Genomic DNA, 72,089 nt, shown 5'->3' with positions numbered 1-72,089 from the left:
GATAGCTCCCAAGTAGTGTGACATAGTGTGACATGTACGTACAAATCTGGATTTTTTTCATGCAACCCTAACCCATTTATTACATGTCTTTTTCTATTAAATATATGAATGATGATAAAAGGTGCTGCTGATATTCTGGGGGAGGGAGGGGAACAACCCAAATGCCCATTAACTGTTGAATGGATTCCCAGCAGCATCCAAACAATGGAATGTGACACAAGGAATGGAAAAGGACACACAACCATAGAGGGGAACCTCAGGATCATTCTGAGCGAGATAAGGAGCCGCTGAATGGTTCAGAAAGGGCAAACTAATCTATGGTGGCCCAGGGCAGAGCAGTGGCTATCTGGGGGACAGGGAAGGGTCTGCAGTGAGGGATTCCTAGGAGCACCAAGAAATCTGGGGTGATGGACAGGTTCACTGTCCTGATTGTAGTGATGGTTTTGAGGGGAGTCAAGACACGATACCGAAAATATGGGGCACTGGCTTATTCAATATTTGAAGCTGAAGGACTTTGGAGAAACTGCTGAAGCAGGAAGTTCATGCCTGCCCGTCCCTCCTGTCCTTCTCCCCTGCAGCAGGTCTTAAGACCCTCATGAGAGTGTCCTCCCTGCACCCAGCGGAGAGGAACATGCCACCTCTGAAGACCCAGGTCTTGCTCAAATCCCCAGGTACTGCCATGAGGTCGGACCTTCGTCCAACTGTATTTCTTCATTGACTGTGCACTCTTCATCAAATTAGCATGAAAATACACAAGTTTAACTGGTTCTTTGGCTCTTCTTTTCCTATAAAGGCCCCTGTGTCCTGTGAAATTTACATTAAATCAGTCTGTATGTTTTTGTCTTGTGGGCCTCAATCATGATCTATCTGCCAGAGGAGCATTTTACAAACACCTTCTTATTCAATATTCACACCACCTTTCCATAGGTACTATTGGACCCATTTTACAGAGGAAGAAACTAAGACAAAGAGATTAGGCAACTTCCTAAGGAGTGGTAGACAGACCAGGATTTGAAACAAGTCTGTAAAATATCAATTCGATTAGTGGAATTACGAGTAAATTTTATATTTTTTAATTGTTTATGCATTTCTAAAACATTCTACAATGAACATGCTCTGTTACTAGCCAGGAATACCTATAAAAATGCTATAATCATTTTGTAACAATATTTTTTAAATCCTTCTCTCCTAAAGATAATTTATGCTGCCTATCAGGCCTGTTTAATGCTACATACTTAATGGTCTCATTTCAATCTGCAAATTAAGGATGGGAAGCTGGGGCTCAAGGCAGGTGAGTTACAGGCTCAAAATAGCAAAGCTAAGGAAAGAGAGGCAGGATTCGAACCCGGAGCTCCCTGGCTCTGGAACCACACATATATTTCTCACATTCAAATCCAACCAAACACCTCACAGCCATTTAACTGCCCTGAAGGGACCCGTGGGCAGAGTTAGCAAGACCAAGGTCACTGGTGCATCTCCCATTGTCCTCTGTCTCTCCTCTTCAGACCCTCTGAGGAATATTTTCCACTCGAAGATTTTCCACGCCTCATTAGTTCTTTAAAGAGCCATGTGGTATTTCCTGCAGCCGATGTATTTGATATATTATAATCACTCCCTCGGTCGCTTTTCTACAGTTGATCTGCGAGGAGCTTTTTATAGAAAACAATGCTATTTGTAAAGCAGCCAAAAAAGCACCAGTTAACTTGCGATCCTTTCCAAAAATAACAGAGAGAAGCAGTGGGGACAAAGATGCCCTTATGATTAGAGGCAGTTAGTCATTTGCACTCTACAACACGCTGGGGACAGCTCGGCAGCATTAACTCTTCATCCTCAAGAAGAGGCCGAAGGGCTCAGAGGAGCCCCAGGGGGATGCCTCCTGTCCGTGCTGTGCCTTTGGCAGAGTCCACTTCTGCTCTCCCCCACTCAGCCCTTTCTTCTTTACTCACTAGGAACCCATGGTTACCCTCTAACCCCCTCCCTGGGGCAGCACTCGCCCATCGGCCCACCACACCAAGTTTTGGGCCATCTGTGCATTAGGGAGGACTGCATACTGATTCAGGACAGGCCAGGGTCACACAGGACAGGGGTCAGCAAACTACAGCCCAAGAGTCAAATACGTTCCCGTACAATCCACAATCTAATGGACATTTTATATTTAAAAAAAAATTATTATAAAATACACATGACATTTGCCATTTTTAAGTGTACAGTTCAGTAGGGTTAAGTATGCATTGTTATTCGTGTTGTCATGCAACCAATTTCCAAAACTTTATCCTCTTCCAAAACAATCTCCATACCTGTTCCACAGCTTCCTGTTTCTCCCTCCTCCCAGGCTCTGGAATCGTCATTCTAACTCTCTGCCTATACAAATTTGACTACTTTCAGTACTTGATATAAGTGGAAGCAAATGATATTTGTCTTTGTGACTGGCTAATTTTGCTTAGCTTCCTTTTTAGGGCTGAATAATATTTCATTGTAGGTCTGCATCACATATAATTGTTTATCAGTTCATCTGTCATTGGCTAACCTGAATTAGGTTGCCATGAACATGACCCACTTGCTTGGGCCCATGGTGGCGCAGTACCTCGTGGCAGGAGCACATGGCAGAAGAAGCTTATTTATCCCATGATATCCAGAAAGCACAGAGAGAGAAGGGGCCAGGGTTCCAACATCCCCCTCAAAGGTACAACACCAATTACCTACCTTCCTTCCCCTAGGCCCCACCTCCTAGAGATTCCACCACCTCCTCATATGCCACAGGCAGTTGACAAAGTGTTTAACACAGGGGTCTCTGGGAACAGTCTAGATCCAAATATAGCAGGCCTTTACTGAGGGAATAATCTAGGGAAAACATGTACTCCACAAAGGGAGGTAGCAAGAAAACTTGCCAACCATGTCCTTGACTCTGGGTAGAAGGAACCTTATGACTTTTGAGAAGCCATGACTCTCTGGCTCATTTCATGAAGTTAATATGACCTTGATACCCAGACCAGAGGCAACATACATGCAAAATCTTTTTTTTTTTTTTTTGTACCAGGGATTGAAACTGGGGCATTGAATCACTGGGCAACTGGAGACATCCCCATCCCTTTTTAAAATATTTTATACCTATTTTTTGAGACTGGGTCAGCTAAGTTGCTGAGGCTGCCTTTGAACTTGCAATCCTCCTGCCTCAGCCTCCTGAGCTACTGGGATTATAGGCATGAGCCACTGCGCCAAGCCTTAAAAATCTTATATAAAATGTCAACAAACCAAATCTAGCATTGAATACAAAGTACAATACGATATCACCCAGGTTGCTTTGACATTAGAAAATTTATTAATGTAATTGATCACATGGACAGATTTTTTTTTAATTAGAACCATCTTTGGGGCTGGGGATGTGGCTCAAGCAGTAGCGCACTTGCCTGGCATGCGTGCAGCCTGGGTTCAATCCTAACACCACATACAAACAAAGATGTTGTGTCTGCTGAAAACTAAAAAATAAATATTAAAAATTCTCTCTCTCTCTCCCCCTCTTGCTCTCTCTCTCTCTCTCTCTCTCTCTCTTTAAAAAAAAAAAAAAAAAAAAAAGAACCATCTTTATCTTTCCCATACATGACTTGGGAAAGATAAAGGCCATTGGGGCAAAGAGGTGAGGTTAGAGGGAGCATCTATAAGTAGCAGGGGACAGCCTAGCCAGGTCCATGGTTAGAGAAAATGGCCAGAGCTTGGATCAGCCAGGCCAGCCATCAAGCCAGGGGGTCAAGCTGAAGATCCATGAAGCTCTCTTTGGTCCCTCACAGTGGGGTTTCTAAAATCCAGCTGGGCTCTGGACTTGGGCCTAGAGCCAAGGATGGGCAGGCCAAGCCCAAATTCCCTCCATTCATAGGAGCTGCAGGTCCCAAGAACACCAGAGGGCTGGGAGTGGTGTTGCTGAACAGTGAGATTCTGTACCCAGAGCCGGTCATCTTGGTGGCAAGCCCAGAGCCAGAAGTTGTGGTTGTGCCAATGTACACAGCACCTGGGTTTTTACCAAGGGTGAGCTGGGTGCTGAGTGGCATGCCAAATGTGAACCTGGGCAATGCCATGCCCCCAGACCTGGCTTAGATGTGCTGCCGCTCAGTGGTTGAGCCGTGGGAGAGATTGAACCCCTACCCAGTGCTAGTGATCCTCAAGGAGAGAGAGTATTCATGTGGCTGTCCATTTGGAATCCTAAATGTGGGCCAAGGAGGTGGCTCCTGGGTTCACAGGATGCTGAGAGTTGCAGTTGGGCCCTGAACTGACTGTACATTCAACTGGTGGTGATTTGGACAGCGGCAATGCTGCCATGGGATGCTAGGTTCCCAGAACCAAGAAACACCCTGTAAAATGGGCTGAAGTTGTCCTTGGAGATGGGGGAGACTGGAGGATGACAGCCTTGGGTGGAGGGCTGGTATCCATGGCACTGTGACCATGGCAGGCTTGGAGGATGATGTTGCAGAGGCCCTGCTGCTGGAATGGAGGGTCTCTGTTATTGCCCAAGACAGGTCCCGGATTTGGGCTGAGTGGTTTCTGGAACAAAGGGATGGTTAAAATTTGGGGTGGAGCAGGAGATCCAAGATGTAGGTGGGCAAGTAGAGACAGGTCCTTTTGCTGGGGGCCTCTGCTGCGTACTGTAACGGACATCCGGGAATGTGTAGGAGCTCACACAAGCCTGAGGGAGATCTACAATTAACAGCCTTAGAAAGGGGAACTGTGTTCATGTCAGTGACCCCAGGATCTACAGCTGGCTGCCAGGTGGGATGTGCAGATGCATTGGCTGTCACAACCAGAAAGACATGCTGCAGATGTGGGTCTGTCAGTGCTAACTGGGGCAGGACCTAAAGGAGGAAGAGGCGAGCAGGAGGAGGCAGAAAAGAGAGCCTGTGTATGTTATTCCCTCGTCACTATTTGGTGTGGGGAAAGACAGAGGGACAGACAGGACCAGGGGCCCGGCAGCTCCTCTGCTAAGTCCATGGTGGCAGGAATAGCTGGGATCTAATAAGTAAGCAGACTACAGAGTCCGGTCCCTGCTGCAGGTGGGGAAAAAGAAGAGGCAAGCTGATGAAACAGCTGCCACAGCCTGTTTCATCCTCCAAGACCTCCTTCGTATCCTCTAAGATCTTCTTTTGACCCTGGATGTTCTCCAAGGTGCTTAAATCTTTCTCCACACAAATACAAGGAAGCCTGGGAGGTGGGGGTCGCCCCCCTGGATGTCACAGCAGTGCCTGTGGCAGTGGTAGCACCATTGGCATAGACCTCTGTCTGTTGTCGAGCCTCCGGCTACCAGTTATGGGAGAAGAACAGCTTCCTGATGGAAGGAAGCTTCTATCCTGCACCACCTGTCTGAGCCCTGGGAGCCTACAGAGCCGCCAGCTGGTCTCCATCCACCATTCCCCAAGCAGCCTGGGGCAGGGAGCATGGAGCATTGCTGCACCTGCATCCCACCACCCCAGAGTCCAGGCATCGCCAGAAGGGCCATGTGAGCTGTGGACAGCATGGCCATCGGAGAAGTTCATGGGAGTCACCTTCCAACTCCTTGGGATGGAGATTTCCCTCCTAAAAGTGAGGTCTGGCGAGGCTAGCATGGTGCCACTTCCTGGCTGCTGGCAGAGCCCTTACAGATGGTGCTTCCCGTCTGTCTCTTCATGACCTCCCCACGCTCTCTTTTCCCATCTCTTCCTCAAGCTCTTCTTGGGCCCTCGCCTCTGTTTCCTTGGGTCAGGGAAAGGCAAGGTCTAGCTGCTCAGGCGCGAGGGCAAAGGGGTCTAAGCCAGGAGGAGAGACCCTCTTGGCTCTGATGAGTGACAGCCCGGGCTTTCCCCAGGAGTTTCCCCAGGGTACCCCAGAGCGGAGTGAGTGGCCTGCTGAAGAGGGGCTCTGGAGCAGCCAGCTGCTAAGGGCCCCCGGTGGGCATTCTGGTGGCAGGGCGGAGGACACATGCTGGAGCAGCGTGGGATCTACCCAGGAGCCAGCGGAGTAGCCCGACCCAGGCAGGCGGCGGGGACCGAGAATATGACCCATTCAGAGCACCTGGGACAGGTCCGATCGGGAGAAGGGACAGGAAACCAAGAGATCTCGCCCTCCATGCCAAGTCCTCTCGAGGCCAAGCGCGCATCGCTGGGTTCAGCCCCTGTGGCGACTCACTGGAACGCACGACCCGGACAGGGCGTGCAGAGAGCTCGCCATGCCGAGTTAGTCCAGAAAAGGTCCACAGGGCAAAGGGCAAGGCCTGTTGTCCTCCAGGTTGGACCTTCTAGCTCTAGTACCTGTGTGTCGCCATCTGTCTCCTGGGACAGGAAATGGTGGCTGGAGTGGTGCTGGTTCATCCCTCCATCTCTCTTCAGTTGAGCCTGGTAGCCCAGATTCTTTTTTGGTTTGGTTTGAAGGATTCAAATATATAAGGGTTATATTCTAGATCAATTTGAGTTTATGCGGAAAGAAATTTAGCAGTGAATTATTCCACATAGATAAGAAGCCAATTTCTGTGACCTTCCTGGAATATGTCAAAGTGGATTCCTCCTGGTCCCATCTGGGTTGCCAAGAGACACCACAGGAGACAGAGTGTTTCTAAGGAAGGGTTCTAAGAGATCTCAAAGAGGCAGGGGAACTCGGCTCAAGATCAGTGGGGTCAGGGCTGGGATTATAGCTTAGTGGTGGAGCGCTGGCCTACCATGTGTGAGGCACTGGGTTTGAACCTCAGCACCACATAAAAATAAATGAATAAAAATAAAGGTATTGTGTCCATCTACAACTAAAAATAAAAAAATTTTAAAAAAAAGAAGAAAAAAAGATCAGTGGGGTCCTTGTCTCACATGACGGAAAAGAATTTCAGCATGCATCAGAGGCATAGACAGAGGTTTATTTAGGAAAGAAGATACACTTTCAAGGGAGAATGAGGGGTATCTCAAAAAAAGACTTTTGGGGTCAAGCAAGGAATATACACTCCAGGGAGAAGGGAGGCCATCTGCAGAGGGAGAAACAGTTGACCACATGAACAGATTAAAAAAGAAAAAGCATAGCTCAATAGAGACAGGAAAAGCATTGAATAACTGTTAAAATAAACCTTTAGGGCTGTGGCTCAGTGGTAGAGCCCTTGCCTAGCATGTATTGTAAGAGTAAAAGAAATTGAAGTTAAAGTGTAAAAGACGGGATATTGCAAAGTTTCTAAGCTGCAAAGCCTGAGTTAAAATGTAAAGGACCAGGTATTGTTAAGTTCCTATGCTACACCCAAAGCCTGAAATTCCTGTAGCTGTTAGGACAATTCCCGGGACTGCCCATTAGATAATCTCCCCTGACCACCTAGTTGTTTAACAACCTGGGACCCTGTGCAGCTTAGCACGTAGGCATCTCAGGGCCTAAACCAATCAGTTTGAATGTGCACCCCGCTTTATGACTGACCTATCACCCCTGCCCGACCTATTCCCGCCAATGAATGTACTAATCATGTTTGAGAGTTGTTGTTTGATTTTCCCGCGCCTCATGATGATTTGCTCTGATGTATGCAAAGCCCCCGCCCTCCCCAAAAAGTGTATTTAAGCACTGCTTAACCCCTGCTCGGGGCTCTGGGCCGCTCTCCCTTGTTGAGTGAGCATGGAGCCCCAGCATGCTGGAACTTCAATAAACCCCCTTTTGCGGTTGCATGAGTCGGTCTCTTGGTGGTCTCTTCCTCCATCGTTCGCCGGACCCTTACATTTGGGGCGTTGGCCGGGAATCCTGCAGCGCCAGACAAGGAGACCCCAATGGACTCCTCTAGGGGTAAGTAAGGCACCTTTTTCCTTTTTCTTGCAATCGCTCAGGTCAGGTTTGGTTTAAGGGTTGGCAGAGTGGCTGCTGGCGGAGAGTGTAAGCTCCCCCCAGTGGTGGTGGACAGATGTGTCCTGAAGCCACAGGCCACGTCCCCAAGGGACGCCTTGGAGGACTCGGGAAACTGGGGGACGGAAGCGCCCTCAACTTAGGTGTACTCTGCTGCCAATCCATCAGGTTCTACTTAGTTTTGTTCATTGTCTCGTTTGTCTCGTGTTGAGTTTACTGTCTGTCTTTATTGTCCAGCTTGCCTTGAACTCGTATTAAACGTTTACTGTTTGTCCTTCTCTGTGTCACGTTTGTATTGTCCTTGCCCCTGTTTGAGTAACTCCCATTATGGGACAAAGCCATTCCACCCCTCTGTCCATGACTCTCGATCATTGGATGGATGTCCGCTCAAGGGCCCAAAATCTTTCTTTTTCAGTGAAACGCCAGACCTGGCAGACTCTCTGTGCTTCAGAATGGCCCACCCTTGGAGTTGAATGGCCCCCAGAAGGATCCTTCCACCTCCCTCTAATCCGCAAAGTCAGAGATATTGTCTTTCAGCCGGGGCCACATGACCATCCAGATCAACAGCCATATATCTTAACCTTGCAAGATCTCTGCGAATTTCCTCCCACGTGGGTGAAGCCCTTCCTTGTTCCAGCTCCCACTCCAACCCCTTCCCCCACCCGACTCACAGGTTTAGTTGAGTCGCTGATGTGCTCACACCAGCCCACTTGGGATGACTGCCAACAACTCTTGGGGACTCTCTTCACAACAGAGGAATGGGAGAAAATCCTCCTGGAAGCCAGAAAGAATATTCTTGGACCAGATGGGAGGCCAACTCAACTTCCCAACATCATTGAAGCTGGCTTCCCCTTGAGCTGACCCAACTGGGACTCTAATACCTTTGAAGGTAGGGAGTATCTGTCCACTTATCACCGGGCTCTTATACTGGGTCTCCGAGCGGCTGCCAGGCGGCCAACTAATTTGGCCACGGTAAGAGAGATTATCCAGGGGCCCAATGAATCTCCCTGAATGTTTCTGGAGAGAATCATGGAAGCATATAGGAGATATACCCCCTTTGATCCTCAGGCAGAGGACCAAAAGGCATCTGTTGCAATGGCTTTTATTGGGCAGGCTGCCCTAGATATTAAGAGAAAGGTACAACGTTTAGATGGATTGCAAGATATGACCTTAAGAGATTTAGTTAGAGAAGCTGAGAAAGTATATTATAAGAGAGAAACTGAGGAAGAGAGGGAACAAAAGGAAGACAAAAGGAGCAAAAGGCAGACTAAAGCATTGACAAAGGTCCTGGTCACAGCCGCAGATAGACCAGAAGTTAAAAAGCAGGGAGACAGGAAGTGATACCTGGGCCCATGCCAAAGGCTGCCCCTGGCCTCAGATCAATGTGCCTACTATAAAGAAAAAGGACACTGGGCCAAAGAGTGCCCCAAAAAGAAGCAGTCACACCAGCCTGTCATGCTAAACTCTAGAAGATGACTAGGAAAGTCGGGGCTCGGATCCCCTCCCTGAGCTCAGGGTAACATTTGAAGTGGAGGGGACCCCAGGGAACTTTGAAGTGGATACAGGAGCAGTATATTCAGCCCTTAAGACCCCACTGGGCCTTCTATCTAATAAAAGATCCTTAGTTCAAGGGGCTAATGGCAATAAATATCGGGCTTGGACAACAAAGAGGACTATGGACCTAAGAAAGGGAAAAGTTCATCACTCTTTCCTAGTAATCCCAGAATGCCCGGCCCCATTAATGGGCAGGGATCTACTCACCAAGCTCCGGGCTAAAATAATCTTTAACCCTGATGGTCCCCAAGTGGTATTTCTAAATCCTTCAGTAAGAACCCCCATAGTCACGGCTTTGACTATGTCAGTAGAAGATGAATATCAACTCTTCACGGCCCCTGGGACTGACCAAACAGGCAAACTACCCCAGAAATGGATAAAAGATATCCTGATGCCTGGGCAGAAACTGCCGGGTTAGGTCTAGCCATAAAACAACCTCCAATAGTAGTAGAATTAAAAGCCTCTGCCTCTCCAATCAGTGTTAAACAATATCCTCTAAGCAAAGAAGCTAGGGAGGGGATAAGGCCCCATATTCAGAAATGCCTGGCTCTTGGGGTCCTAAGGCCCTACCAGTCGGCCTGGAATACCGCCCCCCCTGCTACCAGTAAGAAAGCCAGGAACTGGGGATTATCGTTCTGTTCAAGACCTAAGAGAGATCAACAACAGGGTGCAGGACATTCACCCCACGGTACCTAAATGGTACACTGTGCTGGACTCAAAAGACGCTTTCTTCTACTTGCCCCTGCATAAGGACAGTCAATTGTTGTTTGCTTTCGAGTGGATAGACCCAGAAACAGGAACATCTGGTCAACTAACCTGGACTAGAGGGTTCAAAAATTCTCCCACTCTCTTTGATGAAGCTCTCCACAGGGACCTCAACAACTTCAGAACTGCACACCCCAAAGTCACCCTACTCCAATACGTGGATGATCTGCTGCTGGCAGCCAACACCAAGGAGAACTAATAATGCTGGGACCCCCTGCTCCACTCAACCCGGCTACACTGCTGCCAGAAGAATCATCAGGACCCGTTGCTCATGATTGTCAACACACACTGGCAGAGGAGACCAGTGTACGACGAGACTTAAAGGATCAGCCACTGCCCAGCCCTGAGGTCGTATGGTTTACAGACGGGAGCAGCTTCCTCCAAGACGGTAAGTGGTGGGCTGGAGCAGCAGTAGTTAGCAAAACTAATGTCATCTGGTCCTCTGGTCTCCCAGAAGGGACATCAGCTCAAAAAGCAGAACTAATTGCCCTTACGAAAGCACTGGAACTAGCAACAGGCAAAAGGGCCACCATATACACTGATAGCCGCTATGCATTCGCCACTGCTCATGTGCACGGGGCTATTTACCAGCAAAGGGGGCTATTAACCTCCGCTGGGAAGGGAATGAAGAACAAAGATGAGATCCTCCACCTTCTCTCGGCAGTAAAAGGCCCTAAAGAACTAGCTATAGTGCACTGTCAGGGGCACCAGAAGGGGAACGACCCCATGGCAGTTGGAAACAGACGGGCAGATGAGGAAGCTAAGTTGGCAGCCCTAAACGGAGTGACCCTGTTAACTGTTTCCACGCCGGGGGAACAACAACCAGGAGACTTGGCTACACAGGAACATTCAGGCAACTTATCATCTGGGGACACAGATACAGAACTCTGGGACCCTACAGAGCCAAGTTTACAATTTCAAAAAGCCCAACTTTACGTCAAAGATGTACGCCAGCTCACCCATTTTAGCTCAAAGAAGTTACAGGCACTCTTAACGGACAAAAGAAAGGACTTATTGTTGGCTGACTCGCAGAGGAAAGAGATAGCTGAGCAGGTGACCAGAGCTTGTCAAGTCTGTCAATTAGTTAATGCCTACCCTTCCAAGCTTCCTGCAGGGAGGCACTCACAAGGAACCAGACCCGGACAATTCTGGGAAGTGGACTTTACTGAAATTAAGCCAGCAAGGTATGGACTTAAGTATCTCCTAATCTTTGTAGATACTTTTTCAGGATGGGTCGAAGCCTTCCCCACGAAGAAAGAAACGGCTCAGATGGTGGTCAAAAAGATCCTAAAAGACATCTTTCCAAGATTCAGATTGCCTAAGGTAATGGGGTCCGATAACGGACCAGCGTTTGTGGCCCAGGTAAGTCAGGGATTGGCCAGGACCTCGGGGATTAATTGGAAGTTACATTGTGCTTATAGACCCCAGAGCTCAGAACAGGTAAAAAAGATAAATAGAACCATCAAAGAGACCTTAACAAAATTAAGCTTGGAGACCGGCATAAAAGATTGGACTATGCTCCTACCTTATGCACTGTTTCGTGCAGGAAATACCCCCTCCACCTCTTTATGTAACCTCACCCTTTATGAGATAATCTATGGTTCCCCTCCTCCAGTAAGGGACCTAACCCCAACTCTGAGACTTAATGATTCCTTTCACACCCCCTTGCTTAGTGGTTCAATTTAAATTGGGTAAACAGATAAAGGTAAAGATGTCTTTAAAATTAAGCTTATAAGTATTTCTAGGTGTTCAAAAAGGCTCTAATAAAATGTTGATGTCTATAAAATAATCTGCTTAAATTCAAAAATTTACAAGTATTGTTTCAAAATGTGAACAGAAGGAGGTTAACAGATGGAAAAGAGAAACTAGAAGGTTCCAGGTATGGATTTAATAGAGGGAAAATGTGTTTCTGGATAAGAGAGTCTATGTGATTAAGTAATTAAGAGAGTTTAAGTAAGTGATAAAGAAGGTTTGTGTAAGTTGGTTATATGTGTAATTTTTTGAGCAAGTAATCTTAAAAAAATTAAAAATTATACAACTATGATTAAACAACAATTGTTATTTTTCAATATTGTAATGTTATTTGTTTAAAAGCTAAATTTGGTTAACGTAAAATCATCAATGTAATTGTGGTGTTATTAATGTGTTCATATCTTCCAGGTATACAAGTCTGTAAGGTAGAAGCTTCAAAAGAGCATTATATCAAGCTGGTGTTCTAAAGTTGTATGGTAATTTTAGGCTTAAAAGAAAAACATGTTGAGATTTATTTATATCATTTGTGTTCTATAACTGAACTTGTTATCATTAAATTATGTAGAGTTCTATGTTACTTTTTACACTGAGATACAATTTAAATGTATTTTTAAGTTAATGAGAGCCTAATCTGTGTGAAGGTTTTATTGTAAAACACAAAAGTACTTTGCTACTTTTCTACAAGAGGTTAAAAGCTGTCAGCCTTTCTTTAATTCATGTTTTAGATGTGATATTATATTGTGTTAGCTAATATTCATGTAAACTTGAGCAACAATTTATGTAGACTTTGTAAAATGATGTCTAAAAAGCAAAGATCAGCTTCAGAACTATAGTACTTAAGATTTATGAAGAGGGCTGGGGATGTGGCTCAAGTGGTAGCGTACTCGCCTGGCATGCATGCGGCCCAGGTTCAATCCTCAGCACCACATACAAACAAAGATGTTGTGTCCGACGAAAACTAAAAAATAAATATTAAAAAATTCTCTCTCTCTCTCTCTCTCTCTCTCTCTCTCTCTCTCTCTCTTAAAAACAAACAAACAAACAAACAGAGGCCTCTTCACAGAAAAGTTGAGAGCTACTTTGTTTGTTTAAAAAAAAAAAAAAAGATTTATGAAGAGCCCCACCTTACTTGAGATAAGGCTCTATGTCCCACCTCATGTGAAAGAGACTATGAAAAAAGTAGGCCAGATTTCAGTACGTTTAAAGTTGTGTCCAAAAGTTGGTTTTTGTCACGATTGCCAGGATCTCAAACTGGGGATACACTCTGCCAAAATTCAAGGTAGCTATTATATAAACTAAATATGTTTTTACCCTAGTTAATTTTAGTTTGTAGTGTGCTTATAGATGGTCTAAGGATTGCCTGTTAATGTTTTAAAGAGGTACTGCTTTAAGAACTCACAACCTGGGTTAATTTAAGATAAGGAGTTATCACCTACAGGATAGAGAGATAGACATTAAAGCCCAGTGCTCTTAATATAAGGCTGTTAGCTTATTTGCTGGATGTTTAAGATTAAGTTCTAAAATTAAAGTTAAATTAAAAGGGCCAAGAAAACCAATATTTGGCTCTTGCCCTCTGAGTCAGTCTGAATCAGGGAATAGGGGACTTCTCCAAAGAGCTTTGCAACTCTGGGCCACATAACCTCCTGATCAGGGAGATTAATGAGACCACTGGAGGACGAAAAGCCAATCAGTGCATTTGCTATGGAGAGGAGGGTCATCAGAAAAGGGAGACATCCCTGCTGCTTCCAAGGGAAGCCACAGCCACATGGTCAAGTAAGGCCTGGACCCATCCTAGTGCAAATGGCACCAGCAGAACTGAGAAGCTGCTGTAAGTTCCCCGAGGACTCCCAGGGAAACTCAGCTGACTGTTAATAATAGATAGAAACAAAAGTCAGTTTGACTTGCTTCATCTTAAACACTTAGCAAAGACAGTCACAGCCAAAACACAGCTGTTCCTGGGCATTTTAAATGACAATAATAATTAAATGTAACCTCCAAAAATAAATAAACTAGAGGCTACAAAAGAGATTCTCAGACAGGAATGCCTGATAACTATCAAAGGAAACTGCCAAAGTAGTTTTTAGTTTAAGGCCTTTATGTCTAACCAACACAGGTAGGCTTAATGTTTGCTAGTATGGTTGTCCAGCCCTAAGTAACAGAATTAAAGATTTCTCTATTAGACACAGGTCATACTAGTAAAAGGATTTTGCAAGATCAGATGACATTAAATTGTTAGACTATACCTAAATGTTAATTGTTATGTTTACATCCCTGACATTTCTGACAATGTGACAAATATCCTTAAAGATTTACATGCTCAGAAAGAAGCCATGTCCTCAGCAACTTTGTCATGGAAACAATATCTTAGCTCCTGGTTCTTGGTACTTCCTGGTGGAAAACATTGTTAGTCTCTGTCTTTGTCATCATACTCATTGGCATATTTCTGTACTGTGGCATTTATTGCTGCATCAATATGGTTCCAGTACTAATGAATTCTTGTTTCTCTTATAGACCACACATCACTCAAATGGCCCTCCAGTCTATTACTTCTCAATCAGACTTTTATCATGGACCACTCGATAGACCCGATTTTTAAAGGGGGACTCCAAACTGCTTGCCCCACACCGTCCTTTTCAGCCTGAAGAAGCCAGAAAGATCCTCTTCGCCCCCCTTCCTTACAGCAGTAAGAAGTTCCCAAATTAGAAGGGGGAATGAAGCCAGATTTAAAGTTAGGTAGTCAGTGTAGTTAGATAAATCGGGGTCTAATACCAAGTAAAATCTAAAATGGAGGCCATGCTGAAAATGATTCCAGGAAACGCAGGACAACTCATGGTATCAGACAGCAGTATGCTCCATTGACAGAGATGGAAAATGAGACTCCCCAGTAATTATGATTCATTACTTTTAAGATTAAAAGTAGTCAGAAAAAGGAGTGGGGAATGTAAGAGTAAAAGAAGTTGAAGTTAAAGTGTAAAAGACGGGATATTGTAAAGTTTCTAAGCTGCAAAGCCTGAGTTAAAATGTAAAGGACCAGGTATTGTTAAGTTCCTATGCTACACCCAAAGCCTGAAATTCCTGTAGCTGTTAGGACAATTCCCGGGACTGCCCATTAGATAATCTCCCCTGACCACCTAGTTGTTTAACAACCTGGGACCCTGTGCAGCTTAGCACGTAGGCATCTCAGGGCCTAAACCAATCAGTTTGAATGTGCACCCCGCTTTATGACTGACCTATCACCCCTGCCCGACCTATTCCCGCCAATGAATGTACTAATCATGTTTGAGAGTTGTTGTTTGATTTTCCCATGCCTCATGATGATTTGCTCTGATGTATGCAAAGCCCCCGCCCTCCCCAAAAAGTGTACTTAAGCACTGCTTAACCCCTGCTCGGGGCTCTGGGCCGCTCTCCCTTGTTGAGTGAGCATGGAGCCCCAGCATGCTGGAACTTCAATAAACCCCCTTTTGCGGTTGCATGAGTCGGTCTCTTGGTGGTCTCTTCCTCCGTTGTTTGCCAGACCCTTACAGTATGAGGTACTGGGTTCGATTCTCCGCACCACATATAAATAAATAAAGGTCCATCAACAACTAAAAAAAAATTTTAAAAAGAAAAAAAAACTTGTCGGGAGCCATTCTCACACGTGACTGGGTGACTCCCCGTCAGGGTCTGAGGCGCTCTGGCTGTGTCGGAGCTTTCCCGGCCCTCTCCTGTTGAGAGAACCTGTCCGTGTGGGGGTGTAACTGACCACTGACCCCGGAGGCCCAATCACTGACCCTGACCTTGGAGTGTGGCCCCCCCTTCAACCTTCATTGGATGGAATTCTCCCCTGAATTTCTTGCTCCCCAATAAAAGGCTACTCCATGGCGTGCTCTCTCTCTCTCTCCTGCTAGCCCTGAGTAATCCTTGCTGCCCTGCCGGGCGGTTAGAGGAGGGAACCAGAGAGGGGAGCCGTCTCGGACCTGGTCATAAAAAAAGGTAACTGAGTCTGTGTGTTTATTTTGATCTCTGCTAGCTAACTTTTATGCCAAGAACCTCATTAATGAAACCATTGCGCTGGCCGCGTGGTAGAAAAACTTAAAACTTCTGGGGAAGCAGCATGCTGGCAGAGTGCTTGCCCAGCATGCATGAGGCCCTGGGTTTTATCCCCAACCCAGCAAAACACAAACAAAAACATTTAAAAACTGGGAACCAGATAAAGGATATCCCTAAAATGCTATCATCATTTTGAATGGTGAAACCTCAAAAGCTTAAAAAATGGAACAACATAAGAATGCCTGCTGCTGGCAAAATTTGTCATTGATCCATAGGTCCCAGCTAACACAAGTAAGAAAAGAATAAGAAAGAAAAGGAAAAAGACTTGGAAAAGAAAAATCCAAACCAACAATGAATCAGTTGATATTTTACATAGAAAACTCCAAAGAATCCACAGCCAAATTAACAGAATAAATAAGGAATCTGACCAAGATTGTTTGGACACAATATCATACACACGTATTATTGTTTCTTTATATCAGCAATAGCAAAAAAAAAAAAAGACTTCATTTTTTCTTTTGCAAAATATTATACAACAGCAATAAAAGCATTAAGGTAATTTTTTTTAATTGTGAAGTGTAATTGAAAGATATTGTATTCATTAGTGAAAACGAGTTTTTCTAGCAAACTCTAAGCTCTTGGTGAGGAAGCACAACAGAAGTTTTTCTTGTTCCTTCAACCCAACAGCTTACTGGAGGCATTGAGAAGGAAGACTTCCACACAGTGATTGGGAGCCTAGGTCCTTCCATCTTTTAGTTTCATCATTTCTTAAGAGGATTAAGAATCCTCTTAATCCTCTGCCTCCTTAGGAGAGGATTAACCTACACTTGGAAAGAGACACAGCAAGCAGCTCACACAGGAGGGTCAGGGGCTTTATAGCACAGCCCTAACTCTGTCTCAAGCTCTGAACTTGTATTGGCCACACCTCACTTCTAGGGAAGCTGGGAAATGTGGTTTGGCCATGCATGGAGAAAAAGGGAAGTGGGCTTGGTGAGTGACTGCAGAGTGTCACAGATGAAAGGTAAGAACTAAGCAAATGTTTATTGACAAGAAGACTCAGTATCACAGAACTGTTAGGTTCAAGTTGAATTTTAGATTGAATGCGATGCCAATCAAAAATTGTAATAGATCTTTTCATAGAATGTGAACAGCTGATTTTTAAAGTGTGACATTGACCCAAGGACAAAAAAATATACCGAAGGACCAGAAATGAAGCCCCACACACATGAGTGACACATGGGCAAACTCCAGGTAAGCGCCAGATGGGCAAGGAAAGGACAGACTCTTCAGTGAATGTTCTGGAACCAATTAGGTGTCAGGATCCTCTCACTACTGCTGTAATTCTCCAGGAAACTCTTCTCTTGATAGACTAAACAAATAAATGTGAAAGGTAAAAACATTTACACTTTTGAAAGAAAATACGGAGGAATATATTCAGGCCACAAGATATGAAAATGTGCCACAGAAAGGTACTGATTGATTAGTTAAACTACCAAAACTAAGAAGTTGTTCATCTGAGGGACCCACGAAGAAAATGAGAAGGCCAGTCACAGGCTGGGAGAAAATGTTCACAACACATACAACTCACATATGCAAAAAAATTGAATCCAAAATATATAAAGAATAGCTACAAGTCAATAAGAAAAAGGAAACAACCTTATAGTAAAGTGGATAAAGAAACAGATTTTTCATACACACACAAAAAATGACTGTTTAACAATGCTTAGACTCATTTGTAATTGTGGAAATGCTAAGTTAAATGTGCATTATGAAATTACAACTAAATGCTGTTTTAAACTCACTAGATGGACAATATTGTAAAATCCAACAGAAACCCTTTCATACATAGTTGTGTACGTAAGACTGTTCATAAGTTGTACATTTACAAAGGAAAACAAGAGAATGATAAACACCCAATTCAGGATAGTGGTTACTGCAGGACAGGTGGGATAAGGAGAGGAGCACATGGAGGGCTTCTCAGTCTGTGTGCAGGAGGCAGAGTTTTATGTTATCATATTATTTTGAATGCTATATATATATATATATATATATATATATATATATATACACGTTCATTCTATATTTTTATATGTGTCTGTCTTATATACTAAATATTCCATAATTTTTAAATTAGGCCAATAAAAAAATGGGATAAAGGATAAAGATCCTAGCTTGGCTCTGGAAAGACTTGAAATATAGTCAAGGAAACAGAAAAACAAATCATCCCAATATAAGTGGGTAGGTGTGGGAGACCAACCTTGCACGTGACTGAGTCACACTCCCTGGCTGGGTGCTGAGGCGCTCAGTCACAGAAATGTGGCAGAGCTTTCCCCACCCTTCTTGGGTATGAGGGTCGCTGTCTCCTGCATGGGTGTGTCTTGCTACAGCCCCATGGGTAAAGCTATGCTCACCTGTTCCTTTGTAATATAACCTCTTGCCCTGTTTAGGATAGAATCTTCCATGGAAGTGCCTTGTGTGTGTCCCCTCTTCTTACTGTGCCCTTAGGTGTGGCCTACCCAGGTGTCAGTCAACCTGCTGACAGTGGACATCATGAAACTAGACTCAGCTCCCTGAAACCTGACCCCTTGCCTTATTTGAATAGCTTCTCTTCAATAAAAGGGGTCAGCTGGTGCTCTCTTTTCCTGCAGACCCTTAAGGTCAGAGGAGCCGTCACAGCGACTCCAAAGAAAAATGTATTTGTGTCTCTTGTGTGGTTATTTTGTGCAGCCCAGTAGCCCAGTTCAACTGGAGTAACCCCTGAGCCTTTTAGTCGCGAGAACAGAAACCCGGCAGGTAGGTATAAGGTACTATGAGGCCTAAGAGGAGAAATTCTCCTCCCTATGACAGAAGGGAAACTTGGAGTGGGTCTTGAAGAAAGAATGAGTTTCCCAGGCCAACAGACATTCCATCTCATCGGGGCTAGATGGACAAAGCCAGGAGGCCACAAGGTAATTGACTGATAGACTGACGTGCTGGGGACTGAACCCAAGGCCCTGTGTGTGCCAGGCAAGTGTCCTACCACTGAGCTGAACCCTCCCGCCCTGCATTTTAATTTTTGCTGTTATGCTGAAAACAAAATAATTAAGTTTCTTTTTTTTTTCCCCCAAGCCACCCCACCAATGTGACTACACACTCTGAAAACTGAATCTCTCAAATGAGATTGTGGAGGGCTGGGGATGTGGCTCAAGTGGTAGCGCGCTTGCCTGGAATGCATGCAGCCCGGGTTCGATCCTCAGCACCACATACAAACAAAGATGTTGTGTCCGCCAAGAACTAAAGAATAAATATTAAGAAAAATTCTCTCTCTCTCTCTCTCTCTCTCTCTCTCTCTCTCTCTCTCTCTCTCTTCTCTCTCTCTTTAAAAAAAAAAAAAAATGAGATTGTGGAGTAAACACAAAATGGTCCAGCAACCATGACCAGGGCAGATTCATCCATTCCCAAGGTGGCCCAGCTGGTCAGACTGCTGGACAAGCCTTTGAATACCATTCCTACACAGCAAATACAGTGAGCTCGGGAAGGTATTTGCAAAGCCCAAGAAAAATGTTGCGGTTATTCTGAGTAAACATGAGCATAGCTTTGAGGGAAGAATAAATTTTGAGATCTAAGTTTTAGATACTTCACATCTAACTACGTTACCATTACCCCCACCAAAAAAAATAAAGTGGTAATTTTCCAATCCCATCAAACCTTTAGCAAACCCTATTAATTAATAAAAGCACTAATTGGAGGGCTGGGGCTGTAGCTCAGTGGTAAAGCGCTTGCCTCTCACTTGTGAGGCACTGGGTTCCATCCTCAGCACCACATTAAAAAAATAAATAAATAAAGATATTGGGTTCATTTACAACTAAAAGAATATTTTTTTTTTTTAAAAAACGGACTAATTGGAAATCAAGCTTTCCTCTCCATCTTCTCTTGTTTTTTGATAGAAAAACTAAAATATTGGAGAATGGGGGGTACAGGGCACTCTGGGGATACATTTCTAGAATTTAGGTGACCTGAGAATGGGACTGGCCAGTATGGTTGGCATCCTTTACCATCCATTCATCCATCTATGATGGAATTGCAGTAACTTCAGGACAGACTGCCTGAGCCAAAGACCTGCCATGAGAATCCTTTCATTTTAAAAACTGCTATCCATTATTTTCAGGAAATCATATAACTATTATCCAAGTTATTCAGTAATTGCTTTTCTTTAATGAATCGTTTTCTTATATCCTACGTTTGGTTGAAGGGTTTCGGTGTTTTAATTATGTTATGATGTTGACCCAGTAAAACAGGCAGAGTCCGTGGAAACTTAAACTGATGTTGTTTTATTTTATTTTTTTATTTTTTTAATATTTATTTTTTATATATTTTTATTTGTATGTGGTGCTGAGGATCGAACCTGGGCCACACGCATGCCAGGCAAGTGCGCTACTGCTTGAGCCACATCCCCAGCCCTGACATTGTTTTAACATTTAGCTGTTTTGGTCTTTCAGTAGGAATCAGTCAGGCAAAGAATCTCAAAAAGAGTCAACAGATCCCTCAGAAATTACAAATGAGGGCTGGTGGTGTGGCTCAGTGGTAGAGCCCATGCACAAGGCCCTGGGTTCCATCTTGGGCACCATGAACTAAAAGGGACAACTGGGATAAGATTGTCAGGTATCTCTGTGAACCCTAGTCCTCAGAGAATGGGGATGTGGTGGTGCATTCACTGTTCTTACTAAGGGACCCAAGTTTTGGAGGGCTTTCTATTGCTTCTGCTTCTATTGTTAATGGTTTTATAAAGTCCAAGGAAGGAGTAGGAACTGAGAATGTGAGTTTGGAGTCAGATGGACCTGGGAGGAAGCCAGAGTCTCCTCCTTTTACTTTTAGTAGTTCTCTCATCCAAATAAATGTACCATAATTTCTTAGTTTCCATCCTTTTAATTTATGAATAGCACTACATCAAATGCCTTTGTATGAAAATCATGGTTCCCTGTGGCAGACGCTGTTGGCTGTTTACCCAAAAGCCGCTTCGTGTGAATAATTCCCAACGCTATTCAGGCAGCCAGGGGCCTGAGGAGCCCGGTGGGCCTGAGCCATCATGGCAGCCCGTCAATCATACCCTCTGTCAATGATGTGTCTAAGGGTGTACATGGGTCCCCATTTATATTCTTTTGGTGATGTGGTCTTGCTGTGTTGCCCTGGATGGTCTTGAACTTTGTGAGATCCAATGATCCTCCCGCCTCAGCCTCCCAAGTAGCCTGGGTTACAGGTGGGCACCATCATGTGTCCCCAGTTTAAACAATGAAATGAGAAGGAAGTGCTCTGAAGGCTCCTGGAGGGCACAATGGGACGAGGAAGTTCCAGGTCCTTCACTGTACAGATTCTAAACAAATTCTGTGATTCTTCACTACCAGGTTTCTTAGTTGGCAATAAATGTCTGATTACTGAAATCACGTGGGTTTTCTGTCACTTGCAGATGAAACCATTTTAACTCCTACGCTTTAAATTAGTTCCAGAGCAGGACCCCTATGTGGAATTTCTAGATATGGATTATTGATGTTTACAGACCACTCTCACTCTGGAAGAGCTTTGATTGGGACTCCCATCAGCCCACCCGAAACCACCTTCTCACCACAGCCTCCTCATTGAGTTCCCAAGTATTATCATTCTTTATTGCTAATTTGGTAGGCAGATTTTTACTACCTCAAAATCCACCGTTGTTCATCTCCATTTGGTGAAGTGGTGTGTGACAGGACTTGGCCTGGGGGTGTCCACCCAGGGAGGAGAGTGTGGTCAGGAGCAGGTGGAGGTGGCATCCTATAAGGGCCATCAGGGGAATCACATGGGAGGGATCAAGTACTCATGCATGGGAGGCCAGAAATTTGAGGGTGAAAAGCTAGCCTGAGCCTGCAGGGGTGACCAGAGATCACAGACCACAGCCAACCCCCGGGCGGGGGAGCAGCGTTCTGAAGCACCTGTATCAAAACACTGAGTCTCCTTAACCATACTGTGCCTCTCTTGCGGGGTGCTTCCACCCAGAGATGAGCTTAAAGACAGATTTGTTAAGACCCTGAACACAGAAAAAGATAAGGCTAAAATGACCTAACATCTGCTAAACTGTATTTTCAAATTTTCAATAGAGACAAAGTTAAACATGAGGATGAAGTCTCCTTCTATCGAAACTCAAAAATAAAATAAAAAATATATATATTTTTTGTATCAGGATTCATTCATTCAGAAAAACTGACAGGGTGGAATGTGATGGACATCACTATCCAAAATACATGTATGAAGACACGAATTGGGTGTCAATATACTTTATAAACAGAGATATGAAAAATTGTGGTATATATGTGTAACAAGAATTTTAATGCAAAAAACAAAATACATGTATAAAGACATGATTTGATGTGAACATACTATATATTATATACAAAGATATGAAAAATTGTGTTCTATAAGTGTAATAAGAATTGTAATGCACTCTGCTATCATGTATTTAAAAAAATAAAATCCATTTAAAAAAAAACAGAAAAAAGAAACACTGACAGAAAAACACTCCGGGTATTTCAAACAGATGGAATTTTTCATTTAGAGAATTTTTACAAACATGTCAGGAAGTCTGAAAGAAGCAAAAGAAAAAAAAAGGGGGGGTGGGATGCTGGAGAAACCAAAAGAAATTAATTGATTTGAATGAAATAATTTGAATTTGAGTATTCTCATTGAATTGAGTTAATCTGAATAAGCCCCCTACTCTGTCTTCTTGGACTGTGGCCTTCCTGACCGGTCCTTTCTGCTCCCCAAGGACCTTCTCTGGGAGTGGGTGTCAGAGGGAAATGCAGAAAGGTACCTGCTAACCTTTCCCTGGACCTTCCCCACAGCCTTCCTAACTTAGGAAGGCTGAGCTGGCAAGGTATAAATATGGACCCTTGAAAAGAGCTACCCTTGCCCTTGACCTTCCTCATCTCTTCACTTTACTGTGTGCTCCAAATTCCCCCAAGTAGAGCCATTAGGGTTTCAAATACACACTTAGAAAGCTAATGCCAGCTCTGCAGAAAAGAGGGGACCGCTGTCCATGTGGAGCTTCCTGACGTTTAATCCAGTGTTGGATTCAGGTTAGATAATACATGCCAAGGACAAGGTCCTAAGTCCCAAAATGGTGTCACTGGACTAAAATCAAAGTGTGGGTAGGCTGCGCTCCTTTATGAAGGGTCCAGGGACAAAGGATTTCCTCACTTTCTCCAGCTTGGGAGATTGCTCACATTCCAGACTTGGGCCCCCTTTCTCCATCTTTTAAGCCGCCACAGCAGGTGAGCCCCTCTCTGCATTTCTGTCTTTTCTTCTCAAGTCTTAGCATCACTCAGATCTCCCTGAGCGCAGCCTGCAGCCTGGAAGGTTCTGGTCATGGTCATGAGATTAGACTGGGCCCCACCTCAAGGTCTGGACCTTTCATCATCTGCAAGTGAGTCTGACACCCAGATTCAGGAGGAGGACCTCAACAGGAGCGGTTACTCTGCCTACTACTTTCTCCCAATTCTTATCACCCCAAAGTCACTGCCCACGACAAGATTTCCTAAAATCCTTCTTCCAAAAGCTTCAGCCGTTTTGCATCTTTCTCTTAATGTCTCTGAAAAAAAACATTCCGGGTCCCAACCTCGAGCCTCTTATTCCTGGGAAGGGGAGAGAAACAACCCTCCACCAAGTCAAACCCGTCTAGTGGGCAGGACCGGGCCAGGCGGGGACGTGAATGTGGCCCTCACGCTGACCTCTGTGGGCGGAGGCGGGGAGATCCGCACTTTGTTCCTCCAGGGACTCCGAGGTGGCCCCCTGTGGCGGGGACCCGCTGAGGCGTCCATCCTTGGAGGTCTCCCTGCAACCATCAGGGATACGAGTGCTCAGCTTTTGTCCCCTGCGAGACCGCGTCCCTCGCAGCTCTGTGGGCTGCGACAAGCTTGTCCTGCAGCGGGGCCACCAGGATTTCCCGGTGTCGGTGCCAGGTGTCCCCGTCGCCGGCTCCCTCTGCCACCCCAGCCCCGCTCCCCACGTGGGGTTCCTCAGCTGTCCTGCACCTCCACCCTCTTAGTAACCGGTGCCCGCTGTGACCGCCCCCTCTGCGTCTCCATGGCGCTGGGCGACGCTAGGAGCCGCCGAGCCAGGGCCGGGGAGTGCAGGCCCGCCGAGGTCGCCCCGGCCTCCCAACCGTGTGGCCCGGGTTAAAAGCTCGCGACAGGGCTAGGACCTGCTGTGTTCCGAGGTAGTGCACCCGGCACCGCCTCATCCCCCCGCGGGCCATCGCTTCTCCCTGTAGGAAGGTCCCAGGCCTGGACCGTGCGCAGCCCCAGGGCGCTTTGTGGGCTCCAGGTGGGTAGCTCGGGTTTTCTCGGAAACGCATTTAAATTGCTGTGTGCCTGGGAGAGGACCATAAAGCGGCCACTCCTGTCCTCCTCCTTGCTCCCTGGGACTCCGAGGTGGAGTCAGCAACTGTCCAAGTTGGGTGAGCAGGAGGCTCAGAGCTGGGTCTGCCCCGAATCCCTGGAGACCAAGGGCAGCAATCCGGACACCGCCCCCCCCTTCCCCGCCACCATCCCCTCAGCTTCCTGCCTCCACTGTTCCATTTCCAGGCCGCTGGGGGTGGGGAAGAGTCACCTTTGGCTAAGTAAAGCCCAACACAGGGGAGGCACACACATCTGGACCTTCAGTAACTATTCTGTAAGGAACCAACCTATCCATGGTGGCTTTGAAGCATCCCAGTCTTTGTTCACCTGGCCCACATTTACTGTATATAGGAATGACATAAAGAAATTCTTGTGACAAAACATTATGCTGTCTTAACAGAGCATTTACAGAATCTATGTGTGTAGTTTATAAGAGAAAATTGGTGACATTTTGATGTTGGTCTGTAAAAAAAATTGTATTTTTTTCCCTTATGTATGTGTCTCTGTGTTCTGCTGGGTTCGTTCTTTCTTTCCAGAATGCTTTTCACTCATGTTGGAATCATTTGTTATGCAGCAATAAGATACTAATACCAATGAGGTCTAATTTGAAATTGTGAACTAATCCAGCTAATAGCTCACACAGCACCTACAGATGTTGGCTGGATTTCTCCTGAAAATTTAAAATATCCCATAGTGCCCTTAAGTGTGATGCAGTGCCTCTAAGCACCTCAACATACAGTTTGGGAATTGTGGTTCTAAGGCACAAAGCAAAAAGGATTGATTCCTCAAGAAGATTTGTCAATTCTAAATTTATAGATACTTAATAACATAGCCTTAAAATATATAAAACAAAATTGGCAGAAGTAGAAAAATTTATATTCATATCCCTCTCTCATTAACTGATAGAATACTCATATAAAATTAATCCCAGCAGCTCAGGAGGCAGAGGCAGGAGGATCTTCAATTCAAAGCCAGCCTCAGCAAAAGCAAGGCATCAACTCAGTGAGATCCTGTCACTAATTAAAATACAAGATAGAGCTAGGGGTGTGGCTTAGTGGTCAGTACTCCTGAGTTCAATCCCCCCCCACACCAGTATCTCCCTCCCCCAAAATAAAGATAAATGTAATGGGAAACTATCAGTGAGATTTGATTTATATTTCAAAAACATTATTCTCGTCGCGGGTAGAGAACATTAGTCAGACCCACTGCAGGCAAGAGAACTGTTGCAGCTGCACAGTAGAAAAGTGATCGTGAGATAACAGAGCCAGGTTCCTTTTGATATTTACTTTGCTCAATAACCCCATTTCTTTCCAGTTTCTTTAGCTCCACCAGGTCTGGACTCAAGAGCCCTTTCGATGTAAGACAACTTTGGACAGTCTCTATCTAGAAATCTTTTTATAGGGGAAAACTACAATAATTTCTGAAAACCTTTGTCCATGTGATTGCAGATCAGAGGGCTCACTGTTACCTTTAGCTATCATATGTAGCTTTCAGAGCTGGCTGATTTAAGAAACAAAATCAGTATTAATTGGTGGTTTTGTATGACTAACAGAATAATAATAACATCAACAATGTAGATTATTGGGTTCTTTCAAGTGTGTGCCAGGCATTGTATAAAGTGCTTTATAAATTTACTTAATCTATACAACAACCATATTTCATTTGACAGTTGGCTTCATAACTCACCTAAAGCCAGTGAGTCTAGCGGTAGAGACAACACTAGACTACTTGCCTACAAAGTCCGCATTCTTAAGCACTTTGATATTTATAATGCCTGGCAAGACTTGTGCCATTTTGAAATCAGTGTGTCCCTGGTAATACCTGGTTCCCAGCGTTAGTGTTAATTGCTTTCCCTTCTATCTGAGTCCATGGGTGCTGCCCCCATTTTAAAGAATCCTAAAGAAAGAACACGGATCCATAAACATGGAAATTGGAAATTGAACAAGTTCCTTTCTACGCTCTCTATCTTGACTCCCCAGCCCCATTTAACATAAGCAAAACACTCTGATAAGATTTTCACGGAAGAGTGTGCAGCAATATTTGTCCCCATTTGGAGGAAGGAGGTGAGGCCAGGGATGTGGTTCAGTGGTAGAGGCTGGCTTGTGTGAGGTGTGAAGTTCAATCTCTAGCTGCAAAAATAAAAAAAAAAAAAAAGAAAAGAAGGAAGGAAGGAAGGTTGGTTGCTCCTAGAGGGAGAGGCAAGTTCTGTACCTTGAAAAAGACACCTGTATGTTGGGTTTCAGGACAAGTGACTGTTTTTAGAATCCAAGTGGAATCTCACACTACAAAACCATGCCAAGAGCCAAGGAGGGGAAACGCAAAACCAAAGAGGCTTCCCTTCCCATTGTCCCGATTCTTCAAAAGTTCCTGAAAACCTATGAGAAGCACTGCTCGCAGTCTCAGACGTCTGTGTGCCCAGCCATCAGAAGGGACTTAAACAGCAGCATTGACAGTGAACAGAGCCTCAGGAAGGTAAGGGATGGGGGGGCGTCTGTCTTTAGTCTTCTCTAAAATAGACTGACTGGGGGTCACGCCTCCAGGAGCAAGCGTCCTCAGTCACCCCCTCTGCATTCCTGACCCAATGAAGTTCAAAGCCTTGGTCATGGCCAGGGACGCCAAGGGCCTGCTCAGCCGAGCTCCTCTCCTACCTCTCGCTCCTGCGGCAGCACCTGTCCCCAGCGGGCCTGCCTTTTCTCACTCCGCTTCTCACCTGGAGTGACCACCCGGCTCCTCTCCCCACTCCACATCTGGAAGGTCCAGTTCCAGAGCTTCCCTCATCATCACAGCACCTCCCCTCCCAGCACACCAGCCACGTGCCCTGGCCCTCCAAGTGAACGTCTCCCCACCGTGGCCAACCCTGTGGCCCTGTCTTCAAGCCAGACTCCCGCTCACCCACCTTCCTTGTGAGGTCCAGCTCACGTGCAGAGAGGAATTCAGCTCCCAGAGCTCTGCTCTTGGTGGGGAGGGTCCTAATGTCATGTCTTTTCTGAGATTAAATATAGGGCTTGAGTGTGAGGGGGACAGGAGAGACGAGGTCACCACCCAAACAAAACAAGTACCTCATGGGAAAGGGTCAGATGATAGACCAGATGGGGTTCCTTGTGCCCCAGAGACAGCCTCGCCACTCCTCCATCACCAGCCCAGAACGGTGGTCCATGTTCTGATAATCAGAGATGGCAGACTTCCTAGAATGTGGAGTGCCAAACAAGACACCAGGTCAAGCAAGATTATTAGAGATGGGAGCTTTGAAATAGAAGATCATTATTCTAAGGCTACTTGGGGCTGAATCCATCCCATCATGTTCTCCCTGAATGTGTTTTGGGGGCAGGAAGACGATTCCACTGCACCTCACAACAGAAGAACCCATTTCCTCTCTAACCTTCTCTCGTCACCTCCCAGGCTGCTGCCCTTGTCCCTCTTCTTTCCCCCTCCCCTCCCACTCCATCTGCCCTCCACATCTTACACACACAAACATCTTCCTGTTCATCCTGATGGAAAATCTTCCCACGGCTATTCTTTTTGTTGTAAACTAATTACTAGTCAATAGTTTTTAGTGTAGTTCTTGCACTTGGCCTCTACTACTTAATGATAAGGATTAGTCATAAATCTTGCTCAAATGAGTCCTCTCAGCAATGATTTCCAATTGTTTTTATTACAATCACCAACAGAAATGCAATTAGCATCCCAAACCCAGTAAATAAGCACCAGAGAGCATTAGTATGACCATAAGGGCTGTTGACGCTGTTGACCTGGATGGGCTGCTTAGAGAGGTCCTCCATTATAATTCTGAATAGCATTAAAATAAAAACCTCATGAGACAATCATTATTCTTGCTCCATAAGATGTACTCAGATAATTTCCAGTTTTTTTCTATTTTATTAAAGAGGAGAAAAGAAAAAGTCGGTTGAATCCCACTAAATTGATTTTCTGACCCGATAGTAGGAGAAAAAAAAAAAAAAAAAAAAGTCTCTGCCCTAAAGTCCACTGAGCTTTGCATGAGGCAGGAACTTTGTAAACTGGTGCTGGGGTATTGCCAATGTGCACCTGGCCCACAGTTAATAATATTTTAAAAGCTATTCTGACATTGTCTAATGACAATATTCCTTTTCCACACACACTGATGCCCACCTGTAGCTTTTTCTTATGCTCCAGTTTACACTTGTGAGACCTGACAACTCCCCTCCAAGCATCCTACCAGTATCCTTGGAACCATTGCTCCTGACCATTCGAGATGAGCGCTACATGCTGGGGAAAGAGATCTGCATCTGGGGCCTTCAGCTGAGCAACCCCGAGATCGCCAGGCTTGTGAGTCATCGTTTTAAATATGTTCCTTCAGGGGGCTGGGTATATAGCTCAGTTGATAGAGGGCATGCCTCGAATACATAAGGTCCTGGGTTCAATCCCCAGCACCACACACACAAAAAAAGTTCCTTCAGGGCTAGGGCTGTAGCTCAGTGGCAGAGTTTACCTTGCATGTGTGAGGCACCGAGTTTGATCCTCAGCACCACATAAAGATAAGTAAACAAAATAAAGATATTGTGTCCATGTGTAACTAAAATAATATTAAAAAAAAAAAAGACTTCGGATCTGTTCTAGGCTTACCTTTTAAAAAATGTTCCTTCAAACTTTAAAATTGAATATAAGCGTTTTAACATCATACATTCCAGCCCTAGTTTATTTAACTATTGATAGACATGTTGAAAGGTTTGCTTTTCTTTTCTTTTTTTATCACTACATTTTTAGTAAAACATTTCAAATATATAAAAATGGAGAAAATAATAGAACTGATATCTATAGACTCACCCCTCACACGTAATTCATTCTTTTTTTTTTTTTTGGTACTGGTGATTGAACCTGGAGGCATTTTACCACTGAACCACATACCCAGCCTTTGTTCTTTCATTTTTTAATTAATTATTTTTTAATTTTTGATATAGGGTCTCACTAACTTGCTTAAGGCTTACTAAGTTGCTAAGGCAGGTCTTGAACTTGCGATCCTCCTGCCTCAGTCTCCCAAGCTGCTGGGATTACAGGTGTGAGCCACCACATCCGACATAATACACTTTTTAAAGGGATAAAATTGTAGATATTTACCAATATAACAGCTTTAGCTTCATTTCACTTCTTTTCTCAATCTACTTTCCAGAGGTACCACCAGCCTAAGTTGATGTGTACTGACCCCTTGCATATTTTATGCTTTTATTATTTATGTTCCTGTGAGCTTAATTGTATAAATGGAATTGTACGATGTATGGTATTGTGACTTAACTTTCTCATTCACAATATATTGTCAAGATTTCTCTACACTCATTACTTTCGAGTAGTGTCATATCCTGTATCACATATACAATTACAGATTAACTGTTTTTTAAAATTGAACTTCCATTATTGCTGAAGAGAAGGACTTCATTTCTGGAACGGGCAAATAATTCAGACCAATTCTTTCGCTGACAACAGCAACATAAGCTAAAATGCGCGCGCGCACACACACACACACACACACACACACACACACTACCAATGACCTAATGGAAGGTGGAGACCCAGGGAAGAGAACATTACGAAGACAATTATCCCTGGAGCTGTCTGGTTTAAAAGAAGGCAGTTGAGAAACAGAGAAGCTGAACAGTGCTTTTGACAATCTTGCCAATGCTAGGAAACACTGGCTTTCTGAGGAGACCCTAGTGGACCTTCCCTTGCTCTGGGCTGAGACCGAAAAGGACTGCAACCTAGGAGTACAACTGAACCACACACAGAGAGGTTCTCAGGGACCACAGATTATTTTCTGATCATCTCAAGTTTTAATGTTAAGTTGAGGGATCCTAGATTGCTGGTGCTCCATGGATCAGGAGCAAATGAAAATATTCCTTGGAAGACAATTATAACATCATATGCCTCCAATTATATCTGTAAACAATTTTGTAAAGAATAAAATCCAGTATGCAAAAAAAGAAAAAAAACTGTGTGGGGAGACAAAATGGCATGAAGAAAAGATACACAGGCTGTAGAAACAATGACTCTGTAAACAGCCCACAAGGACTCAAATATTTGGATTATCAGACATGTATTTTTAAAGATCTATGTAAGCACAGCTGGGCGTGGTGGCGCACACCTCTAATCCCAGTGGCTCAGAAGGCTGAGATAGGAGGATCTTGAGTTCAAAGGCAGCCTTAGCAAAAGCAAGATGCTAAGCAACTCTAAATAAAATACAAAATAGGGCTGGGGATGTGGCTCAGTGGCCAGGAGTCCCTGAGTTCAATCCCTGGAACACTCTCCCCTCCCCACCAAAAAAAAAAAGATCTATGTTTACAGTGGTCAAAGAAATATGAGACCAAACACACACACACACACACAAAAAAAAAAAAAAAAAAAAAAAAAAAAACAAGATTTTGCAAAAATTAGGGGAAAAAAAAAGAACTAAATGGACATTCTATATAGTAATGGAAATTAAAACTTCAATAAATGGGTTTAACAGCATTTTAAACAAATTTAGAGTGATAATTAGTAAAAATGATGTGGCCAGAAGAAAATATGTGTAGTAAAGCATGAAATAACAGAAGACAGTCAGAAGAAAAGAGACCTAGTAGTCACTGGAGTCCCAGTAGGAGAAGAGAATAGAGTGGGATAAAAGCAATATTTGAAACGATAATAGCTAAGAACTTTCTCACACTGGTGAAAGACATTACTTCATATTCAAGCAGAGTTATGAATCCCAAACAAGTTAAATACAAAGAGAACTTAGAAACACCATATTGAAACTACTGAAGAAGAGAAAATCTTACAATTGATCAATGGAAAACACACTGGAACAGTACCTGATTTTATCTTGCTCAACTTACAATTTTTTGACTTTATGGTGGAAAGTCATTCAGCATTTTATTATAAAATGAGCTTTGGTTGGATGATCTTGCCCCACTGTAGGCTAACATAAGTGTTCTGGGCATGTTTAGGGTGGGTCAGGCTAAACTCTGAAGTTCGGTACCTTGGGTATATTAAGTGCATTTACACTTAGCATTGTAAGTTGAGATGCACTTTATACATCCAGGACATAACCCCAACATAAGTCAAGGAGCACCTGTACCTTTAAAGGAGCACTAATAAAACTAAAACCTGCCAAGTTCATTATATGCATGAATAGAAACATTACAGTCAAGACCATTGATTTTTAAAGAATTAATGTTGAGTTAATTATAATAATAAAAAATTGACATCTGACTTCAACAGAAACCAAGGAAGCCATTCACCAGTAGAAAATCTGAGAATCTTACACCCCAAAAAGTATTCCCAAATGAAAGTTAAAAAAAAAAAAAGGAAACTTACCAGACCCACAGAGACTGGGAGAATTTGTCACCAGCCTATCTTCCCATAAGGAAATACAAAATCATATCCTCCAGACAGAAGCAAATGATCCCCGATGGAAAGTTGGCAACTCAACACGAATCAAAGAGCCACAAAAATGATTTCCTTCTAATAACTTGAAAAGGTGATCATAAATTTTATAGAGAAATGTATATAGCCAAGCATAAGCAAGACAATCTTGGACAGGAGAATTTGCTCTAACAGACATCAAGGCTTATTATAAAGCTACATAAATTAAGATAGTACAATATTGCTGCAAGGATAGAGAAGTAAACCAGTGTAGAAGAAACAGATCACACCTATATGGACATTTGATTCTTGACAAAGATTACCATTCAGAGTAGCAGGGAAAAGATGGTCTTTTCAACCAACGATGCTGAGACAATTGGGTATTATTATGGGGCTAAAGAAACATGATCCTTTCTTCACATCATCCCCCAAATCATTCTGGGTAGATTATAAACCAAAAGGCAAAACAGTAAAGTTTCTAGATGATATACATCATAGGACATTGCAGTGCAGAAAATTTTTTAAACAGAACACAAAAAGAGCCATAAAAGAAAAGATTGATAAGATGGACTCTTTTAGAAGTAACAGCTTCTATCCAACAAGAATCACCAGCAAGAGTGAAAAGGTGGGCCATAGGTGCTGGCAAAGATTTTTGCTATCTATATAACCAAAAAGGATCCATATGCAAGATATCTAAGTAACTCCCACACATTGTTTAGTAAAAGTCAAACAAACCAATAGAAATGTGGTCAGGAAACTTGAATAAGAACTTCACCAAAGTTATCAAAGAGCCAATAAATATATGAAGAGGTGCTCAACTTCATTAGGATTAAGGAGAATGCAAATTAAAAATATGAAGAGATATCTCTATGCAGCCACAGGAGTAGTGAAAATAAGTGTTTGTTAATAAGTGGCACAGAGGATGTGGAGCAACTGAAATTTTTATACCCTGTGGTAGGAGCTTAAGTTGGTGCAAATCATTTTGGAAAACTGTTACAGTATCTACTGATTCCAAAGCAATTCTATTATGTAAGTACATATTCACCATAAATATACATACAAAGGTACTAGGAGACATATAGGAAAATATTCATGTCTATCAATTGTAGAATGGACAAATTATGTTATATTCATATGGTAGAACACCATAGAGCAATGAATTGAATGAAGTACAACTATGAAAAATGAAACATGACAGGGCTGGGGATGTGGCTCAGGCAGTAGCACGCTGGACTGGCATGTGTGCAGCCCGGGTTCGATACTCAGCGCCACATGCTAACAAAGATGTTGTGTTCGCCGAAAAACTAAAAAATAAACATTAAAAAATTCTCTCTCTCTCTCTCTCCCTCACTCTCTTTAAAAAAAATAAATAAATAAAACATGACAACTCTCATACATATAATGTAAAAATGGAGAGAGTCACAAACGAGTGTATATTGCTTTCTTGCATCTATATAAAAAAGTTCAAAAAAACCTAAATCTATGTTGTTTGTTTACAGAACTGTGACCAAGGACAGCCTAACAGAGAGCACTAGTGGGCCATTTTTTCTAATTGGTGGGTTTGTTTTTTTTTTAGTTGTTGATGGACTTTATTGTCTTTATTTTTATGTGGTGCTGAGGATCGAACCCAGTGTCTCACGCATGCTAGGCGAGCATGCTACCACTGAGCCACAAGCCCTGCCCCTAACTGGTGGTTCTTTAAAAGTGTCTTTTATTATCATATGATCCAGCAATTACACTTCTGAGTACATACCAAAAAATTGAAAGCAGAGCTAGTCTTGAAGAGATATTTGAACACCCATATTCATGGCAGCATTATTTTGCAACAGCCAAAGGTAGAAGCAACCCAAGTACCCTTGACAGGTGAATAAATAATCAAAATATACAATGGACTATTATGCAGACTTAAAGAGGAAGGAACTGATTCTTGAAGAGATTCTTCAAAGAAGCTATATGGCCAATTACACATGAAAGGATGTTCAACATCACTAATCACTAAGGAACGCAAGTAAAAACTATAATGTCATACCATGTTACACCAATTAGGAAGACTACTCTCAAGAAGCAGAAAACTGTAAGTGTTGGCAAGGATGTGGAAAAATTGGAAGCCTCACTGCAGCATGAAATAAACTTTGAGGACATTATGTTAAGTGATATGAGCCAGTCACAAAAGGACAAGTACTGTATGATTCCACTTATATAAGGCACCTAGGGAAGTCAAATTCATAGACAGAATATAGAACAAGGGCAGGGAATGGATGGAGAAGGGACTGGAAAGTCTTGCTTAACTGTTACAGAGTTTCAGTTTTGCAAGATGAAAGGAGTTCTGGAGAGGGACTGTGGTGATGGTTGCACAATAATGAGAATACGCCTGAGACCCCTGAACCCTCTTCTCTAAAATGATCACAATGTCAAGTGTTGTTTGTGTGTGTTTATTTTGTCATGGTTAAAAAAAATAAAAAATTTTTAAAAGATACCTTAAATATGTAACCAGCGCCGGACACAGTGGCGCACGCCTGTAATCTCAGTGGCTTGGCAGGCTAAAGCAGGAGGATTGCGAGTTCAAAGCCAGCCTCAGTAACATCGAGGGACTAAGCAACTCAGTGAGACCTTGTCTCTAAATAAAACAAAAGTAAGGCTCAGGATGTGGCTCAGTGGTTGAGTGCCCCTGACTTCAATCCCCAGTATCAAAAAAAAAAAAAAAAGTCAGAAGCATTTTGTTGCTTTTATTCGAAAAGTCAGTCAGGGTAGCCAGTCCAGGGAAGCCAGGAGGCTGCTCATGCGTGTGTGATGTGATCTTTCACAGATCCTTCCAGTGTGGCCCTCTTGTGCATCTGGAGGTTGCTGAGGGATCTGTGCTGGAGACAAACAGTGCTGGTGCCCAGGGTGTGACACCACCAATCTCTGGTTGGGAGTGGTGGGACCTGGTCAAGAGCCCGTTTAGCATGGATACTGACGTGACGTGCCACATGGTCTCCCCTGTCAAACACAGCTGGAGAAACCCAATCCAGCACTCAAACTGGCATCTCTCATTACAGAGGCCTCGGGTACCTGCCCTGTTGTTAAGGTTACAAGCGCCTTCTTATTCCCAGCCAAGGTATAATTTGGAATCCTATATACAACCAACATGTCATTACCTCGAAGAACCCTAAATCTTCCAAATCCCACCAAGGCCTCTTCTAGGCTTAAATTCTGAGCCAAAGGAATCCTTAGACTGTGGTGCTTCTAATCGCTGAAAAGTGGCTTTGTGACATTCTCATAATTTGTAGTTTTACGTAGCCTCTCCTTTCAGTTACATGGGGATTTAACTGTCACTTATATCCTCGCTTACTGATAGAAATGACCTTGCCATAGACACTGGGGCATGTAGGGTGGGAGTGGCATTCCAAGTGCTCATGTGCTGTCCCCAGTCCGGGTTCTTCAGTAGTAAAAGCATCCAGAGGCTGAATATGCACAGTCCAGTTCTGAGTGGACCTCCTTACCCTGAGAGTACCATGACTATGAATGACAAATAATTTATTATAAAGTTTTTGTTGAATTATAAGAGCGGCATATCTGTGTCTCTCTACTTAAAAGCACACAACCATAGGAAGATGCATATGCTGATTAGAAAGTCAACGTCTTAGTCTGCTGGGGTTGTCATAATGAAGTATTATAGGCTGGGTGGCTTAAGCCACAGAAAGTTGTATCTCACACTTCTGGAGGTGGGAGCCTGAGACAGAGTCGTCAGTAGGGTTGATTTCCTGAGGCCAACAAGAATCCAACAAGAACAACTTAAAGGAGAAAAAGTTTATTTTGGATTACGTGGATCACATGGTCGGCCAACTCCATAGCTCCGGGTCCAAGGTGAGACAAAACATCATGGCGGAAAGGTATGGTGAAGGAAGGTTGCGCAGGACAGAGCAGCCAGGCAAAGCTTGCAGTCGGCTCTCTTCTTCCTAAGTCTTCTCATGGTCTTCACTATGGACATTAGTGTCCAAATTTCCTCCTTTTATAAGGATACCAGTCATATCGGGCTACAGCTTATCCCATGATCTCATTTGAACTCAATTACCTCTTTACATACTCCATCTCCAAATGCAGTCATGTTCTGAGGTACTGGGGACACATAATTCAGCCCCTAATAACATCAAAAATCAAATCCTGAAATACATCTCGCCTCATCATAAAGCTTAGAGTTTCTCATATAATTCTTCAATGAATCTTTATTTTCAAGGAAAACCATTTGATTTTTCATGCCCTCTTTTCCTTGGTTGATTAAAGATTATCTTCAAGGCAACAATCTTGAAGTAATGGGTGCAATTGATGTGAGCAGCATATGAAAGCACGGAGCGCACCTGTCATGGTTAAGTAAGCGTATTTTAAATCTTGCCTTCTCAGGCGTGGTTTCTGGAACTGAAGGGGCGCACCACCTGTCCATTTACCACCTTGGAAATTGTTGATTGCAAGATGGATCTCTGGTCTCTAGGGCGGCTGGGGCGGGCTCTGCAGTTGAGCTGTTTGCATTCCCTTGTCCTCGATTACTGCAGGTAAGGCAGGAATGTGGAGTTCCTCAGGTAGCAGGGGAGGCAGCAGCCAGGGGTGGCCACATCCTCAGCAAGGCATGGCTGAAAAAGGACCCTCCAAAACCTCCTGAGAGTTGTTGTGCCTGAGTATGTCAGGGTTCTCAAAAGAGCCTCTTCCACTCATTTGCTCTTTGAACAAATATCTGTCGAAGGCCAATTTATAGAAGACACTGTGCCCACTGCTGGGACAATACATATGTATATGAGGCAATGCTCCTGTCCAAGTGAGTCTTTGGTACAGTGGGAAAAGACATGCTTTTGACTCGGCATAACGCACCATGGAAAGTCGTGTCTGGATACATGTTTTGTGGTACTTCAGATGAGGGAAACCATAGTTCCTGAGGTGATGGGTTAGTGGTCACCAGAAGAGGAGCAGGAGAGAAAGGTGAGGTGTTAGGGAGGAGCAGAGCATGTCCTTCATAGAGCTGGGGTGCCAACAGGGAGGGTCTGGGGGTGAGGAGAATAATAATAATAATAATAATAATGCCGGTAGATGGTTATTGAGTGCTTACTGTGTGCCAAGCATCTTCAGGGATCAGCTCATTTATTCTCCCAATGACCTATGGGATTTCCAGTCCTAGATTAGAGATGAGGGAAGACTTGTTCAAGGTCATCCAGAGGTTAGGGATGGAGCCTTGATGTGAATCCAAATTGCCTGACCTCAACAGAAATTACAGGTTAGCAGCTTCTGGGTGAAGAATTTTCCTTCGCAAGCTGTGAGTGCCCACCTCTGATCCATGACACTGGATTTCCCGGGCTCCATTATTTATCATCCACAGACAATTTCAGACTGTTTATATGGAAACTTTCTAATTCCGTTGAGATGATTTGTACTTTAGAAGTTGAGGAGTCTGTGACTCTTCCCATGTAGCCAGATGGGGTCTTGTACCCAAAAGACCAGTGGGCCATGAGGTGAGAGGAATGATTCCTGACTGAGAAATGATGTCACAGAGACACAAAGTCCCTTAAAGAGAGAGGGTCCTGTCAGGACTGTGGTGATACTGAAAAAGTCCATCAACAAAAACTAGGCAGAATGGGCTGGGGTTGTGGCTCAGTGGTAGAGCACTTGCCTAGCATGTGTAAGGCACTGGTTTCGATCTTCAGCACCACACAAAAATAATAAATAAATTAAATAAAGGTATAAATAAAAATAAATAAAAATTTAAAAACTAGGCAGAAGGACTCCCAGCCCAGGGCAGCAGAAAGCCCAGGGTTCTCAGTACACCCTGCAGCAAATGCGGGATCGGCTTGGGCATCCCCCTGATTTCTCACACTCTACTGGGAAGAACCAACCCCACTGCTAAGAGACCCTGCTAAGCCCCAGGTCCTGGGAGGGACCCTAAGCGGTGGAAAGAGAGAAGAAAGAAGAAATTCCCATCTTCAGGAATCAGCTTGCCTAAACTGTCAGTTAACATAATTGCTGATGCCAAAGCATAGAAATCTAGAGTTATCAGGGTTGGGTAGATGGAAAGCGCCACCTGAGACCTCAACAGAAATTGCAGGTTAGCAGCTTCTGGGTGAAGAATTTTCCCTTGCGAGCTGTGAATGCACCAGGCAAGATGCCCTATGTTCTCCTGCATGACTGCACTCCCATCCAGCTGGGATACTGGCATATCAGAGGCCCTCCATAATTACTTGTTAATGAGCTAATACATTTAAAAAGTTATTTCTGATAATATTACCCACCTCATTCTAAAGTTCAAGCCTTGACATTGCCAAATCCTTGATGGTGTCACTTTACCTCATTGAACCTCGGTTTCCTGACCCATTCATGGTACCAATCCCTACCCAAGAAGGATGTGAAAGACCTGCCTGCAATTTCACTCTGCAAACTAAAGACTGTGCGGTCCAAGATGATAGAGCACAGAGCCCTGATCGGAGAATGAGAAGTGGAACTTTCCTGAACCTGCTCAGGACATACCTTATAAGGCCCCTCCTTATAGGGGCTTGGTGCTGCTGGGGTCTTCTCAGCCTCCTCCCATCCTGCCAGCAGGGCCACCTCACCCATGTCTATAGTGCAAGCCTCAAGGCTCAGAGCTTGTTCTCCCTCTGTTTGCTGGAATGGGTACTTCAAACCATCCTCTGCTCCCTTTGCCCAAGAGTCAGCCTTCTGGTCCCCTTCGGTCTACACCTGGGCTGACCTCCCCCGCCCAGCACACACACACACTGCCAGCCCTGGCTCTGGAAACCCAAGCCAGGGCTCCGAAGAAATGCCCCTCCCTGCCCTGGGGAAGGCTTTACAATTAGTAATGCAGCCAGCTACACAGGTTTCAAAGTCCCTAACTCGTTCCTGTCATTTCCTGTAGATTTGGAAATGAAGAAATTTCGAGTATTTTCTCGGGCCTGGAGAAGCACCAAAGGCTTCGCAGCCTCAGTCTGCGTTACTGTGGGCTGGAGCCCCCGAGTGGGCAGCGGCTGGGCTCCCTCCTCAGCCAGAGTGCCATATGGTGAGACGTGGCCCCTCTCCCCGCCCCCCTCTTGGCAACGTTTTCTCTTCAGTCACACAACCCATCGAGAGAGTTATTTTTGATTGGTTTTTCCTAGTACAAGAGAAAGATCCACTAGCTAAGTCTGGGGATCAAAGGTGTCATGCTGAATGCATGGGTTTGGCCAGCTGACACCGTCACTAGATCTATTTATGACATGGCCTATTTTTTTATTTACTATGATCTATTGATTGATTATTTTATGGCTAGGCATATTACTTTACCAGCTGAAGATCTTTTTTCTATATTTTATTGGTGCATTAAAATGATACATAATATATAGTATATAATAAATATATAATAAATAGATACATGCATGCAATATAACAATGTAACTTGGTCAATATCACTCCCTAGTACCTTTTCTTTCCCTCCCTTCCTCCATCCTTCTAATCCCCTTCCTCTACTTTTCTGGTCTCTCTTTGATTTTCATGAGATCCCCTCACCACTTTTTTCCCTTTTCCCTTTCTAGCTTCCATGCCACAGTCTCTGGCTGGGCACAAATCATGAGTCTCCACACAGCTTGTAGATTCAAACAGCAATTCTTTATTCCCGAACTCACACCGGCCGTCTACAAACACGTTCTGGGGAAATCCACGTTCTCTGCCCAAATCCACACTCTGCCCAAATCCACTTCTCCTGGGCTTCTGTCTCCCGAAATATACTGTCTGACCCTAAGAACTCAAGAGGAACTCAGCAGCAGGATACGCCCTATTCTAAAGGGGGAACACCCTAATCTCCTATTATGCTAAACCGCCCTATTCTAAAGGGGGAACACCCTAATCTCCTATTATGCTAAACCGCCCTATTCTAAAGGGGGAACACCCTAAACACGGATCCGACCTGGTCCTTGAGCAAGGTCACCTTACATGCAATGTCCTGCAAAATGTCCTATTTCCATGAGTCCTTCCACTAAAGAAACATGGGGATACGCTGGCAAGGAAATTGTCATACCTACTTGGCTAATGGCTCCCAGCACTTCCACATAGGAGAGAAAACACATCACCCTTGGCTTTCTGAGTTTGGCTTATTTTGCATGACGTAAATGATCTCAAGTTCCATCCATTTTCCTGCAAATGATATAATTTCATTCTTCTTTATGGCTGACTAAAACTCCATTGTATACATATACCACACTTTCTTTATCCATTAAACTATTGAGAGATACCTAGGCAGGTTCCATCATTTGGCTATTGTGGGTCACACTGCTATGAACATGGGTATGCAGGTATCAGATGAAGACCTTAAGCCCTGATTTGAGGAAATGGAACTAACACTGGTAAACAATTACTTCACTCTCTTCTCCAGTGAACTGCACCTTGACGGTAACCACTTGCAATGTTCAGGAGCCCTGGCTCTCCTCAGACCCATGGTGGAGTATGCAGAGATGCAGGGGAGAGACCAGCTGGCCATGGCCTTACCAGACATGGGAAATTCCCCTCAGCTGCTCCAGAGTAAGCACTGGGAAACTTGGCCCTATGTTCCTTTGGGGGCCACCAGGAAGGAGGAAACTGCTTTGTGATTAAAAGTGACCTTCTTATTGGTCAATGGAGATTCTTCTTTAGATGTACAGGAGGCAGAATAATGGCCCCCCCAAATGTCTTTGTCCTAATCTTCAGAACCTGTAAACGTCACCTCTTATGGTAAAAGAGACTCTACAGATGTGATTAAGTTCTGGATTTTGAGTTGTGGAGATTAGCCTCAACACATGGGTGGGGACAGTGTAATCCCTAGGATCTTTATAAAAGGCATCAGGAGGGTCAGAGTCAGAGAAACTGTGACAACAGTAGCAAAGATTGCAGTAAGGCCAGCAGCAAGGGAATGTGGGGGTGTCCAGACAAGGAAACTAATTTTCCACAGAGTCTCCAAAGGAATATAGCTCTGCTGACACTCACCATTTTTGACCTATAAGATCTATTTCTGCTTCTGACCTCCAGAATATAAGATTAACTACACTGGTATTATTTTAAGCCACTTAATTTATTTTCACTTGTTACAGCAGCAACAGGAAACTAATACAGTATGTTCATCAGATTCTCTGGGTTAAAAGTGAAAGCAACATAACAGGATTAAAGAGCAATATGGGTTTATTGACTCACATAACTGGGATGTCCATGGGTGCAGCTCCCTTCAGAGATGGCTGAATGAGTGGAGGGGCTCAAACCATGTCATCAGGAGCCCTCAAGTTCGTTATCCCTGACACTGGTTTCCCTTGGAGGGTTGGCCTCCTCTCCCAGGCTTTCTCCAAGCAGAAAGGACAGTTTATATACCTGCCAACAGCCCCAGGGTTACATCATTGTGATTTGTAATCAAGCAGAAGGCACAAGCCTCTTGCTTCCAATAAGAAGGGATTTAGGTCACATACTTACCTGTTGGATCAATCTCTGTGTAGGGGTAATGAGCTATTGGCCAGAACTGATGAATCACACACTCAAACACTCGTCACATGCAGAGGACAGAGCTCTGTGCCCAGCGGCCCTGCCAGCATCTCATAAAGAGGGAATAACTATCCTGAGGCATATGGGGAAGACAGATGCTGGACAGACAGGAACAATAGCTGTCTATTTCCCTCGAAATGGCTTCTCATCTGTTTTAATAGATTCTAAGGATGCATACTCATGACACATTTTAAAGCTGACGACTTTTTAATACCTGGTCACAGCAAACTGTAGCAAATGGTTAAGAGCACAGACAGAGGCCTGGGTTCAAATCTCTTCATGTCTTTGAGCGTGTCTTCCAGAATCAATCTAACTTCAGCCATTTCAGCTGCAAAATGAACACAATGATAATTAGCCCATAATGGTCCATGAGAATTATGTGATTTAATGAGCAGTACTTACTTAGTACGATGCCTTGCTCAGAGTAAGTCCTTGAGAGACATTAATTATCATCATCACCATAGCAGCAACGACCCTTCCCAGGAGAGCAGAATCTTCAATAACATTGGTAAATACGATTGCTCCATTTGCTAGGGGAAAAAATGAAGATAAAGAGCTTGATTGGAAAGGCCACTTCGTGGACGTGAAAACAAATAACTTGTAACAAATTCATATACGTATTGGTTGTTGCCTGTTTCGGGACCTTCATCAGAATTATATAGGTCATCTGTTGAATTTGATAATTCAGTTAGCTCTATAACTAAGCAAAAGGAAACTGGAAAAGAATGTTTAATATCAAACATACTTTCCCTGTGCTATTTTTTTAATTCATGATCCTATGTATGAAGTCCTGCATGATAGCTTTGGAATCAAATAACAAGTGGATCTGTTGTTGTTGTTGTTTGTTTATTTTTTAATAGTTGGAAATGTAAAAGTGGTGTCTCAAGGGGTTAGCATGTGGCAGGTGAGGACAGGTGTGGGAGTCATGAAAGGTAACTTGTTACAGCAGCAACGGGAAACTAATACAATATGTTAATCAGATTCTTCAGGTTCAAAGTGAAGAAACATGAAGATCCCCCTTTCCAGATGTCCCAAGTGTTTTCTGCTAAAAGAGACAGTGACACTTAATATGGAAAGTTAGTTCTGGATTTGTTTTCCCAGGTTGGAGTTGAGGACAGAGAGTGTCTGTCCTGTCGTTCCCCACAGGTGCCCCGGGTGGGTGGGAACTGTGCTGGGGCTGGGCCCTGTCATCATGGGTCAAAGAACAGAAGCTTTTATAAGTTTTCACCTAGGGTCTCAGAAATAACGACAATGTACCACAAATTCAGGTACATTTCTAGGTTCTTCTCTTTTCCTAAGGCTGTGACACTGAAATCCACTGGAACCTTCTTTTTTTTTTTTTTTTTTTTCCATTTTTTAAAATTTTAATTAGTTATATATGACAGCAGAATGCATTACAATTCATGTTACACATATAGGGCACGATTTTTCATATCTTTGGCTGTACCCGGGAACCTTCATTTTTATCCCATTTCTACTGGTACATTTAGCTATTCTGAATTCCCCTGGATAATTGTATCTGTGTTCTCAGGCTGCCATGACAAAATGCTGCAGGCGGGGGGGCTTACACAACCAAAATGTTATTTTCTTACAGTTCTGGAGGCTGGAAGTCCAAGATTAAAGTGCCAACCAATTCTGTTCCCAGTGAGGGTTGTTTCCATGGTATGCAAAGGGCCACCTTCTCACTGTCTCCTCCCGTGACCTTCCTCTGGACATCAGGTGGAGAGAGGGAATGAGCTCTCTGGCCTCTCTTCTTACAAGGACACTGAATCTATCAGATCAGGGCCTCGCTTTCCTGACCCTATTTAACCTGAATTACTTCCTTAGATTCCCCGTCTCCAAATACAGCCACATTCGGGGTCAGGGCTTCAACCTATGAATCGGGGCAGACAACAACATTCAGTCTATAACAGTAACGTGCACACCAGCACAGAGGGAAAGAACCTGTGTTTCAGGGCTGGGATCATAGACCTCAGCTCAAGCAAAATTATTTTTCCCATCCTGATTTAATTTTCCAGCAGGATTAGCCTTAAGTAACAGCTAGAATAAGAGGCACGTGAGGCAAGAAAGTTCAATGAGCGTGTGTGACCAGCAGCCCCCGCCCCATCTCATTTTCTTTTTTCCATTTTAACTACAATATACTTTATAAATCTGATGTCTTATATTACCTCCATCTGTCAAAGGGAAAGCAATTGCACAGATTGTTTTCCAACAATCCAGGGTCATCTCCAACCTCCCCCACTAACCAGGATCCTGATTTTGCCTTAGTGAGTGGTCAGTGGAGGTGCTGGCCCTCACCTGGCCATGGGTGGGTATGGAACCCACCTGGACTTTGCCATCCTAAAATAGGATTCTTGAGCAGAGGAACCTGGTGTCTCACCCCAACTACCTGTCATTTCATGATCCTGCCAGATCCTTGTTGCTGTCCTGGCCCCTGTCCTTAGATAGCCTTGCTCTTGGAACACAGTACATGAAAATTTTCCCAGGATATGTTGGAAAGGGTGTGAGTGGTTGCTTGTTTGTTTGTTTAATAATTGTAGCCTAGAAATTTAATTTTCATTTTATTATGATTTTTTGTTGGGTACTGAGGACTGAACCCAGGGGAACTCTATCCCTGAGCTACATCCTCAGCCCTTTTTATTTTAGATTTCAAGATAGGGTCTCACTAAGTTGTTGAGGCTGGTCTTGAACTTGTCATCCTCCTGCCTCAGCATCCTAAATTGCTGGGATTATATGCATGTACCACCATGCCCAGCTGGATTTTTTTTTTTTTTTTTTAAAGAAATGCCCAGGTCTCAACTTCCATGAGAATCATGTACCTGTTGTTAAAATATCCTTGGTCATAATCATCTCATTCTACTTTGCAAAAGAAAGGAAAACCTTTCTTCCAATCAGTATCTTAGTAGAATGTTTGCTCTGGAATACAAAAGCAAAGACATAATTCAAAATATTATGCAGATATTACAGAAGTTACTGGCTCCAATAACTCAGGGATAGACAACCTGTTTTTACACATTAAGTGGTTTCCAACTTTTGCTTTTAATGAAGGAGGACCTAGTCTAGTTATCAGCTGACATGTTATTTAAAAAATCTTTTTTTTTTTTTTTTTTTTGCAGGACACAGTGGCACATGCCAGTAATCCCAGTGGCTTGGGAGGCTGAGGCAGGAGGATCTGGAATTCAAAGCCAGACTCAGCAATTTAGTGAGGCTCTGAGCAATTCAGTGAGATCCCGTCTCTAAATAAAATACAAAAAGGTCCAAGATGTGGCTCAGTAGTTAAGGACCCCTGGGTTCAATCCCTGGTACAAAAGAAAAAAAATTATTTTTGTATGTGATAGATTACTAGGCAATTTTTAGTATATAATTCAAGTATTCAAAGAATTGAATAAAACTGGTAAGGTAAAACTTTTTGTAGAATTACACAGATGAAAAACAACTTATTATAAGTATATCCCATACAATGTTTGGGATATACATGCCCTAAAATAATTATTCTTTATTCACCTGGCAATTAAAGTTTCCGGGTGTCCTGCAATGGAATGAGAGTTTGGGGACAGATGGGGGGAGTTTGGGGAAAGGGAGGCTAAGCCTGGCAGTCCTACTCTATCCTCTTCTTGTGCAAATAAGGCTTGTTAGCATGTAAAACTCTAGCAACAACCACAGAAAACAACAGAACAATACTGAACTCTGCATCACTCTAGAATATTCTCCAATGGATATGTGAATTAATATTAAAAAACATTATTTGTCTCACTGAGAGATGCAGTTGATAAAATTTTTATTTCTGTACTTATTAAGGTTTATCAAAATGTGTAAAATACACATGCTGTATTATTTGTGTAGTTCTAAAAGTTGATTAATAACTGCAGAAGAAATTTTTAGTACTTTACATCATATTTATTGCTTTATAGACATATGAGGATATTACCCCAAGAAATTTTTTAAATTTAAATATTTAGACACATAGCATTTTTATTACAGAGGAATTTTACAAGATGACCTACAAATGACTTTCAAATACAAACTAAGCAGAATGAAAATAAAAATAACAGCACAAGAAAAAAGGGAATAATATAAAACTTTCAACAACTGAAGAAGAGTTTGCTTGGGTTTCATGTTGTTTCTGATGTTTTACTGAATTATAGTTGGTGTCAAATTGCTTGGAGTTGAGATTCCATTTGACTGATGTAAGAGAATAATGATATAACAGATTTTATTTTTAAAATGTCAACATTTGCCATAAGCTAAAAATTTTTTTGAAATTTTAAAACTTATGAAAAATTTAAATATCAACCTAAAATTGTACAAGGTATTCCTTGAGGATGTTATGAGAGAACATTTTTTTTTCTGTGCTGAGAATGGAACCCAGCTCCTTATGCAGACCACACAAGGGCCTTACCACTGAACTGCACCCCCAGCCCAGCAAAAATGTATTGAGATCACTCGTTAGTAAGACCCAAATGTTTGATTCTGTCCTCTCTGTATGAGCTACTCCCAGGCCTCCCAGAAACTTCTTTTTGCTCGAGTCAGGTACTATGACTTTCTATTGCCAACAACCAAGGGGGCCCAAATAGCTCACAAATAGCTAATCACAAATTTGTTTTCTTGGTTACTTGTTACAACATAGGAATGCAATCTTAATAATGATGTACCTTCCTCTGCTCATTGTTTGTTCTGACATCCATCAGATATTCCCCCATGTGCTTAGGATATGTTGGTGCACAAAACAAAGATCTCTCCCCTGGAGGAGGGGGCTGGAACACAGCATGCATGGGTGGGTGCATGCGTGCAGAGGGTGGTCAGCAATTTTCAAAAGGTGCAATAAATACACATATGCTACAGTTTGGTAGAAGGTGATAATTGATATGAAAAAAGAAAAAGAGCAAGGTGTGGGAGTCAGTCTGGGAGTCTGGGGAAGGAAGACAGATGGCCTGTGATTTTTAAGTAGTCAGTTGAGAGTGGCCTCCTTGAAGAGGTAGCATCTAGGAACAGGTACAGCAGTGATGGAGGAGTCCCACAGAAGGGTGCAGATGAGCAGGCCAGGCCGGGGGAACAGCCTGGACCAAGGCCTAAGACCTTTGCATGTAAGAGCAGCAGGTGCTAATACATTTTTCAGGGACCAGTGAGGAAAGAACCCTGTAACTGGGAAGGAGCTGAGGAGGGAAAGCTGTGTTGTCAGGAGGAGGGGACAGGATGCCTGCTGGAGGGCTGTGGTCCTACAGCCAAGAGAGGCATCTATCTACACAAGTGAGTCTGGGGTTGGTGGGAAGGGATCAGATTCTGCATTGTACGGTGGGGTGCAAGAGAAAGGCAAAAAAGAGTCCAAACTGAATCCAGAGAGATAATATTTTAATACATTTTGGTGGAGCCGGGGGTACCAGGGATTGAACTCAGGGGCACTCGACCACTGAGCCACATCCCCAGCCCTGTTTTGTATTTTATTTAGAGACAGTGTTCACTGAGTTGCTTAGAGCCTTGCTTTTGCTGAGGCTGGCTTTGAACTCGCGATCCTCCTGCTTCAGCCTCTGGAGCTGCTGGGATTACAGGCATGTGTCACCACGCCCGGCAATACATTTTTTTAAACAACAACAAAATGTTCCTCCCTGCTGTGTTCTTACTGACTCCAGGAACGTGGAGTCACTTGAGGGAGCTGTGGAATGTAAGGGAGATTAACTGGAGGTCTGGTGGGCTAGTTCTTGGTCCTGACTTGGTTGCCTGTTCACCTCAAGTCTTCAGGGAGGGGAATGAAAAGTGACAGGATGGACAGGGTCTTGGCAGCAGTTGGACTGATGCCTGTGAGAAACACCTCCCTCCAAAGAGCACATAAAATGAAGTATCTAGCGCATCATTCAAATCGGAACAGGCTACATTTTTTTTTTTTTAAATCTTTTTTGTTTTTCAACCAGCTGGCCAGGGAGCAAGATCAACTTTGAGCCAAACTGCAAAATCGTCTGAAGCCATCGCAGTGAAAACCACTTCAGAGAAGAAAAAGAGAAGAAGAGGTATTTGTGTTATTGCTGTTTGGACAATTCCTTCCTGTTCCTTCTCCTTCCTTATAACTCACTTCCCCTCTCCTGGGCTGTGTGTTCCCACTACCACCCCAAACAGAGAGAAAAACCCAACTGGAGAAAAGACTCAAGGTCTTGTGACCCCATATAAACCAAACAGGAAGGGCTTCACCTTGTCCACCCGAGGAGTTAATCTTTGGCACATTGAATGTTCCGAAAAAGGAATTATGGGGCCTAGGCTGGTTTGGGAACAGCTTTGTGAGATCAGCCAGCAGGACCTCATAAATCTAGCTCGGAGTCTTCTCCAACTACAGTTTTACTTAGAACTAGAAACTGAGTGGTTTTGAAGGAATTTTAAGAAGTCACCAACTTCATAGGGACCAGAGTCCTATTCCTGACATCCACACCAGCGCCTGGCTCTCAGCAATGTGAGGGCTTTGCACTCCCCAGTTTCCAGTGTTGTGTTAACAGAGAGAAATTCCAAAGAGCCAGCACAAGACCATCCTGGGTATGTCACCTACAGTAGTCTTGGAGACCAGCCTGAATCTGTGTTGTTCTGTTTTAGACCATTTCATGAGTTTTTGGTACCATTTGTTTGCAGGGAAGGGCGACTGGCTTGGGCCACTGAGCTATATCCCTAGCCTTCTTTATTTTAATTTTTTAAATTTTGAGACAAAGTCTCAAAATAAATTGTCCAGGCTGACCTCAAACTTGCAATCCTCCTATCTGAGCTTCCCAAGCAGCTGGGACTTTAGGCATCCAGAACAGGCCCAGCTCTCTTCTTTGATCCTAATCTGTTTTGTGTGGCTTGCTTTTTTTTTTTTTTTATTCTATTCTCGTATTATTCATCTTGCATCTTCTCTGTGGAATATCGCCGAATTCAAAAATTATGAATTCTTATAAGATGTAAAGTGATAGAATTTATCAGACCTTCTCTCTGTCATCTGATGTAAATATAGTCTTTCCACAGGGTAGAGCTAGTAGAGTTTGGAAATTCACAGGAGAGTCTCCTCCAGGGATGGAGCTGGGAAGACTTTGGAAACATGCTGGCCTGCTGTGGAAAGCAAGAAAGGACTTAGTTGAGGAAGGACTTGAGCAAGCCATGAGCCCCAAGTTCAGCTAAAACAAGAGGCTGTGGAGTTTGGGCCTCACAAGGAGGAAGGGTCACACTAAGGAGGACCCTGCAAGGAATCCTTTGCCTGAACCCAAGAGAAACAACTTGGATATGTATTTATTTCACATTTCCAGAGTTCACCGAGGAAATTCCCACATTGGGCCATTGCTTGTAGAGTCACATGGTGATTGTTTGAGGGGAGAGTTTGGCCTTTGGTAGAACAGCCCTACTTGTTTCAAAATGAAGGGTCAGATGGAGCTGATTTACATCCTCCTGGGTGAGGAGGCCAGATGGTTTCCATTTGGCCCTAATTGAAAACAGCCACACTATTTTCCTGCACATCTCTTTTTGGACAGGAGGCTTTTGGCCTTCTGCTTGGAAAGTTGTCCCCATCGAACCAGATGAGTCCAAACCCCATTCAGAAGCCTGACCCCCCCGCCCCCATTCCTTCCCTCACTTGGAGTCATAAGAACCTCGACAGTGATAATTACAAGGACTCGACAACTTGACGTTGGGCACCCATTTGCAAGTTGATAGAAGAAGCACAATATTCCATTTCTATGCTTGCAAACTTGAGGCATATTCATCCCAGTCCAGGCCTGTCCTTCAACACCAGTGACCAGAAAGACTCACAGACCTAACCAGCGGCTCTGGCCATAGTCACTCCTCATCTCCAAACCCTATAAAAAAGAAAAAAAAAAAAAAAATAGAATTGTTAGATTAGTGCTTTTCTCAACTTGAATGCCTCCACAGGCACCTGGAGGACTTGCCAAAACACAGATTGCTAATAAATTTTTTTTAAATAATAAAACTAAAATTAAAAAAAAAAAAAAGGCAAGCACAGATTGTTAGGGACACCACCCCCTCAAGGTTCTGGACCTGGAGACTCTGCATTTCTATCAGACTCTGCATTTCTATGAGGCTGATGCTACAGGTCCAGGGACCACATTTTGGGAACCACTGCTTTTGGACTTAAAAAAAAAAAAATTAGATTGCATGCTCTTGATTTATTTTGCTCATTGAAGAAAACCAGAGAACAGAGTGAGACTCCTGGCAGCCTCTTTTCTGCCCTGGAGCCATGGAATCAACAGGCCCGTGCCCATTTCTGTTCTGAAGGCTGGTCAGCCCTCAAATGGGAGAGGTACACCTTGGCCTATGTGCCACAGACCTGTGAGGTCCATGCAAAGCTAGAAGATGGCCAAAGGCTGGAAGTCCCTGAAATGTGGTCAGGAATGGCCATCTGTGGATGACATGGTTCCCTGATCCCCATTCAGGCAGTCCTCAAAGTTCCTGAAAGACCTGATAAGGACCAAGGGGTACCTTGTCACCTGGATGTGGTGTCTTCTAGCCAAAGCCCCACACGTAGTCTCCAAGAGGATTTAGATGAAACAAACCAGTAAGTGACTTAGACATGTACAGGGGTCGAAATTCAACCATAACATGATCTTTCCATGAGCTTGAGATCGATCAGAACTTCACTACGGTACCATGCTGCCCAAGCACCAAACCCACCTGCCCAGGTGAGACCTTGTTGCTTATATCATAGTTCCAGTCCACAGAAATACCAGTGGCATTATGGAACAGAAGGACCAAATTCTAAAGTAAAGACATAATCTTCAAAACAGCGTTATTAGTTCCAAAACAGGAAGGTACCACTTATAATCCTGAAATCATTTTATTGGAGATTTTATCCCGGGGTGTCAGCTAAACAATAAAAACCTGTACAGATGAGTTCTAAGATCCAGGGTGTGAATCATCCCATGCTAATTGCACCTTGGTTTCTGAAGCCCTGTAATCAAGCGAATGAAGTTTATGTTCTGGTTTGTAAAACTGGGACTTATACAGGAAATTACACGTGTTCTTTGTCAATGGAAAGAAGTTATTTTTAACAATTTTTTTTTTTTTTTTAATTTCACCACAAAGAGAAAGTCCTGTCAGGGCCTAGCACCCACAGGGTGGTGGAATAGTATTGAGCAGACCGATCTGATGCCATCAGAACGTGTAATGCCCACCAGATCTGGTGGCCCCAGAATAGATCAGAGGGTGAGGGAGATGAGGGAGTCTCCCTGGAGAAATGCTAGTTCCATGAGAACTTGCACTTGGTCTTTGGGTACTGGCCCACCTCAGCTCTCCAAGAAGGAAGGAGAAGTTTACCAGGGGCAGGAGGGGGTGTTCTAAGAAGAGAAGTCACACGAGGAAAGGCTCAGAGAATGGAGGTGTCTGGAGGGTGGGACATCCTGCAGTCACGGCAGGAGGTCATGGGGAGGAGCTGGGGCTGTGGTGCCTTTGACTTCCCCAATGGGAAGCAATCCACACCTGCCCTATCACAGGCCCAGAAGCTCACCTCCTCTCCAAGGGTGCACATTTGTGCCACGCTGGCTGCGAGGGGTACAGCCCTGGCTGAGATCGTTTCTCTCCTTGCAAAGTTCAGCTGTGTAAGAACTTAGCTTCCAGTCTTCAGCCTGGACCCACCGGCTCATCTTGCACCCATCCTGCCTTCTGGCAGGCTGGGAGTGGGTGAGAAGAAATGAGGGCCACGTGTGGTCGGTGTTCACGTCGTTAATCATTCCGAGCAGTAGACGGAACTTTTCAAAGGCATTTATGTTTGTGAAAAGATTTTAGAAATAGAAAAAAAATCATAATCCATTTGTGCTCACAAAGCGGAATCGAAGCATGATTAATGACATTGTACTTGAAAAAACAATGAACACGAAACTTTCCACGATACAACTGCACTCTACGCTCCATTTGTTATTCATTCATTCACTCCACAAACATTGATTAACTGTCTACCGTGTGCCAGACATTGTCCCAGTGTGTCAACACTGCTCCATTATTCATAAAAGCTGTCTTTTGTTATCGTCCCCACGCCCTGGATATAAGGACAAATAAGATTTAAGCAAGTTAGGCTTATCCCCAATAAAACTAAAGGACAGGCCAGCTGTCATCTCTCCAACTGTGTCCTGAAGGGAAATAAATCCATTTCATTCAATGATCCAACAAATTAGAATCATATCCCAAGAAACCAGTCAAAACCCCTCCCCCTTTTTTTTAAAGCCTATTTTCTTTTTTTTTTCTTTTTTTTTTTATTGGTTATTCAAAACATTACAAAGATTGCAGAATCACATTGGTTACACAGCCACATTTTTACATAATACCATAATAGTAACTGTTGTATTCTGCTACCTATTAAAGCCTATTTTCTACTTTTTATTTTTTCTGAGCTGGCGCACTAGGGTGACACAATGTCCAAATTCACCATTTTTTCCTAAAGTGTCAGTTTTCGTCCAGGGATTGAAGACTTAACACTTGATCACCATGACTCTCCACATATGCTGGCTAACCTTCACCTGAGCTCCCTGAGGGCTGAAGGGCTGGCGTATTGTCCCTTTGGTTTCCTGTTGGGTCCCCAACACCTAGAGGACAGCTTGGCCCATAATAGGAAATCAACAATATTTGTTGACTGCCAAATGCATCCCAGTCAATAGAGACTTGCTAACCTGGGGGGGGGGGGGAGCTCTCGGCGGGCATGTGGGCAAATCAGTGTGCACACAAAGGATCCTTTAAGATCCCTTAGTTGCCTGTACAGCATGATATTTAGATGTATTCTAAGTCCCATGCTGTTTCTTCCCTGGTTTGGGACCAGATTCCTTGCTCCTGAGTTGAGTTTCGGATGAAGTAGTTAGCTTGTGTCTAGGGGGTACATATAACTGTAACACTTGGAAGCCCCCAGAAAGCTGTCTGGCTTTGGGATTGGTGGTTCAGACTTCCCGTCTCACTCACTGAGTGGACAAGCTGGTAGTATGCTCACCGCTATTTCTCCTTCTTCATCAATGTTTTTTTCTTTACTAAATTCCTAACCTTGAACTGGTGTGAATTACAGGTGTGCACCATGCCACCCCACAGCACCCACAGCACCTACAGTGAGCCTTTTAAAAGCCATGGAGAATGAAGGTGAGCCAGCCCAGGGCTCCCTTTATGAGGCCTCCCACGTCCCCACAATCAGCAGACAACTCCTCTTCTATCAAGATTCTGCTAGGGACTTCAGTTTTTCTCTCTAGATTAATACAGAGCAATCTGCAGCTTCCCAGGTTAAAGAATGAGAGAGACATGGAGTATGAAACAAGGACTTTAAAAACTACATATGTAGTACTTCCCTGCTATATTGCAAAATGAATCCACTCACACAAGTCCAGCGAGTACAGAATTTTTTTAAAAAAATCAGTTTAGCTGATGATAAATGGGAACTATTGTCTAAGATAACAAATCACTCTGGTTTTCTTGTAGGTATCAGGAAAAAAGTGAAAGGTTTGACGGAAGCTGGTCCTTGGCTAGTGGAGTTGTACTTGGCAGATAATGGCATAGACGGAAAGGGAGGAGGAGCGGACTTGTTGGAATTCACCCGAACTTTAACATGGTGAGTAGCAAATAGAGGTCTGATTTGTCCACCTTCCAGAACTAAGTGTTTGTGAGTCGTGGGGATGATGATTTAGTTATCTTATTATTTATTTATTTTGGTTCTGGAGATTGAACTCAGGGGCACTTAACTACTAAGCCACATCCCCAGCCCTGTTTTGTATTTTATTCAGAGACAGGGCCTCACTGAGTTGCTCAAGGCCTCGCTAAGTTGCTTATGGCCTTGAACTCAAGATCCTCCTGCCTCAGCCTCCCAAGCTTGTGCCACGGTGCCCAGTAGGAATGATGATTTAAATGCAGATTTCTTTTAGCAGTTTCTTGTAAGGTCGTTCAGCTCCAAGAGCGCTGTGACCTGAAAGGAAGCACAGCCTAGTTGGAAGTATACACTCCTTTGTGTTGTCCCAACCTCCTCGGTCCCAAAGACATACCTATTCTTGAAAGTTTCTGGAAAACAGAGTATTTCCTTGCCATATTTGTTTTGACAAATCTTAGGCCTCTCCCTGCCCGGCTGCACAGAATCCACGTCCTCCGTGGGCCGAGGCACAGTTCAGAGGTACCACAAATTTAGGAAAACTTGCTGGGTGGAGAGGGCTCTGGAGTACACACCCCCAGCAGCAGGTCCTTCCGGCACCTGAGGCATGGGCAAGATCTGAAGCTGGAGGCTGGTGGATGGCAGGTTGTAAGTTTAGAAGAAAAAGATGCCTTCTCTAATATACTTACCTCCTTATTCAAAGGAAGAAGGGGAAGATGTTTTAATTGGAGAGCTTTGCTGCTCTTTCTATAATAATTATATTAATAAATTTCCTTTCATTGGCCTTTTAATATAGTATTGAATTTAATATATTGATGATGCATTATTCTTTTGATGTATTGCTAAAATTTTGTTAAGGTTTTTTTGCAACTCTGTTCCCAGTATACTAATCTTGTACTTTCCTTGTAACATCTTTGTCTGTCTGGGATCTAGATAGTTCTGGAGGCACAGAGTAAGCTAGGAAATGTCCCCTCCTCTCCTATCTTATGAAATACTGTTTGTAGTAGTGACTGGCAGTATTTCATGCTTAAGTATTTTTTAGGTTGTTCAGTGAAGACACTGGACCTGGTGCTTTCTTTATGAGACATTTTGAACTACAAATTCATCTTTCAAGTAGTGCTAGGGCTATATTGGTTTTACTTTTTTTTTCTGTATAAATCTCTGATAATTGGTGCCTTATGAAACAAATGAAATTTGTTCATTTCATTGAAATTGTCAAATTTATTGGCACAAAGTTTTTCATGACACTTCCTTATGAGCCTTTTAATGTCTGTTGGATCTATAGTGATGCTTCCTCTTTTGTTGACATTGATGATTTGTTTTTACTTTTTTTCTGATCATTTTGGTTAGAAATTTATAATTTTATTAATCTTCTCAAAAAACCATCTTTGGTTTTCTCTACTGTTGCTCTGTTTCCAATTTCATTTATTTCTTCTCCTTATTATCTCCTTTCTTCTCCTGACCGTGGGTTTCATGTTCTTCTCTTTCTAAATTACTAAGGTAAAAGCTTAAGTCTTTATTTTAAGCCTTTTTATTTTTCTAATATAAATGATTGTCTTAGCACTAAACACCACTTTCATTGTGCCCTACCAATTTTTTTTTTAAGAGAGAGTGAGAGAGAGAGAATTTTTTAATATTTATTTTTTAGTATTTGGCAGACACAACATCTTTGTTTGTATGTGGTGCTGAGGATCCAACCCCGGCCGCACCCATGCCAGGCGAGCGTGCTACCGCTTGAGCCACATCCCCAGCCCTGCCCTACCAATTTTGATACATTGTATTTTCATACAGCATGGGATGCATTTCTCAAGTCTTCCATGCCTTTACTAACTTCGTAGTTATTTGCTCTAAAAATTATTGAGAGAAGGGAATTTGTGATTATATCTCATTATAGTTTAATCAGTTTTTGTTTTGTGTATTTTGAAGCTCTTTTGTAGTTATACAAACTTTTAAGATTGTTAGTATCTTGATGAATTTATCCTCATTATCATTATGAAAGATCTTTTGTTGTTGTTGTTGTTTTGTATTGGAGATTGAACCCAGGGGCACTTAACCACTGAGCCACATCCCCAGCCCTTTTTAGTTTTTGAGATACGGCATCACTAAGTTGCTTAGGGCCTCACTAAATTGCTGAGGCTGGCCTCCAACTTGTGATCCTCCTACCTCAGCCTCCCAAGCTGCTGGGGTTACAGGTGTGCACCCCCACACCTGGCCCACATTCATTTTTTTCTGGTCTCTTGTCTCTCTGTCTTCCATCAGTGGTTTCCATTGCATGTCTTGTGTTCACTAATCCATCCTCCTGCAAGTCTAACATGCCATCAGTGCCCTCCAGTGTGTTTTTTTATAACCTTATTACAACTACTAGGGTTAATTTTTTTTTTGAATTTTTTAATATTTATTTTTTAGTTCTCGGTGGACACAACATCTTTGTTTGTATGTGGTGCTGAGGATCGAACCCGGGCCGCACGCATGCCAGGCGAGCGTGCTACCATTTGAGCCACATCCCCAGCCCCAGGGTTAATTTTTATTCATTTATTTTATGTGCTGCTGAGGTTTGAACCCAGGGCCTTACACATGCTAGGCCAGTGCTCGACCACTGAGCCACAGCCCAGCCCCAATCCAACGTGTTTTTTAATCTCAGACTTCATCATTTTCATCCCTGTGAGTTCCACCCAGGGACTCCCTGATGGCTCCACTTCTGTCTGTAACCTGTTCTCCTCTGCCTTCCTGAGTGTCGAGAGTACACTGATAACGAACGTGTTGATGTCTTGGATATTATCACCCATGTCTTTCTGAGTATCTTATTTTATCTTTTTAGTTATAGATGAATACAATACTTTTATTTATTTTTATGTGATGCTGAGGGTTGAACCCAGTGCCTCATTCCTGTTAAGCAAACACTCCACCACTGAGCCACAACCCCAGCCCCTCATGTGTCTGTATTTATGTTGTTTTTAAGTCCTTTAGGTATAGTCCAAGGAGAGGGATAGCTGGGTCAAATGGTGGTTCCGTTCCCAGTTTTCTAGGAAATCTCCACACTGCTTTCCATATTGGCTGCACCAATTTGCAGTCCCATCAGCAGTGTATGAGTGTGCCTTTTCCCCCACATCTTCACCAACACTTATTGTTATTTGTATTCTTAATAGAGATGATGAACATTTTTTCATATACTTGTTGACTGATTGTATATCATCTTCTGAGCAGTGTTTCTTCATTTCTTTGGGCCCATTTATGAATTGGGTTATTTGGTTTTTTGGTGTTAAGTTTTTTGTTTTTGCTTTATATATCCTAGAGATTAGTGCTCTATCTGATGTATGTGTGGTAAAAATTTCCTCCCATTATGTAGGTCTCTCTTCACCTCACTGATTGTTTCTTTTACCAAGAAGAAGCTTTTCAGTTTGAATCCATCCTATTTATGATTCTTGATTTTATTTTTGCACTCTAGGAGTCTTGTTAAGAAAGTCGGGGCCTAATCCAACATGATGAAGATCTGTGCCTAGTTTTTAAAATATTTTTTTTTTAGTTGTCAATGGATCTTTATTTATTTATATGCAGTGCTGAAAATTAAACCCTGTGCCTCACACATGCCAGGCAAGTGCTCTACCAGCGAGCCATGACCCCAGCCCCTGGGCCTACTTTTCCTCTATTAGATGGAGGGTCTCTGGTCTAATTCCTAGGTCCTTGATTCACTTGAGTTTTATGCATGGTGAGAGACAGGGGCTTAATTTCATTTTGCTGCATATGGATTTCCAGTTCTCCCAGAACCATTTGTTGAAGAGGCATTTATTTTCCATGATGTTAAAACTCACTTGATTTTGAAAGCTGCCTTTATTTTTGAAACCATGGTCTTTCTAATTTTATGCAAAAGTACATGTTTATTTATCGTGTGGCTGATGAGTGTTGTTATTTATTTACCAGGCCTTTTTCAATCCTTCCAACTTTTTTTACATTCTGCTGATGTATAAAATATAAATGACTGGGAAGTCCTGCACAATATCACACCTTATCTTTTGAACAAATAAATGAATGAAGGATTTAAGGTGAATAAAATTCTTACCTTACCAACTTACCTAAGAGATCCAGGGCCCATGGAAACTAGAGAGATTAAACTGGGAGGAATTGTGCTCAGGATGTTGCCAGTCTCTAATTAGATCAGTACTTTGGGGGTGGGGCAGGGGGAATGGAGAGGACTTAAAAAAGAAAGTCCAGCCAGGCAGCTGGGAGGCTGAGGTGGGAGGATCGCAAGTTCAAAGTCAGCCTCAGCAACTTATCCAACTTATCCAGGCCCTAAGCAATTCAATGAGATCCTATCTCTGAATAAAATGTAAAAATGGGCTGTGAGTGTGGCTCAGTGGTTAGGTGCCCCAGGGTTCAATATCCCTGGTACAATATGGTTCAATATCCCTGCTACAGAATAACTGAGTTATTGAGTTGAGTTTCTTTGAGTTTCTTCCATGCTGTGACAATATTGTTGTTGAAGTAGCACCCCTTTCTCCACAGAAAAGTCTAAACTGTGGGGCTGGGGATGTGGCTCAAGTGGTAACGTGCTCACCTGGCATGCACGGGGCGCTGGGTTCGATCCTTAGCACCACATAAAAATAAAATAAAGATGTTGTGTCCACCGAAAACTAAAAAAAATAAATATTAAAAAAAAAAAAAAGTCTTAACTGGGCTTCTCCAAAAATCTTCACCATAGCTGATTTTAGGGCTGTCAGCAAGAGTCTCTGCAAAAGAGTTCAATGTAGATTAACTTCCTATTTTTATGTCACCCTGTTTTATTTGGCCACTGGCCAAGAAGATACCGGCATTCCAGGTGCTGGACACCCCCTTACTAGTTTTTCACAAACATATCCAGTATGGTAGTTTGTAGAAATGTACAAACAGGCCTCTAGCCTTGAACTGGGCTTCACAGAGATGTCTACATTTTTAAGATAAGTTACCAACTGGGCTCCATGGTAACAGCTGGCAGGGGGAGGAAAGAAAGGGGAGAAGAAGCTCTCCCCTTCTCAGGTATTGTCCTTGAAGGGTTAACTTGCCCATAACAGTGAAAGAAAAAGCTGCTTTTATGTGAACTTCTGCAGACTGTGAACTTCTGAGCCCCTCCCCTTACATGCTGGGAATAAAACTCTGAAACTCCCTGAACTCGGGGTTCAGGGGATTAATTGATTACAGCAAAAGCTGTGCCCTCTGAACCTGGCTGCAGCCAAATAAAACTGTTTCCTGCTGTCTTTGGTGCCTTGCCTCGTCTGTCCCTACAACAGGGTTTTGTAATTTTCTCTGGGCAGCCTGATCAAGCACTCTACCCACTTGAGGGAAATTGACCTTGGAAACAATGACTTGGGAGAAACAGCTGCTGGTGACATCCTTGGAGCACTGAGAGCCAGGAAGAAAGGTAGAGTGTTATAATTTGTGTCTCCCCCACCTGCCAATCAGCTCACTCCTAAATTCTGTAGTATTCACAATTTGCTCCACATTTTTTTTTTCCCATTTAAATAACAAGAACTATGCAATGACCAGGAGAAGTGTCACAGGCTGGCCACTGCCGTGTCAATGTGCCCAGTGGTTTGCAGAGTTAAGAACTTTTATGATGTCATAGATAGTCTTCCATCTAAGTAATGACACCCCCTCCTACCCCCAAAACACGGGATCTTGGCTGTGTTGCCCAGACTGGCCTTGAACTCCTGGGCTCAAGCCATCCTCCTACCTCATCGGCTCAAGTAGCTCTGACTAGAGATCTGGCTAGTAATAAATATTTTTAAAGTGATTTTCTTCTCCATTGCTTTTTCTTCTGTTTGCTGTCATCCTTGCTTATTCTCCAGGAACTCTTTTCTGGTTCTCTGTTCTCCTCCCAGCCCAACCTGCAGTGATTTCTCCAAATAGCAACTGGAAAACTCAAGTAGTAATCCTCATGGGGTTACCGTTTCTGTGTCATCTGTCCCAAAGAATGGTTCATTGTGATTGTCCTGGGGCAGCATTAAGAGGATGTTATGATCATGCAGCCTTTGAAAATGAGAGAATCACACGTGGCAGAGATTGGTCACTTTGGCCACCCTTGGCCACCCTGCCCGTTCTTCATGATCAGGCACCACCACAGTTAACAATGGCTGCTCTTCCTGCTGAAGGAGAGGGGGAGGAGAAACACCCTTTTAAATGCAGCACCATAAACGACACCATAAGCAGATTTGAAAATGAAATTCGATACTAAGAAAAGTTGGGGGAATTCTTAGAGGTGCACTCCACGGCAAGTCAAGAGGCATGAAGCTGCACACACATCTGGTCTTTGCTATTTCTTCCTCAGAATGGTCTTAGAGCCTGGCATGATTGAGGACCGCATTTTTCTTTCAATGCTGGTAGTGGTTAGAGAGAAGAATTATAATTGCTTGCTGTATTTCGACTTTCTAAACTAGAACTCTGGCCTTTAAAAAAAATTTTTTTAGTTGAAGATGAACACAATACTTTATTTTATGTATTTATTTTTATGTGGTGCTGAGGATCGAACCAGTGCCTCACACTTACTAGGCAAGTGCTCTACCACTGAGCCACAACCCCAGCCCAACTCTGGCCTTTTTAAACCGCCAATAAATGATGCCAGGATTTTTCTTTTTTTTTTTTCTTTCTTTCTTTCTTTTTTTTTTTTTTTTGTTAATTTTTTTTATTTTTGATTCTTTTTTTAATTATTAGTTGTTCAAAACATTACAAAGCTCTTGACATATCATATTTCATACAGTTGATTCAAGCAGATTATGAACTCCCATTTTTACCCCATATATACATTGCAGACTCACATCAGTTCCACATCCACTTTTTTACATACTGCCTTACTAGTGTCTGTTGTATTCTGCTGCCCAGGATTTTTCAATGATCCTTTTATTTGGAGGAACAGAACTACTTCTCCCTGCTCCATTAGAGTTGAATTCCAATTCAACAGAATTGTGCTGTTAAATTTAATTCAAATTTGACTTTAATTTTAAACTCAATAAACAGGAGGCAGGTTAATGATTTCCTTTTGCTTCTCCTGGCCCCATGGAAAGCTTTCATTACCCGCTGCAGCAGAAGGCATTAAGAGACTGCAGACAATCTTCCCACTATTAGTGAGTGCTAATGATGGACAGTCTCAGATGACTTGATAGAAAACGGTTCTCATCCAGTACATATTTGCAACTGGCAAATATTGTGCTTTTTCAGTAAATGATTTAATTTGCATAAATGAAAGGATAATTATGAAATGCCACCTGAAAATTCACTCATTTAGAAAACATTAAAAGGTAGTGGATAGTTCAAGAAATTGGGTTTTTCCAAATTTAATAGTATATATCAAGAGTAATTTTAATGCATTTATTTATCTCTTGAGCTAAAATAATTATGGGATGTTTCTGGCGGGGTGCTTCAAATGGTTAGTTTGAACTTCATGGAAGACTCCCCAAACGAGGGCAACTGGTTGGATTCCTTAGGGAAAGTCTCTTACCATTTAGCCCTAATCACATCATTTTAAATGTTAAAAGGCAATTAGTAATATCACTGATTATAGAACTAACGTTCTTTTACTGATTGTACCTGTGTTCTTATCATTTGCAAGTTAACCAGCTAATTTCTAATTTTGCCTCTTTCACAAAATCCAAATTAAGAGCCTGGGATCACTTATTGGCCTGCCAGGGAACTACCTTCAATGACGGATCATGCACAATAGGCTCAGAAGCCTAAGACCCAGCCCATCCAATGGGGTTGTGAGATGGCCTACTCCTTTGTGATTATGTTCTTCTTCCCCTCAGGTAAACTACCAGTCTTGAAAATTACAGTCACTCCCCAGATCTCTTCAGACACCTTCAGATCTATTTGGAAAAATAGCCAGAAGTCTAGTAAGGCCCGGAGAAAGAAGAAAAAGAGAGGTTCCTTCTTAAATATCCGTGTTGGTGAGTAGTGTCCACCAGGGGGCGCTGGATGCAGCCTCCGCGCACCGCTGGGGTAGATGGCGCTGTCAGATGCAGATTTCGCGCTGAATAAGGAGAACTTATGTTTTAGATCACAAGCCCCAAAACCATCGTCCCAGTCTAATGAATGATGATTGCATCAAGAGACAAGTAAGGAAGAGAACAGCATCGTTCCCTCAAAGATTTAGTGCAAACCCTGTCTCCCCTTTAACCCCTTTGCTTGCCCAAATTCTCTACTTCTTAGTAGCCTGTTGCAGGTCTATAAAAGGCGAATTTACCTAAACTCTTCAGGAAGCCTGCGCTACCTCTTGGAGGGGATTGATTTAGATATGTTTATTCTCTATTGTGTAAAGTTGAAATTCCTCCCCCCAACCCCTTATGATTTCCCATTTATTATCTCACAGGCTAAAAACCGAATATGGATGTCAGGTTTCCATCGCAGGTCATCTATTTTGATGGCGACGCAGACATGCCTGGAAGGACATTGCTTGTTCTGTAATCATATTTTTTTTTTCATTGTAACCAAAACATTTTTAAGTTCTAAAATTCCATAAGGTTCTTTTATGTAAATTGAAAGTGATGTTAATCTTATCACACGTCATTTCTAAAATGCAGGTTTCTCAATAGGTCTTGGTAAATTCAAGTGCAATTCTTCTCTGGGACTTCTTTTCTTGTGCATGTGAAATTTGTAATTTGAAAGAAGTATACCCTTCCCCCCCCCCAAGAAAGAAAGACTATTTTTTTTTTTTAATAAATATGCTTACAGTTGGGAATAATAGGAATGTTGAGAAGTAATAACTTCCCAAAAGGAAACAGCCCCCCCCCCCCCAATTAGGATCTTTTCAACCAGGCACTTGGTGCACACATGTAATCCTAGCCACTTGGGAGGCTAAGGCAGGAGGAGCCTAAGTTCAAGGCCAGCCTGGGAGACTTACCTAGACTCTGTTTCAAAATAAAATTGAAGGGCTAGGATGTGGCTCAGTGGTAGAGCATCCTTGGGTTCAATCCCCAGTACCACACACACACACACAAAAGGGATCTTCTCCAAATGAGGAAATTTCTGATAACCCTACTTGGCCTTGAGGATGCTGGACAGCCCCATAGGAAATGGAAGAGGTGTGATTGATGGATGTATGGATGATACATCAGATTAGCTGAGTTTTACATGCCATGTACGGTACAGGTATTGTTAAGGTCTGTAAACAAGTCAGATTGGCACCTGTTATTTTGCCAGAGAAATGTTAAAGTCTGTAAACAAGTCTGGATGGCGCCTGGCCAAATGCCAGAGGGAGTGGTTTGTGAAGTAACAAAAGCGAGCCATTAAGTGTGGAGATTCCTTATTGGTTGACTGCTGTATCTATTTTATGCTAATTAGATAAGCTGTGTAAAATGTATAAATATCGCTCAGATCCTACAATAAAGGGCTCCTATTCCTGCTGCATCAACGTACACAAGTAATTCGTCACCCTCCCGGATATTCTGCTGCAGCCAGACTGCGGCAAGGTATGAAGAGCATGCACTGGGCATCCAGATGAACCAGAATTCTCTGTGGAGGTCCCGCTATTTTCCAGGCATGTGACCTGGAGCAGTTAACCTCACCACACCTCAGTTTCCCCTTACATAAGAAACAAATAAGAATAATACCTGTCTCGTTCTGTGAGCTTTGAGTGAGCTGGCAGATGTTAAAAGTTTTAGGACAATATCTAGTTCATAATGTCACTTAAAAACAAATGCTAATAGCTGCTATTGTCACTGTTATCGTTGGTGGTCGAACTGAGTGGTTCCACCTTATTTCACCTTTGAGGCAAGAAAAATTGAAAAGAAAAAAAGAAGATTTACGACCTCTTCAGTTTGAAGTAAAAATAAAAATCTTCATTCTTCTACATCCAAATTTAATAAATGTGCACAGATTCCTGGAAACTAATGTGGAGGTGGGCAGGGAGTATAGCAAATTATCTCACTCTCCAGGATCTTAGGAGCTAGCTAAGACAGGTCCTCCTACATTAGCAGTGAGCAATAACAGAGTATAAGTGTCAAAAGAATGTCATTGGGCAGGATAAAGAAGGCTACAGAATAATGACATCCAACTTAACACATTTACCAGAATTTATGTATCTGATGTATGAAACCTCATGAGAAACTGCATCTACTTAAAAAATTATTGTTTAAAATTTTCCATACCTAAAATCAGTGAGCTTCCTTAGGAAGTGTTTTTGGCAGTGTCTATCCACTTGAAAACTGCATAGCTTTTGATGTAGTCATTCTACTTTTAGAAATTTGTTTTACAGATACATTCTCATAGGTGTGGGAGGAAATATAAAAATATTTAATGTAGTAACATTTATTTTACATTGTGAAAATTAAATGTCTTTTAAAAGGTCCTCTAAATAAACCAGCAAATGTATGTTGTGCGATACTATGTAGCCTTTAAAAAGAATAATGTGCATATGTAGGATATCCAAGTGATACTATTTTCAAAATCAGGCTACAGAGTAATACATGTGGAAGTTTCATATTAAAAATAAATTGGAGGGACGTTGAGAGAACGAGGAGGAAGGAGAGAAAATGGCGTCCACGGATTACAGTACCTACAGCCAAGCTGCAGCCCAGCAGGGCTACAGTGCTTACACCGCCCAGCCAACTCAAGGATATGCACAGACCACCCAGGCATATGGGCAACAAAGCTATGGAACTTATGGACAGCCTACTGATGTCAGCTATACCCAGGCTCAGACCACTGCCACCTATGGGCAGACTGCATATGCAACTTCTTATGGACAGCCTCCCACTGGTTATACTACCCCAACTGCCCCCCAGGCCTACAGCCAGCCTGTCCAGGGGTATAGCACTGGTGCTTATGACACCACCACCGCTACTGTCACCATCACCCAGGCCTCCTATGCAGCACAGTCTGCATATGGGACTCAGCCTGCTTACCCTGGCTATGGGCAACAGCCAGCAGCCACTGCACCTGCAAGACCGCAGGATGGTAACAAGCCCGCTGAGACTAGTCAACCTCAGTCTAGCACAGGGGGTTATAACCAGCCCAGCCTAGGATACAGACAGAGTAACTACAGTTATCCCCAGGTTCCTGGGAGCTACCCCATGCAGCCAGTTACCGCGCCTCCATCCTATCCTCCTACCAGCTATTCCTCTACACAGCCGACTAGTTATGATCAGAGCAGTTACTCTCAGCAGAACACCTATGGGCAACCCAGCAGCTATGGACAGCAGAGTAGCTATGGTCAACAAAGCAGCTATGGGCAGCAGCCTCCCACTAGTTACCACCCCCCCCCCAGACTGGATCCTACAGCCAGGCTCCAAGTCAATATAGCCAACAGAGCAGCAGCTACAGGCAGCAGAGTTCATTCCGACAGGACCACCCCAGTAGCATGGGTGTTTATGGGCAGGAGTCTGGAGGATTTTCCGGACCAGGAGAGAACCGGAGCATGAGTGGCCCTGATAACCGGGGCAGGGGAAGAGGGGGATTTGATCGTGGAGGCATGAGCAGAGGTGGGCGGGGAGGAGGACGCGGTGGAATGGGCGCTGGAGAGCGAGGTGGCTTCAATAAGCCTGGTGGACCCATGGATGAAGGACCAGATCTTGATCTAGGCCCTCCAGTAGATCCTGATGAAGACTCTGACAACAGTGCAGTTTATGTGCAAGGATTAAATGACAATGTGACTCTTGATGATCTGGCAGATTTCTTTAAGCAGTGTGGGGTTGTTAAGATGAATAAGAGAACTGGGCAACCCATGATCCACATCTACCTGGACAAGGAAACAGGAAAGCCCAAAGGTGATGCCACAGTGTCCTATGAAGACCCGCCAACTGCCAAGGCTGCTGTGGAGTGGTTTGATGGAAAAGATTTTCAAGGAAGCAAACTAAAAGTCACTCTTGCTCGAAAGAAGCCTCCCATGAACAGCATGCAGGGTGGCATGCCAACCCATGAGGGCAGAGGGATGCCACCACCACTCCGTGGAGGTCCAGGTGGCCCAGGAGGTCCTGGGGGACCCATGGGTCGCATGGGAGGCCGTGGAGGAGACAGAGGAGGTTTTCCCCCAAGAGGGCCGCGGGGTTCCCGAGGGAATCCCTCTGGAGGAGGAAACGTCCAGCACCGAGCTGGGGACTGGCAATGTCCCAATCCCGGTTGTGGAAACCAGAACTTCGCCTGGAGAACAGAATGCAACCAGTGTAAGGCCCCGAAGCCTGAGGGCTTTCTCCCACCACCCTTCCCACCCCCCGGGGGGTGACCGTGGAAGAGGTGGCCCTGGTGGCATGCGGGGAGGAAGAGGTGGCCTCATGGACCGCGGCGGTCCTGGAGGAATGTTCAGAGGTGGCCGTGGTGGAGACAGGGGTGGCTTCCGTGGTGGCCGTGGCATGGACCGAGGTGGCTTTGGCGGAGGAAGACGAGGTGGTCCAGGGGGTCCCCCTGGACCTTTAATGGAGCAGATGGGAGGAAGAAGAGGTGGACGTGGAGGACCTGGAAAAATGGATAAAGGCGAGCACCGTCAGGAACGCAGAGATCGGCCCTACTAGACACAGACCCCGTAGAGCTGCATTGACTACCAGATTTATTTTTTAAACCAGAAAATGTTTTAAATTTATAATTCCATATTTATAATGTTGGCCACAACATTATGATTATTCCTTGTCTGTACTTTAGTATTTTTCACCATTTGTGAAGAAACATTAAAACAAGTTAAATGGTAGTGTGCTGAGTTTTTTTTCCTTCTTTTAAAAAATGGTTGTTTAAGATTTAACAATGGGAACCCCTGTGAGCATGCTCAGTATCAATGTGGAGAACCAAGAGGGCCTCTAACTGTAACAATGTTCATGGTTGTGATGTTTTGTTTTTTTTTTTTAAATAAAATTCCAAATGTTTATAAACAGTCAAAAAAAATAAATAAATAAAATAAATAAATAAATTGGAGGGGCTAGGGTTATAGCTCAGTGGTAGAGCACTTGCCTAGCACCTGTGAGGCACTGGGTTAGATCCTCAGCACCACATAAAAACAAATAAAAAGACATTGTGTCCATCTACAACTGCACAATCAAAAATAATAAATAAATAAATAAATTTAAGCTGGGCATAGCGTCGATGTCTGTAATCCCAGCAACTCAGAAAGCTGAGGTAGGAGGATCCCAGTTCAATGCCAATCTCAGCAACTTAGAGAGACTCTATCTCAAAATAAATAAATAAATAAAAAGGACTGGGGACATAGCTCAGTGGTAAAGCTCCTGGGCTCAATCCCAAGTACCTAAATAAATAAATAAGAATTGAAGCCAGGCACAGTGGTGCACACTCGTAATACCAGCAACTTGAGAGGTTGAGGTAGGAGGATTTCAAGTTAGAGGCCAACCTTGGCAACTTGGTGAAACCCTGTTCCCCACCTCCCCAAAAAAAGGGGGGATGGTGTTGTTTCAATCCTCAGTTGCAAGAAAGAATTGATGTAGTATAATCTAGCTACTTCATACTGACTGTATTTCCAAAGGAATTGAAAGCAAAGTCATAAAGGATATTTGTATACCATGTTCATGGAGGTAGCCAAAACGTGGAAGCAGTTCAAATGTTCACTGAAGAATGAATGAATGAACAAAATGTGCAGACCCACTATGGAATATTATTCAGCCTTTAAAAGGAATGAAAGTCTAACGTGCTATAACATAGATGAGGACGTTATACTAAGTTAAACCCAGTCACAAAAAGAAAAAATCCTTATATTTGATAGAGTAGTCGAAATTATGGAGACAGAAAGTTGAATTGTGGCTGCCAAGAGCTGGAGGGAGAGGAAAATGGGGACTTGTTCTTTATTGAGTACAAAATTTCAATTTTGCAAAGTGAAAATGTTCTGTTACATAACAATGTGAAAATACCGCACCATAACTTAACTATCCGTCTAACTACGATTATGGTTGTAAATTTTATGTATATTTTCCCCAATTAAAAAAATTTAATGAATTGATATATTATGTGTCTGCTTTACATATGTAGGAATTTCTGAAGAGTCTATTAACGGTGCATGTGGTTTTCTTTTTAATTGTGTAACCATTTTTACTTTTTTTTTTTTTTTGGATTAAACCCAGGGGTGCTTAACCACTAAACCACATCCCCAGACCTTTTTTTATAATATATGTGTTTTTTTTTGAGACAGGGTCTCACTGAGTTGCTTAGGGTTTTGCTAAGATGCTGAGGTTGGCTTTGAACTTTCAATCCTCCTGCTTCAACCTCCTGAGTTGCTGGGATTACAGGCCTGCACCACCGTGCCTGGCCCATTTTTACTATTTTAATGTTTTTTACTGAAAAGCCAGCCTCTATCTCAGAGCAAAGCCTGTCCGAGGAAGGGACATGACCTTAGTCCTTGGAAAGACCCACAGAGCACTCCTAAGCACATTCCCACCCTGCTGAGTTGTTTATCTACAAATAACAGGAAAGATCTGCTGTGCCAGGTATCCCTGACTCAGTCAGGCTAGGTGGGGACCCATAGCAACCCCCAGCAACCACCAATCAGCATGAGACAGGGAAATACCTGGAATGCCAGTGGTTTATGGTGGTTGATAACAAGTTGGGAAACCATGCAGTTCAGCACGTACACCCCTCTTGGCTCAAACCAATCAGTTCAAACGAATACCCCTTTTGTACTGACCAATCACCCCTACCCAACTTGTTCCCACCAGTGAATGTGCTAATCATGTTTTAGAGTTGTTAAAGGGATGCTATGATGTATGTGAAGTTCCTGCCCTCTCCAAAAAATGTATAAAACTGCTACAAACCCTGGGCTCAGAGCCTCTCAGCATCACCAGTTGCTGTGTGTGCGCGGAGGACCAAGCTAGCTCTCAAAAAACACCTCTTTGTTGCTTACATTGATCTTGGGTCTCTGGTGGTCTTTGGGGGTCCCGAATTCGAGCATAACATTACCACTTATGAGTTGTCAATTTAAAACGCCTGAGATAGTTTGATACACTGAGATGAGCTTGTTAAGCATCAGTGACAACATTATCATTGTGTGAGACCTGGTGCCAAATGAGCAGAAGAAACTCGACCCATGCTGGGGTTTCCTTGGAGCACAGGCGTATGTGGTGGCAAAGGCTGCTTGGTGACAATGCAAAGATGAGGAGTTTTTTGTTTTTTTGTTTTTCCTAATGCAGCCAGAGGAGATGGGGGAAGTTCTGTCCAATTCCAGAGATTTTCAAAGACAGTCCAGAGTGTGTTTGGGTGACAGTGCAGACCATCTGCCCAGGGTCCTGGAGAGGAGTCCTGGGGTGACACTTGAAGGCAGGCTGGGCCCATGATGTGGCACAGCTGAAGCAACCATGTTAGATCAGGACACAAGAAAAGACCACTGACTCCAATTAAAGTCAAATTTAAGCAAGCTTATTATTTCCACTGGGCTGCCTCTCCCACCCAAAACCGCTGGAACAAGACAGCAGCTACAGCTTTCCTGCAGCCCAGCTTTATAGCCCAGAAAGTTACACAAAGGGGGGTTACAGATAACAGAATTCTGACAAGCATCACACTAATGGTAGTTTACATTTTTTGCTGGCCCCAACATCAGAATTTATGAGGACCATTAGAGCCTCAGAGAGGGTCGTTATCTGGCCAGGGAAGGCCAATATTTATGAGGTGTCACTAAAGTTTCAGAGAGGGCTGCTATCTGGTCAGATAGCCAGGCATGGGTGAGTTCAAGGCACGGGCAGGCATTCCAAGCAGGTTCAGAATTTACAGTAATTTATAGTAGAGCCAAAATTAGCTTTTCATGGCTTTGTGGCGAGATGGCTCCCAATTTTGAGAGAGAATCAGGTTGGGTCTATCACCACCTGGGACATTTAGATTTGTTATGCTTGAATTCATTAAGCCACTTTTTTCGTTCTGAAGTTACTAAAGTAGTATTAAGTTACATTAAATCGCCTGAAAGAGAACTACACACTACCATGTATATTATATCTAAGAGTAAGCTTTTAAAAATTTCCAAGACTGTTGTTATTTAATGTCATTTTAATAAACTAGACCAACGTTTTAATTTAACATTTTTTTTAAATTTTACACATTGAGGGGAACAGATACCATATCATAATTTACTATTTTTATCTTAGTTAATGCACTGGTACACCTAGTGAAATCTTTTCAGGCTACCCAGTTCAAAATTGATGAAAAATAAAACTAAATGATTGGCAGTTACTTGCCAACTTGGAAGTAGAGTTCTTTAATTTTCTGTCCTAAGTATTTAAGTTTTCCAGCATGAGCTATCTGAAATCTCAAACTAAACAATTACTTAAACCCAACTTTTAACTGCAAGATTGTGCAATGCTTTAGAAACCCATTCAGATACCAGATTGTTAAAATAAAAAAATCATCTTTTAGATACACATTTAGCCAAGATAATCTAAAAATGTCTCTCTTAGCAGCTTAAGGAGCACAGCACATTTTAAATATTGGGGTGGTAAAACAGACTATTGAAAGTTATCTATGCACCTTAGAGAACCTGGGCAGATTTTACTAATTATCTTATGTCTCTCTCAGCCTTACAACCTGAATTGCTAACATTTTTAACCTGAGAAGGAAGGGGAACATCCAGGAGGAATGGATGCAGGGTTGGGAGTGTTTCGTAGCCCATACGGAGGCAAATGTGATTGGGGCTTTCCCTCAGTGCCATTCATCTACCCTAGATACCCCTGAGGGCTGTCGGGAGGGGGCTCAAGAGAAAGGACCTTAGGAATACGTCTGAGGGTAGCCCAGACCAGAATTCCGCAGTTGTTCCAAACTCTTTCCTCCACCTCCATGCATTCGAGGTAGATCGGGACTCAGGACACTGTGTACTCATGCCAATTGCTCTCCGGGCCCAGACAGAAAAGTTGGAAGCGGCTTTGTCAGAACCCAACATGCCTGCTCTGTATAGAACAGGTGATTGAGAGCTGTCTAGGCCGGGAAACCTCTCACCTGAGTCTTGAAGAGTGCCGGCTGCACTAATTACATTTAAGTAGCCGTCAGGTGCCCACCTTACCTCCAGAAGGAAAGAGAGAGAAAGATGCACCTCAAACAGACATGGGGTGCGTGCAGTTACCTCGGTGTAGAATCTCGGTCTGGGCCAGAATTTATGACTGAAAGTTCGGCTCCCATCCCCAAAGCCAAGTAATGCCAATTTAATAATGAGACAGGGTTTTGAGAAAAGTTAAAGCGAGATATCAAAGTTCTTAGATCCCCAGCAGGCATTTCCCTCTGCAGTGGGTGCACTCAAGCCAACTACGGGAAGAAAAGGAAACACTGCTTCCCTAATCTCGCTTACAATTTAGGTTAAAATTTAGCTAAAGTTACCTCCACACCTCTAAGGCAGATTGGAATTTGGGACTCTTCATCGGTCCAAAGTAAAACAATGCCATCACACTTAACAGAGACACAGACAAAAAGACACACAGAGACACACAGAGACATAGATTCCCTTTTCAGATTGTCAAAAAAATGAGAGCGGGTGCTGGCCCCAAGCCAACTGGGGCCTTCCCTTCAGACAAACGGATTGGGGGAGCATCCCCCTCAGATTGGGTCTGACAACCCCAGATTGGGAGATTAGTTCTCTTGCCAGGGTGTTGGGGTGGAGACAGACAGGACAATAGAAGCAAAAACACATAACACAGAATTCGAAGTGCGTCATGGATTGCTACCCAGAAACTAAAGGCTCAGGTGGACCGCGGATCCGTCAGCTACAAAATACTTTACCAAATACTTTACTACAGGCAATCCACTCAGAACCCGGAAAGGGGCTGGGGACGTCTCCCACAAACCCCGTCAGCTGCCCTTCGGTCCTCCGCACACACAGCAACTGGTGACGCTGAGAGGCCCCGAACCCAGGGTTTGCAGCATTTTTATACATTTTTTGGAGAGGGCATGGACTTCACATACATCATAGCCTCTTTTAGCAAATCATCACACACCGCGGGAAAATCAAATAACAACTCTAAAACATGATTAGCACATTCACTGGCGGGAACAAGTTGTATAGGGGTGATTGGTCAGTACAAAGCGGGTATTCGTTTGAACTGATTGGTTTAAGCCAAGAGGGGTGTACATGCTGAACTACATGGTTTCCCAACACCATAAACTACTGGGAGGGTCATCTGGCATCCCAGGTATTTCCCTGTCTCATGCTGATTGGTGGCTGCTAGGGGGCTGCTATGGGTCCCCACCTAGCCTGACTGAGTCAGGGACACCTGGTGCAGCAGGTCTCTCCTGTAGATAAACAACTCAGCAGGGTGGGAATGTGCCTAGGAGTGCTCTGTGGGTTTTTCCAAGGACAAAGGTCATGTCCCTTCCTTGGACAGGCTTTGCTCTGAGATAGAGGCTGGTTTTTCAGATTTTGTCCTGAGGACAGTGTGGAGCCAGGGATATTTGGAGCAGGAGAGTGCCAGGTAGAGGGCACTGTTAGAGGACAGGTAAAATTGGGACAGAAGAAAGAAGGAAACCAAGGCAGGGGAATGAGGTTCAGACTCTGTTATGCCAGAATTCGGGACCCCCAAAAGACCACCAGAGACCAAGATCAATGTATGCAGCAAAGAGGTGTTTATTTCGAGCTAGAGCTAGCTCCATCCTCCAAGCACACAAAGCAACTGGTGACGCTGAGAGGCCCTAGAGCAGGGTTTGCATTTTTAACACTCTTGGGGAATGCAGGGACCTCCACATACATCATTGCATCTCTTAGCAAATCATCACACACCGTGGGAAAATCATAAAACAACTCTAAAACATGATTAGCACATTCACTGGCGGGAGCAAGTTGGGTAGGGGTCATCTGGCATCCCAGGTATTTCCCTGTCTCATGCTGATTGGTGGCTGCTAGGGGGTTGCTATGGGTCCCCACCTAACCTAGGAGTCAGGGACACCTGGCTCAGCAGATCTCTCCTGTTATTTGTAGATAAACAACTCAGCAGGGTGGGTGTGTGCCTAGGAGTGCTCTGTGGGTCGTTCCAAGGACAAATGTCATGCTCCTTCCTTGGACAGGCTTTGCTCTGAGGTAGAGGCTGGTTTTTCAACTCCACATTGGGAATGGATAGCTGGGTTTATTCTAGAAATTTCTAAAGGAAAATCCAAGGTGATTATACCTGGAATAAGAAATGGAAAGAGCCAAAGGTGTCCACGGTGTCAGGCCAGGCTAGTTATATCTAGGAGAGAATTACACTCAGGCAGAGAAATGGAAGTCTCAAAAGGAAGCTACATTGTGCAAGAAAGATAATGAACTCCCTTTTCATCTGTTGAGTCTGGACAACGGTGAGCTGCTCAAGCAGACGTGACCAATGTCTGATAGAACACTCTGGCAGGATTTAGTAGAGAGGTAAAATCACACAAGGCACCAGGCCCGATCCAAACCTGGAGAAGATTCAGGGTGGAGCAGTTTCAGACAACTTGATCAAAATCACTCCTGAAAACTC

At 43.5% G+C, this 72,089-nt stretch overlaps 1 protein-coding gene and 1 pseudogene across 1 annotated transcript; both read left to right on the top strand.

Annotated features, from left to right (window-relative positions):
* Positions 1-26,609: 26,609 nt before the first annotated feature.
* Positions 26,610-60,661, top strand: LOC143407927 (uncharacterized). The gene is made up of 9 exons (XM_076867063.2): positions 26,610-26,789; positions 28,470-28,622; positions 36,066-36,214; positions 38,557-38,697; positions 40,045-40,190; positions 47,081-47,176; positions 52,584-52,713; positions 58,029-58,135; positions 60,513-60,661. Exons 1-9 carry the CDS (start codon positions 26,610-26,612, stop codon positions 60,659-60,661), a joined length of 1,251 nt encoding a protein of 416 aa, XP_076723178.2.
* Positions 60,662-63,205: 2,544 nt separating this feature from the next.
* Positions 63,206-65,406, top strand: LOC143407754 (RNA-binding protein EWS pseudogene; annotated as a pseudogene).
* The last annotated feature ends 6,683 nt before the right edge of the window (positions 65,407-72,089 follow it).

This window comes from Callospermophilus lateralis, chromosome 10, assembly GCF_048772815.1.
Source record: "Callospermophilus lateralis isolate mCalLat2 chromosome 10, mCalLat2.hap1, whole genome shotgun sequence".
Lineage (NCBI taxonomy): Eukaryota > Metazoa > Chordata > Mammalia > Rodentia > Sciuridae > Callospermophilus > Callospermophilus lateralis.
The sequence above is the reverse complement of the archived record's forward strand: the minus strand, read 5'-3'. Positions and strand labels throughout refer to the sequence as shown.

Bases quoted from the DNA above. Each gene is read 5' to 3' on its own strand.
- LOC143407927 (XM_076867063.2), top strand. From the start codon at position 26,610: ATGCCAAGAGCCAAGGAGGGGAAACGCAAAACCAAAGAGGCTTCCCTT. The intron at 26,790-28,469 runs GTAAGGGATGGG...CTTATGCTCCAG, and splicing joins GTGAACAGAGCCTCAGGAAG to TTTACACTTGTGAGACCTGA. The intron at 28,623-36,065 runs GTGAGTCATCGT...TTGCCTTCTCAG, and splicing joins ACCCCGAGATCGCCAGGCTT to GCGTGGTTTCTGGAACTGAA.